General features: G+C 46.6%; 6 protein-coding genes across 6 annotated transcripts; all 6 read right to left on the bottom strand.

Annotated features, from left to right (window-relative positions):
* Positions 1–11,450: 11,450 nt before the first annotated feature.
* On the bottom strand, positions 11,451–27,000 carry LOC139341678 (TBC1 domain family member 12-like). Its single transcript, XM_070978306.1, has 13 exons — positions 25,278–27,000; positions 20,687–20,822; positions 18,245–18,381; positions 17,971–18,053; positions 17,703–17,820; positions 17,519–17,625; positions 17,342–17,425; positions 17,132–17,223; positions 16,974–17,045; positions 16,530–16,658; positions 16,278–16,387; positions 15,571–15,829; positions 11,451–15,486 (listed from the first exon to the last, which is right to left on the bottom strand). The coding sequence occupies exons 1-13, from the start codon at positions 26,678–26,680 to the stop codon at positions 15,415–15,417; spliced, it is 2,802 nt and encodes a 933-aa protein (XP_070834407.1). The 5' UTR covers positions 26,681–27,000; the 3' UTR covers positions 11,451–15,414.
* Positions 27,001–27,318: 318 nt separating this feature from the next.
* On the bottom strand, positions 27,319–38,061 carry slc22a15 (solute carrier family 22 member 15). The gene is made up of 13 exons (XM_070978442.1): positions 37,906–38,061; positions 36,459–36,608; positions 36,180–36,312; positions 35,714–35,878; positions 34,955–35,084; positions 34,654–34,714; positions 34,253–34,419; positions 33,489–33,629; positions 33,145–33,230; positions 32,549–32,657; positions 32,335–32,407; positions 30,796–30,954; positions 27,319–30,340 (listed from the first exon to the last, which is right to left on the bottom strand). Exons 1-13 carry the CDS (start codon positions 37,987–37,989, stop codon positions 30,296–30,298), a joined length of 1,503 nt encoding a protein of 500 aa, XP_070834543.1. The 5' UTR covers positions 37,990–38,061; the 3' UTR covers positions 27,319–30,295.
* A 55-nt stretch (positions 38,062–38,116) lies between these two features.
* LOC139341681 (uncharacterized) lies at positions 38,117–41,352 on the bottom strand. The gene has a single exon (XM_070978310.1). It carries the CDS (start codon positions 40,214–40,216, stop codon positions 39,086–39,088), a length of 1,131 nt encoding a protein of 376 aa, XP_070834411.1. The 5' UTR covers positions 40,217–41,352; the 3' UTR covers positions 38,117–39,085.
* Positions 41,353–45,260: 3,908 nt separating this feature from the next.
* Positions 45,261–46,524, bottom strand: LOC139341555 (uncharacterized). The gene has a single exon (XM_070978114.1). It carries the CDS (start codon positions 46,477–46,479, stop codon positions 45,379–45,381), a length of 1,101 nt encoding a protein of 366 aa, XP_070834215.1. The 5' UTR covers positions 46,480–46,524; the 3' UTR covers positions 45,261–45,378.
* Positions 46,525–49,235: 2,711 nt separating this feature from the next.
* On the bottom strand, positions 49,236–53,097 carry LOC139341554 (uncharacterized). The gene is made up of 6 exons (XM_070978113.1): positions 52,362–53,097; positions 52,115–52,172; positions 50,408–50,606; positions 49,910–49,979; positions 49,687–49,797; positions 49,236–49,349 (listed from the first exon to the last, which is right to left on the bottom strand). Exons 1-6 carry the CDS (start codon positions 53,046–53,048, stop codon positions 49,236–49,238), a joined length of 1,239 nt encoding a protein of 412 aa, XP_070834214.1. The 5' UTR covers positions 53,049–53,097.
* Positions 53,098–56,883: 3,786 nt separating this feature from the next.
* kif11 (kinesin family member 11) lies at positions 56,884–67,226 on the bottom strand. Its single transcript, XM_070977546.1, has 27 exons — positions 67,072–67,226; positions 66,770–66,860; positions 65,740–65,869; positions 65,530–65,627; positions 65,349–65,427; positions 65,087–65,272; positions 64,792–64,916; positions 64,553–64,643; positions 63,806–63,951; positions 62,857–62,953; positions 62,662–62,757; positions 62,456–62,544; positions 62,246–62,333; positions 61,751–61,824; positions 61,464–61,578; positions 61,027–61,098; positions 60,460–60,595; positions 59,700–59,872; positions 59,449–59,574; positions 59,201–59,356; positions 58,754–58,893; positions 58,413–58,573; positions 58,216–58,334; positions 57,837–58,059; positions 57,558–57,724; positions 57,335–57,445; positions 56,884–56,997 (listed from the first exon to the last, which is right to left on the bottom strand). The coding sequence occupies exons 2-27, from the start codon at positions 66,841–66,843 to the stop codon at positions 56,884–56,886; spliced, it is 3,186 nt and encodes a 1,061-aa protein (XP_070833647.1). The 5' UTR covers positions 66,844–66,860; positions 67,072–67,226.
* Between the last annotated feature and the right edge of the window lie 2,254 nt (positions 67,227–69,480).

Below are 69,480 nucleotides of genomic sequence, written 5' to 3'. Positions count from 1 at the left end.
GGTGAGCGGCAGGTCAGCCCTATTAGCCTTTTTCACTGTTAGCGGCCCGCTAAACAAGACAGGCTTTTATTTCATTCATAGTACCACACACACACACACACACACACACACACACACACACACACACACACACACACACTACCCAGGCAGGCATGGATGTTTTTACATCAACAAGCTGTTTTATCTTTCGTCTTTGTTGATTTATTTCTGTTCTGCTCTTCCAACCTTTCTGTTTAGTAATGGAGTTAAAATGCTCTAATCGTTGCAAAGGATCATGGGTACTACAATTTGCTTAAGAAGAAGTGTTTCAAGCTTCCCACTGAATCCGAGCGTCAGACGTCAGGGTCACACAGGATGTGCGAGCTCTCAGTTATAGAACAGATTCATTTAATAATGTTCAAAGGTGCACTGAGAGGAGGAGGAGGAGGCACAAGAGTATGAGTTTTAGACGCGATACAAAAACTTTCCCGGCTCAGTTTTTACGTTTTTTTGCATTTTGATAAACCCTGACTCACTTCTCGCGTCCACGTCCAGACGCCGTCTCGTCCTGTCCTCAGGGTGGACCGGCTGCACGTGTCCCGAGGAAGTGGATCAGATGATCGCAGGGTGCCGGCAGAAAACCTGCTCCTGGAGTTTTACGTGACATATGACGAACATTCAGACGCACCGTGTGACCAAATGGTCGCAGCCTGCAGCAGCAGCTCGGTTACATGTGCAAGGCTCCGTGGTCAAGTTATTAATAATAAACATACAACATCCAGTTAGCAACATCTGGTTAGACTTTCAAAATAAAACTTACGGAGAACAGAAGTAAACATGTAGTGACCGTTGTGAAATGGTTCAGGCACCAGTTTTGGTTAAAGTAAGTATGTTATGTACGTTATGTAACATCACGTAACTTATGTAAAAAGACATCGACCTTTACTTTGGGTTTCACAGGAACATGAACCCGGCCTGACCTCCACAGCAAATCAGAACATTACAGCAGAGGGTGACCTGCAGCGTCATAGCTTGAGGTGTAAGACTAAACCACCTGTTTCTGTAAGTGTGAGTGGAAACACCCGAAATCAAAAGTTTGCCAATAAAGTTTTTATGCTTGGCTGAGGCGCGAACGTGCATCTGCTGCGACGCCTCTTCATGCTAACTGGACCTTAGATCAATGCTCCTGAACACGCTGAGTCTAAATTCAGTCCAGAGTTTACATAACCCAACAACCTCGGCCCATGTGAGCCCACAACAAAACGAGGTGTATTATGGGATGTTTCACCGGAATGGGGACAAGGGGAGGTCAGCTGGATGGTCAGCGCAGATCCCATTCAGGCGCTCAGGCGGTGGCCTCGAGGTTACAGCCGCGGGTTTGTGGCTGGAGCGATGCCAGTTCAGATCTCCCAGCTGGAACAAAGAATGGACATGCAGGATGCTCAGAGACGAACTCAGCGCTCCGGTCCAGTTCACTGCTGTGTTATTGTTATTCTCACCAGTGACTGCATTGTTTTAGTTAACACTTTGCATAAGAACTTACTAAATGACCACAAGGAACACGAAATTTTCTGACATTTTCTTAAAAGCACCATGTTAACACGAGGACACGTTTAAAGTGTTTTAAATGGTTTCTGATGAGAAAAGACGGGTTTCTAAAGACGTTAAAGGTCGTAGATCTGTCGTTCTGTTGCTAACTGAGACGCGTAAAAGACGTTTTTAGACATTTTTGTTCTGTCCTCACATGACCTCAAACCCCACCGGGTGCGTTTCATTAGCAGAGCGCGTCCCTGCCTGATTTTCCCGCTGTTGTCATTTTCTTTCTATCATGAATAAATTGGCTTCGAAGTTAATTGTGTGCACTGTGTCTTATTTTGAAGTTTATCGAATTCTCTGCGCCGTTCCCGTGTTTGACTTCCTCTCTGTCTGCTGTGTGCGGATCGATGCGTCGTTCCACAGAGCGGAGGGACGCTTCTGAGACGGACGTTATGCTCGCATTGTCTCCAATGGCAGCCATCAACGCGGATGTTGTGCAACCGCAAGAAATGAGGCCTTGGATTTATCAGCTCGACGTGTTTTACCCGACAGTCTGAATGCAGCCTCACAGCGTTTTGTTTCTCAGCAGTTAAAGTGCGTCCATTGTTTATTCGACAGTCCGTTTCACAAACTTTTCCATGCTTCGCTGGCAGCGCAGCACCTATAGATCATTCAACCTTGACCGCGAGCCTCTGTTGTCAGGGCGAAGGGAGGGAGGGGAGCGGGACCACCGGGTTCACGGCTCCCAATGACATTCAAAGAGAACTTGATGTGCCTCGAACAGACAAACAATACGACTCTGGTGCTTTTACTGCATCAGGATTGGTTCTACCTTCCCCTCGTACGCTGCTGCACCGCTCAGACTTTGATCCAGACCTGTTTTCACTCTCTGACGCTCGCCTGGCTTCACTGCTGCTGTTTTTCTGAACATTTCCTTCATGCTGCCTGGCTGCAGATGGTTTTTGGCTGGTGCCCCCAGTCCTCCTCTCTCCCTGGGTGTGCCAGAGACGCTGGAGCTGATTAGGCCATGTCCTGCTGCTGTCATTAGGACACAGTGGAGACACTCAGCTTAATGGGGGAGACACATCGCAGCTAATTGCCTCAATTTGGATGAAGCCCTGTGACAGCTCGCTGGTGAGGAAGGGCACACACAAGGTCAATTGTCCTGCGCCTGAATGCTAAACTCATTTCTGATGTGTTATGATTGACCAAGTAGACGCTAATGAACAAGGAAGGGTCATTATTTCAGGGTTCAGGGAGTACAGAAAACGCGGCAGAGCACAAGGAGCCCGTTTTCTGCCTCGCTGCACCGAGCTCGGCGACTGAAATCATATCATTTCAACTTTCGTCATTCCAACGTCAGCCTTTGTCACTGGGAAAATGACCCGCTATAAAGTGATTCCCAGGCTTGCTGTCTTTCGCTCCTGTGAAACGTTCATAAAACAAACAACGTAATCAAAGTACAAGATGAACAGTTGACCTGGACCCTCTGAATACAACAGCAGGCTGCCAGCTCCAACAGATGGCAGGTTGTGACGACGCGAGGCAGATTCAAAGACGTAGACGCGCGCGTCACTTTCTGAAAAAGTACATTTTCATTATCAAAATCAAGCGAAAACCTCAATGGAAAGTACGAGGAACGTCGGACCAAAGCCGTCTGATTACGACAGCAGGCTGCCAGCTCCAACAGGTGGCGAGTCGTGACGACGTAGACTCAGAGATGTCGACACGCACGCAGTTTTTTTCCAAAGTACCTTTTCGTGATCAAAGTCAAGCAAAAAGCATAATGGAAACGTCAAGAGGAACAGAGGACTGAGACATCTGAATGCATCAGCTGCCATCTCCAACAGGCAACCTGTGACAAAGACGTAGATGCCATCATTGTCCACGAAGAAACCTCTATTTATAATCATCAGAAAGGTCGCACGTGGAGAGGAGGTGGACAAGGAGAGGAAACAGGAAGAGGAAGAGTTGGCATCGGCTCGACGGGACAAGTTTGTACGAAATGCTGTTTGGCATCGTGAATCAACACTGTTCACTTTCCGTCCGGCCACGCCGGACGACGGAGTGTCGCGGAGAAGAGGCAGTTTGTCCTGGACCGTGTTTGTGTTGTTGCACTCGGTGGTTCACCTGAAAAGCGTCTGGATCTTTTCCCTCAGCCGACCAATCAGTGCATGAAGGGAGCGCGAATGTGGTTGGTTTAGAGAAATGGTCGGACGCCTCTAATCTGACATGACGTGGAGGGACGCGCCTCTTTGACCGTTAGATCCGGTGGACGAGACGTGGTGCGGTCCCACGACAAAGTGGACAACCAGAGCAGTAAGTGAACGATGCAAGACGCAATCACGTCTTTCACAGCAGTTTAAACAGGTTGACTGCTTTCCCCCCAACTGACCAATCAGAGCTCGGAGGCGGTATCCTCTGCTGTACAGGTTATTGTCAATCAAATGAGATCAATATGTCTCTTTGATCCAATGAGTTCTGTGTCCCCTTAAAAATAACATCAATGTCAACTCTGATTCAGACGATGAAGGAGGTGTTAAATCTGGTTATCAAGGAGGTGGAGAAAGACGATCGAGGACAAAAGATGAGGACGGGGAAACTGGAGGCGGACGCCAGACAAACAAAACAGCAAGGAGACAGAAAAGAAGACAGAAGAAGACATAGAATCTGGAGGAAGACGAGTGGAGGTGAAGGAAGAGCAGAGCAGCCTGTCGAGGAGAAAGAAGGAGGAGGTGGTGTTCTGGAGGCGGGTGGAGGTGAAGAGACGTGGGAGCAGAACGGGTGCGTGCCTCCATCCCAGACACACTGGAGACACTTCAACAAAGACAGGACAGGAGACGACATGCAAACACAACACACTAATGACCTCCGTCAGGCAGAAAACAGGCCTGACAGTCACAGAAGGTTCGAGCCCAACGCAGGAATCCTTCAGATCGCATCAGATCACACGTTCCCGAGACGGGACGCCGCTCCCAGAGCGCCGCCCGCGTCCGCGTTCGGACCAGGAGCTGCAGACGATGAAGAGGAGGAAGAGCAGAGTCGAAAGAAGATGTGAAAAGTTTAACAAAGTCGATGAAATGTTGAAAAATTCAGAGTTAAGTTCATAAAAAGGGAAATGATGAACGCTGCTAAACGTATAAAGAGATAACGAAGAGAATGAAAACTAATTTCGTTCCATCACAGATTTTCAAATATCACCTCGATATCTGTGATCATCTCTGCGCAGAGAGTTCAGAGGTCAAAGCGAAGCCCTCGATGCTACGATCAATCAGCTGCTCAGACAGATCAGATATGTGATTCATTTAGATCCCATAATAATAAAAATCTAACATTAATTTAGGTATGAACGCTTCATCAGAACAAGGAAAGTTAATGATCGAATCATCCAAATGTTAATATGTTAATATTAATAATGTTAATATAAAAAAACAGTGGAGAGAAATGAAAAGTGTCATTAAATATGTTTTAGAAACCAGTTTGAAAGGTGAAAATGTTTTTGATTTATTTAATCTTTATTCAAGCAGGACGCTCATTTACACACTCGAATAAATATTTTAAAAAATACAGCTGTTAGTATCTATGAATTAAAAAAAGAAGAAGTAATTTTAATAAAAAACATTTAGATCTGGTGACAGTTTGACAAAGATGATGGAAATAAAAATCTTTCTTTCCAACATCTTTTTTTTTTTTTTGATGATTTACGATAATGAACAAAAAATCGACAGCGTGACTTCATGTAAGTAAAGATCTTTAAAAAGTGCTTTTCAAAACAAAAGTTAAATATCAAGTGGAACAAAAGAAGAGGACCAACAGGGTTTAGGATTCATTTCAGAGGATCAGTATACCGTTGTATTTTATATTATATTTAATATAATAAATATATATTTAATAATATATTTACTATAATAAATATATATTTAATAATTTATTTACTATAATAAATATATATTTAATAATGTATTTAATATAATAAATATATGTTTAATAATATATTTAATATAATAAATATATGTTTAATAATATATTTACTATAATAAATATATATTAATAATATATTTAATATAATAAATATATATTTAATAATATATTTAATATAATAAATTGTAATATTGCAGAAGTCCTTAAATGTATTCTTAAAAGCAGACTTGGTGTCACTCTGCAGTCCTTCAGATCTGCTCATCGTAACATTTTGGAGTGACGTTTTCTGTGTTTAATACAATTATTTTAAGAATCAGCGTTGAATGTGAATGTAGAAACTCTGCATTGTAGTCGTCAGTTTTAAATTCTGTTTGCAATCATCTGTACGAGCAGAGACAAAGGAAAGCAAGTGAGAAGTAAAACAGCAGAAATGAGAATAAATCAGAGGAGAACAAAGAAGAGAGAGAAGAAAGAAACGGGCGAAGAAGCGAGCGGCGTTCTGTTCGCGCTGCCCTTTTCCACTCCGGGACACCACTGGTGGCACGTTCAACCGCTGAAGCTGCTAGCCAATCACCTCTCCCCGTTTGCCCTGTCACCCTGCATCATTGGGGTCAAAGGGCGCTGCGCCTCCCAATTAATGAGCCAGCGAGCGCCTCAGTCCCCCTCTCCACTCCCCAAACTCCCACAATTCAGCGGGGGACAAAGATGAAGCAGAAGAGAAAGGAGGTCCGTCCAGCAGCGCCTTAACCGACGTCCTCCAGCTGTTCATCTTCATCTCTGCTCGTCCTCCAGCTGTGGAGAGGCTGAGAGCTGGTCTTCATCATGAGAAGCCATGATAAATAAGCTGCACATTGGGAGCTCCTCTTTCCCTGGTGCTAACTGTTCACCCTTGTAATCAGATCATGCCTGCTGAAGGGTCAGGAACAAAGCCATGCAAATTCTAATTAAATGTGCAGCGTTGGGACAGGCCCCGTTTGATCACTGAGCCCTTTCATGCCCCCTAATCGCTCCTGACAGCCCCTTCCAACAGATTCTGTGACAAACTTCTCGATTCGACTGAGGGGGATTTTTGAACTTTGCTTTCTCCTGCGGCCTTGGCTCCGGGTCTGTCAAACAATCCAAATCAATGACCCAATTGACCAGTGGTCCCCTTGTTGATAACCTCAATGAGCTCTATGCTGGCATGCATTGTGTCAGAGGGCGAAATGCTGATAGCGTTTTATGGTAATTAAACACTCCTTTGGTTCCGAGCTTTGAATACAAACACTGGCGGGGGGGTTCGGAAAGCACAGGGTGGCGCTGGGAGGGGGTGCAGGTGCAGGGAAAGGTCGGAGGGACGAAGCAGAGGGGGGGGTCACCGAGAGATTGGTGCAACGGCGGGACTTTCCCACCAACATGGCCCGGCGCCATCGGCACACTCATTAGGTCATTACAATAAGGAAGGGGGCATTTTTTTGTTTTATTAAAAATCTCATTAATCCCACAACAAAAGGCTCATACTGACCTCATTGGTGCCCCTGTTATCTGAATATGCCTTTATATAATGGAGCGTCTAATTGCAACTCGGCGCCTCGCGGCTTTCCCTCCGTCCCGCCCGGCACTATATGCTGCGTGACGGCTGAAAGGGGAGCTAAAGAGAAGTGGCCTCTCCGGGCGACCACTGACCTAATGGGAAACCAGCTCAGACGTGGTTTCTGCTGTGAGCCTTCCCACAGGTGACGCCCGGGTCACGCCTCCCGCACTTTCTAAACCTCATGACTTTAGGTAACAGTACCTTTTTAATACCGCTTTCTCTTTTTTTACTTTTTTAAATTTGGGGTCTCCAACAAGGTCTTCTTCTGATGTGTCTCGATGGAAAGACAATCGCTCTGAGAGCAGTTGACTGGAAACAATCAGACGGTGCCAGCAGAAGAGTCACGCCGCCACCAGCTTCAGCAGGATTCATCCTCTGGGCGCCACAAATGTTCGTCAAATCCATCCAAGGGTTCCTGTGCAGGTTTCCTCTGAAAGGAGTCTGATCCTCTGAAGTCGTGATGAAGAATCCTGCTAACAACAACGATGTGTGTCCTATTCGTCTGTGCCATGGAGCTCCATTCATGTCCAAAAGCTGCTCAAACTCATCAGGAATACTCACTAGCACACCAAATACTACACTGCGAACTACTGAGAGCCACAGACGGGTTCATGTGATGTTGTCGTAACATCACCAGCTTTATCTTCTGAACACCTGCTGCCATTAATAAAAGAGAGAAAAAGATGTCATTTGTCAGTTTGAAGGCTCATGATAAGCTAAATACCCTGAATGTAAATGTAAATTTAACCTTTATGTTGTTTCCTGGCTGCGGTGCGTCACCCTCAGGGGCTGCACGTCGGTCTCAAAGCGGCGGGATTTTCAGGTTAATCCTCTGCATGTTTGTGCTGGAGGACGGCGACATGCGCGACGCTGGGAAAACAGGGAAGGTGACGCACATGTGTTGAGCTGCGGGGCTGAACGCATTACCTATGCAAAACCCGACGAAGCCGCAGCGAAGTGCTGCCTGTGTGAAGGGTCGTCCTGCTTTGAGTGAGAGGTCACATGGAAAGACCTGCAGTGGACAGGAAGTTGATCAGATCGCTTATTTGTGTTATTCATAGATCAGGTGATAGCTGTCAAAACAGGAAGTTCATCATCAGGTCTGTGAAAATTCAAATGTGATGTTTAGATTTCTGTCATCTCCGTTGTGGACGGACGGCTGATTGGTTTTCTGCGTGACGGCTGTTTAGATGGAGCGATAAGCGCCTCCAACCGCAGCTGGAGGTGAAAGTCAGGCGACGTTTCCGTCAACTTTGTCGTATCAATCAAGCTTTTTTATCATGAGAAGAAGGTTTAATCGTCAGCTCCGCTTCTTATTGGACTCTCTAAAACCGACTCTTTCCTGTTTCTCTGATGTCGTTTCAGAATAAACGCGTTAAAAAAACTACACAAATATTATCAAGTTTTGGCTAAAAACATCTCCTCACCCAAGGCATGATGGGAGCCGTAGTGCCAAATGGAAACCAGACAAAGCTCAAAAACAGATATCTGCTTGTTCAGCCTGTAAATATCTAAATAAACTCTTCAGTAGGAACTTTGCTCTAATAATAAGCTTTGATTTGCTTCAGACGAGCTGGACTTTGAGGCTCCTCGGCCGCTCTGTGCAGAGGTTAACGTGGACGGAGACCAAACAGCCTGTGGTGACGGAGCGATGGGGGATCCAGTCTGCTGCCCTCCTGCTCCACCTCCTCCTGCTCCACCTCCTCCTGCTCCGCCTGTTCTTTCACTCCACCCTGTGATTCCTGTTTCCATCTTCACCGACGACGTGAAGCCTCAGATTATCCAGGCTGCCACAGAAGGTGGATCTGCTCTCCCTCGTGGGCGTTAATGAGTTCATGTCAGAAGATCCAAATCTAAAACTAAATCATCATCTTCTGTTTGTGTTGCTCACAATAATTAATCAAACTCATTTACACGTTTGTATACATCAGAGTCCGATTATCAGGCAATTCAATTCAATTTCAAAGATCTTTGGGCCTCTCGTGTTTTTTTTTTCTCTTCTTCTTATAATTATTGTCTAATTTCTGGCAGCTTTCAGCCTGAAGAGCAGATGTCATGGAGCTTCATTAAACTGGGATGTGATAAATGAGGACGTCAGCCAGCCAACACTCAAAATTTAAGCAGTTTTATCCTCTTTTTTTGGATGAACTGTTTCCTTTTAAAGTCCCCTTATCGACCAGGATCATCACCTGTGGCCACACCCAGCAGTGATGTCACGATGTACTGACACGCCCCTCCATCACCACAGCAAACCCAGAAGTGAAACCGCTGTAGGGAAGCGAAAATATATATATATATTTTTTTTTGCTTCTGTTAAGTTGCTTTCTAGATTAATGTTCAAATTATTTCCTATTTTGAATTTTCAAAATAAATCTTTTTTTCTTCTTGACGTTTTAGATTAACTGCAGGAGATGCATCACAGTCTGCAGCTTTGAAAAAGACGCTAAACATGAACAAAGATAAAATACACACTTTGAATTAATGATATTCACAATAAACCTTTGTTTAAAGTTGTAAATATATAAATAATAAATTAATATTAACAGATTCTGTGCTGCGACCGTTCGTTCGCCACCAGACGTCAAACCTTTGAACAAAACTGGAAATGTAAAGTCAAATCTGGAAACTTCACAAAGCCAAACATCTTCCTGCAGATTTAATAAATTCTTTAGGGTAAAGAAATAAATAACCATGTTCTCTAACTGGCAAAGAAAGCAGGAGCATGTTTGAAACGTGCTGCCTTCAAAGCTACAAAACTAAAACGTTTGGAGCTTCTTGGTCTGACGTGTCAAAAAACGCCTGAATTGAAAGCGAATGGTCAGGCCTCGCTTTCAGCCATGCAGCGGCGTGCGTACGTCGTTTATCTGGTAAACGTGTTATAAAATGCTTCAGCTCTGCGTCCGTCAGCGCTGCAGCTGATTGGTTTGACCTCGTCTTCACTCCAGAGTGCACTTCTCTTCACAGAGAAACACTCGTGCGTTCCCCTCCACGCCGCCTCCTTTGGCCTGACCTCGGCCTCCCCGCCTCCCGCTGTGGTATCCCAGAGGCCCCTGGGGCACCGGGCTCCTTCTTCCCCTCCAGCCCCACCTCCACAGGAAAGCCCCCAGACTGCCGCCTCAGATTCTTCCTCTGGCTCAGATGCGGCGAGAGGCCCCTCGCGGCTTCGCCTGGCTTCCACCGCAGGCCTCGGAAATACCTGAGACACTTTGAGTGTGGTCCCCGTTTATCTGCCCCACTTTGACCGAATCTGAGTCAGGAGGTTCAAACCACAGATGTTCACACTCAGATTTAAATCACTGCTCAAATCTGACGCTTTGGACGCTGATTTTATCTGTTCTGGGATGAAACCTTCAGAGAAAGCTCTGAACATGAAGGGACTGTGACTGCAGCCGAGGAGGCTTCGTCCAGATCTGTAGTTACTCAGATAGAAAGAGAAGAACAAAATAAAATAAATAGTTCCTACTGAGAGGAGACAGCATCTGCAGGCTCCTTTAATCACCTGCTCGTTTTAATAAAGATAAAACACTTTCATCATTTAGCTGAGTGTGATGACACTTTGAGTTTCTGATCTCATTCCTTACCAAATAATAATAAAAATATTGAGCTGAACATTTGGAAGAAATTAGTAAAGAGTTCATTATTAATCTAAAAGTTAACGTCAGATTTGAAGCCTTGACGTCGAGCAGAATCGTTCCCAGCTGCAGATCTGTAGCTCCACAGACGATCAATGAAAAGCCCGCAGTGAACGCTGATCATCAGACGCCATCTAGTGGTCAGACAGCGCAAGCTCCTCCAAAACAACATGGAAATGTTTGGAGTTGTGCCATAAATCAGATTAAAGTGGCTCCGTTTGCTCTAAATGTCAGTCACAGTTTGCTTTATCTAAACACAGTGATTCATACCTGATGTCATTTTATTCTACTTTTTAGCTTCAAATATTTGTGCTTTTTGCTGTAGCTGCAGTTGTTTTAAATAAAGATTTCACAGACAAAAAGAGGCAGATTAAACCCAACAGTTCTGACAGACGACATGTAAGTACGACCTGCGTATTAATGTTTCGATGACACTGATCCAGTAATGCGATATTACACTGAGAACTTTAACTTCTCATACTTGACTGCATGTTGTTGATAATACTTATATACCAAAGTTTGAAGTAAAAATGAGGGTTTTTCTTGTGACACCTGGACTCAGAACTCTTTGCATTCTGCATTATAATCTGATTTTATTTAAGTTTTACAGTCACGTGTATTTAAATTCCTCTGTCTGAATGTGAAGCACTTTGTAAAAACTGTGCTGCGACAGTCGTTTCAGGTGTGAATGAGACAGTGTTTTGTTGCTCTGCAGGTCTGACCACATTTTCAGTCCGTGAAGACGAACATTTCTCACGCTCATGTGACGTTTGCGGACCTCAGGCTGAAGCTTTCAGGACAAACAGAACTCAGTTTGCTGAGATATTTATTTACACATTTAACTAGTGGCCATTATATGAAAAGAAAGAACATTTTTACAGTTTATTTACATCACCTGTAAGGCATTATGAAAAAAACTGTACACTGAAGTTTGACCAGAAATAATAAAACACAGAAAACAAAGAAGAAGTTAAATGAATTTACATGAAAGTATAAAATCCGACTGAAGCGAAGCTGAACTTAAATACGAGGAGGAAATGTCACATTAACCTCTTCTTCTCTCTGAACAGCTCATCAAGAATCTGGAGTGACAGGAGGGAGCGCGACACCCACCGCTGAGGATTCTGGGTAATTACACTGACTCCACGGATCTCCTGCCCGAACAGACCGTGAACACACAGACGACGTCTGACGCCTCAATACTGAAAGTGTGTCGACAGCAGCTGATCAGAAGAGTGCGGATCAATACTGAGAAACATCACAACACCTCGCTCTCTTTTAACGTTCATTCACCGTGTGCAGGTAATCTGTCTGAACTTTGACCTTTCAGTGACACATCTGACCAAACACGCTTCAGACCTTTAATCCGACAGATTCTCAGACAAACACTCAAAGTGAACGTTGACATTAATAATTAATACTTTAAACAGATCAAAGAGTTTAAACACAACTTTTACATTTTAGTCAAACTGATTTTTGGGAGTCACTCGAGATTTCACTGCTTCACGTGTGACTCTGTAACTTTTGGCCATTTTCAAATTAAACTTTTGAGAAGATGTTTCGGATCAGTGAAACGTCTACGAGGTTTTCTGTGGCCAGGCGTAACACGTTAAACACGTATCGCCCCAAACTCACAGATGTGCAGAAATGAGGATTCAGAAAGTGTTTTCATAGAGCGTGAAGGACGATGTCATGATTTAAGGTGGATTCATGGAAACCTGGAGAACGATGACGAGACGGTAACTTCTCTCTGCAGCGTCATCAGTGAGCGACACTGACCTCAGGTCAGTTAGTGTACCTGCAGTAAAAAACAGCTCATGTTCACAAAGTGCTAATTATCTGACTCCCCATCATGGAAACAGAAGTGTGTGTGTGTGTGTGTGTGTGTGTGTGTGTGTGTGTGTGTGTGTGTGTGTGTGTGTGTGTGTGTGTGTGTGTGTGTGTGTGTGTGTGTGTGTGTGTGTGTGTGTGACGGGACAGTAACTGTGCTCCTTCCCAGTCTCTGTCTCTGACTGTCAAGTCTTAATTAACACTTTGGTCACGTTTTATTTTGAAAAGACCCAGCACTTCCTCAGTTAACGTATTAGTGTGAGGAAGAATCAAATCTGAGCGACTCAATGAACAAACACAAACATCAACACGTAAAAAAAAAAAAAAAAAGACAGAGCTGCTTCGTCAGCTCGCACACGCGGACTCTGGCTTCTGGTTGGTCGACGTACAACAATCTCTTATTCATGGATCGTGTGGTGTAACAGTGAAGACGCCGCCTGGAGGAAGAGGCCGGCTGAGGGGCGTGGCTTGACTCTTCCTCCTGTGGTTTCACGTCTCTGTGGCTCTGCTGATCAGCACAAAATAAAAATGGCATCAATAACTTAGCAACTACTAGCTTCACTAAAAACGAAGGTGGGTGGAACTTAAAAAGTAAAGCTGCTTCATCCCCTCTGACGCCTCCTCTTCCTCACTCTTCCTCCAGGTTTGCTCGTTTTCTGCTCCGACGGCACGACGGATTGGCTGCTTGGTCCACATGTTTAAGGCCCGCTCAGCTGCTGGTGGGCGAGTGCAAAGCGCGCATCACCAGCTGTGTGTGCGTGTGTGTGTGTGTGTGTGTGCGTGTGCGTGTGTGCGTGTGCATGTGTGTGTGCGTGGTTATCGAGAGGTAGGGATGAAATGGAAGTGTCACATTAACAGAGTGTAAATCAAAGGAGTGTCAAACACGAGGTGATGTAATGCACTTCAACAGGTCACATGACCTGACGGGTCGCCTATCAGATTATAATCTGGCAGATCATGTGACCTCTGCTGCTTTAGGTAACGTTTGTGAACACGACGTTCTTCGAGTGTTGAACATCATTTTTGTTTTGAATTTTCCATCAATCGACGAATTCTTTCATCTGACATCTAAAAGTTAATTAACTCTGTTTCCAGCCTCTCAAATGAGAACATTTTCTGAGTTTTCAGACCTCTGAGGTGTAAACTGAACTCTGCAGACATCACTTTGTGCTCTGGGAAGTTTTCTGGCAAACAGATTGGCTGATGATTAATTCCATTATCCACTAACTGTTTAATCTACAAATGTCAGAAAATGTTAAAAAGTGTTTGAGAAAAGCAGAAAAACACATTTAAGAATTTGATTCTGAGACAGTTTGATTCTCGATTAATCGATGATTAGCTAAATGTTTGAGTTTGAGTTATAGCTGCAGTTCAGCCACTGAACACTGGGGGGCGGCGCATCAGGATCAGCAGCAGACTCAACAAAACGTTACAATAACGGAGGAAATTTGAGTCACAGAGGGAGATATTCTGCGGTTCACGCAATAAAATTAAGTAAAAAATGCGAATATTTTGTACGAAAATGCTACGATATAAACTTCCAGTCCGTTGTTTTCTTGTTGCATTTCCACAGACAACGAAACGAGCGCGAAAAGTTCTGCAGCAAAGAATAAAAAGCTTCATTCTCGAGCCAAAACTTGTAAAATCTAAAAGCCAAGCTGCCGCTGCTGCTGCTGTATTCTACGAGTTTCTACCTACTCTACGTGAAGTCTTGGTCCTTTAATGCCCGTTCGCTCAGTCTGAAAGTGTTCTGCGCCTTTAAAGCCGGCGTCGGTGACGTAGCTTCAGTGCTGCAGAGATAAAGTGCTCTGAGGGTCGATCTGGATCCCTGAAACACTGACTGAAAGCTGCGACGGCCCCACATTTCTCTATTTACAGCCCACACGTCCTCATTGGCCGCCGCTGGATCGTTTCGACCCGATGAGACGAGACGAAAAGCCGACGCTTCTGCCGGCTGAGCGAACTGTGACGAACACGATGTCTTCTGTCTGCTTAAACAGCGACATCTCAAATGAACGAACACGTGAGGACTTCTGGAGCCAAACGGAGCACGGAGTCACTCGTTTCCTGTAAAAACATCAAAACCACAAAGTCTGCTTGATGTGCGTTATTAATTAGTAATTATTAGAAAGACGACGTTAAAGGAAACGAGTCCAGTCCCCGAACTTTTTTGTCTTTTTTTGCCTACGTGTGAAAATATGAAAAAGCTTGTTAATGCCGGAGGCTAATTTCTCAGCTACAACCAGGATATTAGCATGTTAGCATGAGCCATGCTACTGCAGATTCCCATTCATTTTCGATCCAGATGCCTGGTTCAAGCTAAAAACGCAGCAAATGAATAATAGTGTGAAGTCGAAACCACAAGGACCGACATTAATAATTAAACCACGAGGGTTTTTGAAGCCTTTAGAAAAATCATTAGCACCTAAAATTAGAGTTGGAGTCTTTGAGAATTACACAGGGCGTAACGCTCGGTGTTAGTGGTGTTTGAGTCCAACATGGAGGCAGGATTACCACCAGGCCAGTTTCTCTCCCAGCCAGCCGGGAAATAAGACGTGTTATCGTCTGAAAGTCTCTGCTCTGTAGAAGCTCTCTGAAATACTGACAGGCTGTTGAAATTTCAAATTGACCGACCGCTCTGGTTTCCCGCTCTGGCACCAACAGATTTCAGGAAACCGTCCCTCCTTCGCCAAGCGGAGACGCAGGCTAATGGCTCGGCTCGTCCAGCTTCCGCCTTCGTGGTCGGCTCGCCTTCGCTTCAAGCTCCGTAGCGAAACGTCTGGGGGGAGACTTCAGCTTCAGGCTACGCAGCTTCAAGCTTCTCGGCTAGCCTCCGCTGTTAGCTTCAGCGCTAGCGTGGCGAGCTAACACTGACTGTCGTGATGTTCGTGGCTGAGTTTAAAGTTTGAAGAAAGTTGGTTTTAGTGTCATGGTTAGCTAGTGTTAGCTTCTCAAAGCCGGGCTGGTGCTTTTGTCCGTCTCTTTAGCTCCGTCCTTCATCAAAGCAGAAAAGACCTGAGAGGAGACAGCGAAGACGAATCATTAACACGTTCTCACTTTCATTTCTAAACGATGTCTTTGTGACCGCCTCTCTCTGACCTGAGCCCAGCGGCGGTTTCTGCTGATCATGTGTGTGTTGGCCATGGCGGTGAAGAGCGTGTGGGACTGCAGGTCCTCCGGCAGGCGGGTCAGGAACTGAGCGATGTGGATGAAGTCCATCTGGAGCAGGACGTCCTCGAACAGACGCAGGATCCCCAGACCCGTCCGAAACAGGCTCTCCTCCCCGTCCCGGCAGAAGACGTCCCACACCCGACACGCCACGTCCAGCGGGAGGGACTTACTGTACAGAGTGAAGATCCTGGACAGAGACAGACCAGAGACAACTTTATTTACATGAAGCTGTGCATAACTAATTCGTATAGAACATTAAGCGTTCAATCGACTGTTCGTGATGTAACGTTCCTTCTCAGTCGCTCATGCGCCGTCATTTTTAAAACTTTACCGTCTGTGCTAATCACAGTGATGTTATCGTGCTCTCAGGTCTCTGCTGTCCGCTCAGCCAGAGCAACCTTAACGTTACTGATGCTGCAAAAACAGCTTTAACTCGACCTTTTGTTTGCAGAGCGTGAGGTCACTTTAGATCACCGACGACCTTTAGACTCCTTGGAGACACGTCACCGTGGTAACCTGTGCCAACTGACCTCACATCCTCCAGCAGTTATCCGACAGCAATCATCATAATGATCTGCGTTAAGAAGAAACGTGAGCCACAGATGAACTGATGTCCTCTGTGTGTAAAAACCCACCAGTCGATCAGATAGAGGTCAGGGGTCAAGCTGTTGGTCTGGAAGTGGCTGAAGAGACGAGGCAGATTCTCCTCGAAGAAAACCTCAAAGGCTGCAAAGTACTTCAACATCTGCCAGAGAGGGAGAGGAGACGATGAAGGAGAGACAACAGGCCGAGTGTGTGCGTGTGTTCGCGTGTGTGTGTGTGTGTGTGTGTGTGTGTGTGTGTGTGTGTGTGTGTGTGTGTGTGTGTGTGTGTGTGTGTGTGTGTACCAGCTCGTGGTCGACTCTGAAGAAGGCCATCTGACAGGGTTTATTGAGCAGGTTGGCGAAGGTGATGAAGGCTTCGGCCTCCTCCAGGTTGAGGATGAGCACAGCAGCGATGAAGGACATACCCTGGACCTGAAGCAGCACGAACACAGACCCCAGATCAGCGTGAGAGACGCGCTGTGTGTGTGTGTGTGTGTGTGTGTGTGTGTGTGTGTGTGAGAGAGTTAATCTACCTGCACCCAATTAAAACCCAACCCTGAGTCTATGAATGACGACGTTCAGCTGCCTCTCAGCTCTTTCTTCATACCTTTTTTTAGGATTTAACAAAACAAGTCACAGGTGGATTCTGACAGATTAAAGCTCTCAGCGTCATGCTGAGACCATTTCAGCATCCTCTTGACCACGAGGCATCGAATGACTCAAAGGTGGAAGAAGAAGCACACTCACGTAGCCGATGTCAGGTCTGTAACACGTGTACGCCCCCAGCACGCTGTGGAGGAGGTCGTGGTACGGACCCCCCTGCAGACAGTGAACAAGGACCGTGTCAGTTTACCACGGGTCCTCACAAGGACAGAAAAACACAGCGTCTGTCACAGATCTGTTACCTTCTGGAAGATGAAGAGAGAGGGGAAGGTTCTGGAAATGTCCAGCTTGATGAGGTCCAGGCTGGACTCTCTGTCGGCCAGAGACGCCCCCTCTGAAAGACAGACACAGGACAGAAGACCTTCAGTGTGTTTGTGCTTTTGTCTCACGGCGCTTTGCGGCTGGCCGAGCGTAAACGTGATGCGAGCAGCAGTGCGTTCAGACGCTCGTACCGCTCTCGCTGTCGTTCACTGAGCTGGTCTCACTGTAACTCCTCCACTTCTCTTTGGCTCTGGACAGGAAGATCTCATACAGCTCTGCACAGAGACAAAGACACAGCAGGTCTGAGACGGTGTCCCTCGTCCAACAGCTGTCACACTGCTTATCAACGCCGATCACATGACCTGTACCTGGTGTGATGTTGAGCTCGTTGCCGATGGCGAGGCTCCACACTCTTCCTCGGACGCTGGGAGGAAGTCCCTGCCACCAGAGCTCCCTGACCCGCCTCGTTCCCTTCCTGCACGCACACACACAAACAACGAGTTAAACAAACATGCTGCGCACACACACACGCACAGAGCAGCAGGGACGTACATGGTGTCCCAGTGCGGCAGGATCTCGGTGTTCCAGATGACCATGGCGTTGGAGATGCTGTCCTCCTGCCTGTGTCTCTCCTTCATCTGACGCTTCTTCCTCTGAGCTTCCTTCATCTCTGACGGAGACACACGGAGACAGACAGAGGTTTAGAGATGCTGTGTCCTCTTGCTGACCAGCTTTGTCCCTGCTGGCCACCGTCCATCCGTCTGAGCCGAGCCAATCACAGCAGAGTGCTGGCTCTGCCGCTGACCTCTCTCGCTCTTACCTCTCCTCTTGGCTCCTGCCACCATCTCCTCGTACTCCATTTTGTGTCTCTGGGTTTCTTCCAGTGACTTGGCGGGCAGGTTCCTGAGGGACAGAGGGACAGACAGTCAGCCATGTCTCAGTGTCAACCCACCGTGACGTCACTGCTGTTTTTAAGCCTCCAGTTCGGCGTTAAGCCGCCATCTTGGTTTACTGAAGCCAGAGGTGACCATATTTGGACGAGAGGGTGGAGCTGAGGAGGCGCCTTTATCTGATTGGCTGTGACTGGTACTCACGCCGGCCGGTCCTCCAGGATGAGAGCTGTGGTGGAAAGAGGCTCAAACTCCAGGTTCTTCCTCCTCACTGCAGCCAGGGGGACATGGGGACCCGAGGACACACCCGAGTCCTCCTCCTCCTCCTCCTCCTCCTCGCCCTGTCCACACCAAAGACAGAGACTGTTAGAGGCAAAGCTGCTCGTCTCCGAGCTCATTTTAACACAGATAAATAAAAACCGTCCGTCGTTAACAGAGTCTGCGTCCATCGTCAGCTCTGAAGTCTCAGTCAAAGTCACACGTCAAATGACGAGAACTTCATCCGTTTATCAACATGAACGTCGGCAAAAAGCAGCAATAAATGTTTGAGTCAGAATTCAAACTGTTCAGGTTTTAGCTGCATTGTTGACGCTCAAATTTTCTGATCAAAAGCAGAGCGACCGCAAGAACAATGAACTGACTGTCTGCTTTAAGCCTCTGAAGTGATCAGAAAAACTGAGGTTAAACACCTGAAAGTGACAACTGGGCAAACTTATATAGTTTTTCTGTTTTCTTACACTGAATTTACTGTGACCTCGTTTTTGTTTTTAAAGTTTTAAAGTTTGTTTACTCTGACTGACAAACCTCGACCACAAAATGTTTGTTAGCTGTGACGTAAATACAAATAAACACAACAGAGACGTTCTATCAAACCACGATCTGCAAACAGCTGTACAATAGGCACACACACACACACACACACACACACACACACACACAAACAGAGCTATTGTTCATGAGCAGAGAGGACGTCGGCTCTGCAGAAAGAATCACTGTCTGAATAAACGTCCTTGTGTGTGTGTGTGTGTGTGTGTGTGTGTGTGTGTGTGTGTGTGTGTGTGTGTGTGTGTGTGTGTGTGTGTGTGTGTGTGTGTGTGTGTGTGTGTGTGTGTGTGTGTGTGTGTGTGTGTGTGTGTGTGTGTGTGTGTGGCCTGCACAGTAAATAGCTCATTCACTGCAGCAGGGCAGCTGTGGGTCAACAACACGGCTTTTATAAACGGATGCATGAGCGTCACCAGCAGGGGGAGACAGAGCAGAAGAAGAGTTCAACTGTTGCTGCTGCCATCAGTTTCTCTCTGAGGTGAAAGTCACATGTAGACAATCATGTGACCAGTCCAGTGATTTCCCAGTAAACTGCACCACCGAAGCTGCTCCGCCTCCTTTACTGTAAAGATTCAGAGTTTAAGACGGCGGCAGATGGTGAAGGGGGGGGGGGGGGCAGGAAGCCGCAGGGCTCATGGGAAATAAATGTTTCCCTTAATTGATGGAATGACCTCATTAGTCCCAGAGGTCCCACACTGAGGCTGGGTGATGAGGCGGCTCACGGCCGGTGGTCCAGCTCATCCTGAAGGTGTTCATGTTATTTCACACTCAGTGGCTTTAGGTATGTTTCCCACAGGTGTGAGGACGCTGACCTCAGAGCAGGAGCACACAGAGCATGGGAAGAAGGACGTCCACACGCTGTGGCTGCACCGTGTGCTGCGTTCAGGAGAGGAACTGTCAGAGGTTTTACCACTAAGATGCAAAAAAAGAGCAAAGTGCAAGAAACACTCGTCAAATCGTGGAGGCTGATAATGAGGATTACTACACATGAACGGGATTATCGTTTTGGCGGTAATCCCTCGTTTCCCTCTGAGCCGACTGCTGCGCAGACTGAATTCAAAGGAAGCAGTCTGAATGAAGGCAGCCCTCCTCCTCCTCCTCCTCCTCCTCAGTCTTGTTTCTTCTGACGTGTCAGTCGACTGAAGCCAAACCACATCTGGCCAGCTCTTTTCCTCATGAGTCATCTGACTCAGGCTGCCACCATGTGAGCAGACGGCTGTCGGCTGTCAGAGGTTCACCCTGGAGCTGGAGGACGGACAGCGGGGAGCTCGTGTCTTGCTCAAGGGCACTTCAGGAGGACGGGACTGTGCCCTCCAGCTGACGCCTGAACCGACGAGTGTGACGCAGCCGCCTCCTGATGGCGTTCAGAGTTTGTCTGATGCGAAAATCAAACCTCATTTAATTAAATGCAACCAGAGAGAAAGAAGCTGCTGCTGCAGTGTGTGTGTGTGTGTGTGTGTGTGTGTGTGTGTGTGTGTGTGTGTGTGTGTGTGTGTGTGTGTGTGTGTGTGTTGGGGGGGTAATAATTAGTGTCTCAGCTGCAGGCAGTGTGTGAGGTTGCCTAGCGACCACACACACACACACAATAAATCCTTTTTACAGTTTCAGTCCTGCCACCTCATGCTAACGCTGCTAGCATCAGGCTAATGCTGCTAGCATCAGGCTAACGCTGCTAGCATCAGGCTAGCTGAGCTGCTTTACTGTAGCAAACATTTACATCAGTGCTTCAGCTAACGACACCACAGAAGATGATGATGATGATGATGATGATGATGATGATGATGATGATGTATGTGTGTGTGTGTGCGTGCTTAAAGAGCCAACCTGCTGTGTGGACAACGTGGAGGTGGGGTCTTTAGTTGGATCACCCTCTTTGGCTGCTGTCCTGCCAAACAGTCGCCACCCTGTTGCATTATGGGACAGCGCCTTGGGCTCTTTGGGTTTCCTAGAAAACAGGCTCCTGGAGGACAGACAGAAAGAAGAGGTTTGATCGTTATTGATGTTCATCTGCTCAGCTTTAACAACTCGACTGAAAGAGCTGGGAGCAATGCAGCGGGTGTCCCCTGACTGTGGACAACTGAGACACATCTGTCCCCGTTTGTCCAAACGTTATTCTGCTGTGGACGATACGATCGCTGCAGGAAACCGCGTCCACACAGGAAGCAAGCATGAAAGCAAAAATTCAAAAACACGGCAACAAACGGGAAACTTTCCTCCAAACTTTCGAAAGTCAGCTGTTTCTGAGGTGAAGTCTCCAAACGAAGCAGCTCTCAGCTTCAAGGAGCTTCCTCAAAGAAAGCACGCCATTGGCTTCATTTTAGATCAACTCAGCTTTAGACAACAGAGCAAACTTCTTCAAGTGGAAACTGTGGGATGGAAAGCACCAGAAAGACCGAGTCCACCTTCAGTTTAGCTTAGCTTAGCATCCAAAGCCTGTCTGCTCTGTTTCACAGGGACGAGACCTTCAGAATAAGACTGATTATAACGTGTTTGTAACTCTGTAAACGTTCTGAGATTCGTTTCCACATGACTGTCATCGTTCACGCCAGACGGCTCAGTTCCTCAAACAGACGAAGAAGAAACGCAGACGTAACACGGCGAGTTACTCCTTATCGTCACTGCGACCGCAGCCGTGCAGCTGCAGAGAAAAGCTGCCAGATCGACAGTTTCACGTCCATCTCAGAGGGACGGACAGCCGGCGGGACGAGAAAGAGGGAAGGAGGGAGAGGAACTGGACGGACGCACATCATCACGCACTCACAAGAGGTCGTCTGGTCGTCACAATAAGCCTTCAGAAAGGTCTCGTCGTTCTCGTCTTGTTGCTCAACAGCAACAAGTGAGAAGAGAGAAACAAGACTCCAGAAATAGAAAACAGGAAGTGACTCTCTGCACTTCATGCCCACTCGGTCTTCTTTTACCAACCGCTCAGATCAGGCAAATTAGGCTTTTTGCTGCATTTAGATCACAGATGAAAAGGTCCAGAGGATCAAACCCTGAAGGCAGCACAGCCCCCCCCCAGACGCCACCTCGTCCTGCAGCTGGTGACACCTGAACGCAGCATCGCTCAGCGCAAAGCGCGTGTGTGTGTGTGTGTGTGTGTGTGTGTGTGTGTGTGTGTGTGTGTGTGTGTGTGATAGGATCTAACCTAATTACCAAAGCAGAGTGGAGAGGACGTCTGTGTGTAAATAATTAACCACGGAGGTGATCAGAGCTGATTTAATTGTGGGGGGGTGGGGGGGGGATAACGATCGCAGTGCGGCTCTAGAAACAGGATGCGATGGCGGATCAGGACGTTTGAGCTCTGCTGTCCGTCGTCTCACAGATGGATGAACTGAACCTTGAAGCAGCTGCAGTTTCTGATTGGATGCGATCGTCTCTGCTCCCGGCCCCCTCGCGGCCCGCCCTCGCCGCCGTGGGCTGTTTGCTCCTCGCCGTTACTCTCCGTCTGTCTGGATTTCCTCTGAGACGCGGTGACATGCGAGCCAGCTGCCGAGGCCGGCGTCCAAACCCAAAGCAGGCCTAACGCACATTCAGCAAACGCACGTTTTCCAGCACCTGCCAGTCAGAGGGGATTTCTCTGCTTCAGTGAGTGAACCGAAAAATGCCCCCCAGCGCTGGGAAAGTTTCAGGACAGAAAGTGCTGGGCTTCTGCTTTCACTTCCTGTTGGCGTCTTTCACAGGAATGCTGTCGGGCTGCAGCTCCACTCGACGCTTCAGGAGATGAAATGTTGGCGCTCGAGTCGTTCGCCATCACTTGACTTCAGGCTACGGCCTCGACCACACGTGCGTGGACATTTGTCCTCTGTGTCTCATTAAAACAGAGACTTTTAAAAACACCGAAAGGTTAAAGGTCAGTTCACACATTCCCGTTCTTGCTTTGCTTCATGAACATGTGTCTGAAACTCCAATCATCACCAATGATCACAACCCCAGACCAATCAGAATCACTGAAGACAGCAGACACAGCAGCGGATCAGAGGTCTGACTCAAAGGACGAGAACTGCACACCGCACCTCAGCCAGGTACATCCGCCCTGCGCACACCTGCACATCTAACCACCGAGTGCCGCTCGGCTGTAAAAGCAGCTTTCTGAGGTTTGCTGAGCATCAGCCGACAAACCAGCTCGACTCTCCTCTGAGTCCTGAAAAATGCTTCCTGTCTGAGCGCCAGAGAGCACGAGCCAGACGCCTGACGCCATGACCGCGGTACCTCTGCATCCACACTGCAGCAGCAGCAGTAGTAGTAGTAGTAGTAGTAGTAGTAGTAGTAGTAGTAGTAGTAGTAGTAGTAGGAGAATAACTCTGCAGGCATCAACAGGGAGTTTCAGTTTTACTGATTCACAGTTTCTGCGTCTTCTGCATAATTAAACAGTGTATTTTGGCTTTTCTGTAGTTATTTGCTTTGTTCAGATTTTATTCATTATGTGTTTTAGGTTCATCTTTTGTTTGAGGGAAATAAAACCTCAGAATAATGAGTTTAAAAATCCACACTTCCTGTTCACCTGAGGTCAAACCACCTTTTTTATGTGTAATTCTGATATTTCTGTCCGGCCACCTGTGAGCGTGGATGTTCAAAGCCAACGTGGAAACGATGGTGTGAGCGTGACACGTCTGAAATATCTTCATTTCAGGAACTGAGAAGATCTAACCTCCTTCACGCCTGACAGGCGGAGGGTCGGCGCGTCTCTGCCGCATCGTGGCGGCGGTTGAACGGCGTCACGAATCAGCAGAGGGAGCGGCGAATGTGGGCTAAGCCCTGAGGAAAGAGGCTGCGCTGAGTCAATGCTCGCTGAACCCTGCTGGATCACTGACTGCCAGCGTACGCAACTGGGCCACCATTAACATTCAAGCCATTACACAGCTATAGGCCGCAGACTGAGCTCTGAGGCTGCAGGAGACACAGAGACACGTCAAACGTCCTCTTTAACCACTCCATTATAACAGAAAGCCATAAGAAACGTGGAATTAACCTGCAGTGTCTCTGAGATTCAGTGAGTTTCTGTTTCCTGGTCTGTCAGACGACGTACAGTCTGAACAGCTGGAAGCTGAGTGTAACAGGCTGCTGTGGATGGAAACAGGCTCTGATTGGAGGATGAAGAAATGTGATTAATACCTGAAGACCAAAGTATGAGCAGGACCGTCAGAAAGGCTCACAGGGTGGATTTATCAGAGCGATCAGGAGACAAAACCATCTTTTCCTCCTTTTATTCTTTTGAAATTACTGTGTAGTTTCACCAAGAACTGGGCAATAAAACGATCTTGACTGGGATTTATGTCCATTACAATCAGCTGAGCGCGACAGCAGCGAGTCAATCGGCGAGACACAGCAGAGACATCTTGACCGGTCCGTCAAACACCTGTCCAACAAGCAGAACACAAACTCTGATGAGCCTGAACTCAGAGCGATCACTGAATCAATCTGCGAGTCTTTGTTGTCGTGTTGTCTTTAGGAAAAGCGTCATTTTCTTGATTATTTTGCCAAAAGATTTCTGCACTTTCTTAATGAACCAAGTTGTTTAAATCACAGCTGCTTCTGCCTCCCTGTAGTGACGACACCCTTCATCATTTATCAAACAGCCGCTGCACACGTCTACGATCAAACCAAAACCAAAAACCAAAACCTCGTCCTCTGCATGTCTGCTCGGACAGACAGGTGTGTGAATGTCACAGAGGCCACATGTGCACCTGAAGGTCACAGGTTCAAACTGCACCTGCGCTGCAGCCAAAAGTCCACAAATCGTCCTTCAGTCCCTCTCCAATCACCGTCTCTGTCTCATTGGACTGAACAGTGACCGAACACAGAGCTCATCCACAAACAGCTAAAATCAGCTCGTGGAGCTGGGAGCTGGAAGCACAAAGGGACCTCAAGTCAACCAATCAGGTGACGAGCTGAAGGTGAGGATGAAGAAGATTTGATTGGACATTTTATCTGCTGGTGGATTGCTGCTGTTAGCTGTTAGCAGAGCTAGCTTCAGAAGCTCGGGTCAAGCTGTTTCCACTCCTCCATGAGTTTGGGTCCGACCACAGCTTTCAGCAGGCCGACCCACACAGCTGTTCACGTCCACTGCAAACACCGAGCCTGCCAAAATGTGCCAAAACACATCGAGTCTGGAGCGTCCCGCCTGCCTGGGATTTTTTTTTTTTTGCTTTTCTTTGTTTGGCATCATTATAAGAATGAATCAGCTGTGTGTTTTGGGCTATTTGGGATCTTGACAGGTGAAATGACATAAGTGGGCTATGAGCTCACCACCCAGGCGCTGCTCTGCAATTTGGTTTAAATGATCCTGAAATGAATGGAGGCACAACAACCAGTCTTTACAAATGTTAGAGTGTGTGTGTGTGTGTGTGTGTGTGTGTGTGTGTGTGTGTGTGTGTGTGTGTGTGTGTGTGTGTGTGTGTGTGTGTTTTCACTTTACCTGGTGAAGAAATCAGCGATGCCGAACCTCTTTGGCATCAGCTTGGGGTCCGAGCTGTCTGAGTGCTCGGTCAGGTCTGGCAGTGTGTCCGGAGCGCTCTGCCTCCGACCCGCCTCCAAGATGTTCCGTACGTCCTCCCTGCAACCCTCGTCTCCAAAATAAAAGCCCCCAAACTCGTCGGGGGACAGCGGGGTGGCATCGCAGCTGAGGGACACCGCGAGGTTGGGGTTAGTCCTCAAAGTCTGAGGTCTGACGGGTAAACTAAGGTCACTGAAATCCTCCTCATCCTCCCTGATGTTGGGCTCAGAGAGCGGGCTGCCGCCGTTAACGTTGGAGGGGGTTGACGGGCAGGGCGAGGGGAGTTTGGCACTTGATCCCAGGGTGGGGGAGTCCCTGTCGGAGGGGCCCAGGGGGTGAGGGAGCTCTGCCGCAGCCGGCGCATCTTCCCCCGGGCACTGAGAGGACAATGTCCCGCTGCAGGCGCTTTGGCTCCTCGCGCAAAATCCGGCCCCGTTTTCTCGCCTTGGCCCCAGGTCGAAATGAGTATCGGTGTTGTTTTCGGGGGAACAGTCCGCGTCGGACCAGTCACATGTTGCTCTGGCGGTGTTCACTATGTGCAAACCACCGTTGGCTAATTTCACTTCCTCACAGTCCACGTCGCACAAACCGAGCTTCTGGCCCAGCAGCGCCTGCTGGCAGTAGGCGATGTCCGCCTCGTACCCCGGGCTGTCAGCGTCTCCGTTCGGCATGTTTACATCTGGACCGGGGAGGGCCGTCGCGGTGCAGGCGCAGTTCCGCTGGTGCTTCCCCGTGCATGGCAGCCGATCAAGGGGGAGAGAAGTCCTGATACAGCCGTCGGTCGACTCCTCTCCCGGGGTAACGTCGTCAGACTCCGGGGTTTCCCCTTCGCTCTCCCCCGCAGGATGCTGCCGCAACTGTCGGCCCGAAACCCGACCCAGCAGCACAGCTGGACAGGAAGCGAGGCCGAGCCCTCCTCCTTCCCCTCCACCTCCTCCTCCTTCCAGCCCAACCATTGTCGGCTCCTCCTGACCGAATGACTCAGTAAATCCGTTGAGGCCGCCGTGGTCGTCGCAAACCCCCGAAATCACACATCTGTCAGTCAACCGGCCGGGGAGGTACCGCTCCGCCGCGACCAAGTCCAGCATAATCTCCGTGTTGTGTGTGGGCGGCGGTGCGGAGGCGTCTCTGTTTACATTCCTCCTGTTACCGGTCACATCGACGTGACCCTTCCCGGCTTCCTGACCCCCGCTGACACCGGCTCGCAGCGCTGTGCTGCGCTCTTTGACTGCGATGTAAGATTTGAGACCCCCTGCTCCCCCTTCTTCTTCGTTCTCGTTCAAGTCGACTGCAAACGACCCTCCGTTCTCCTTCGTCGTTTCCATGACCACTCAGTCCGCCAAGCGAGCCTCGGCCCCGGGCGTAAATTCCTGCAACGAGTCGTCCTGCACCGTCGGCCGAGCTCCGCAGCAGCAACAGCAGCAGCAGCAGGTTTTGTTGTTCTTGGAGGAAGGGGCTACCATTTTAGCCAGGGATACTTCAGCGTTACCTGACACCCACCGGATGTAACGTGCTCATTTCTGATGCCTATGCAACAATATTTTCTCCGTCTTTCGAAGTTATCGTCGCTGCCCGGCTGAAGATTAATTAAATCCCTCTGCGTTTGGCTGCAGCAGCGGCATTCCGGCTACAGTCCAGCGCCATCTTGAAAATACCCCAACTATGACGTCATGCCCCCCAGCTCGCTCGCTGTGTTTTTCATTTGCTGAAGGGTTTGCAGCGACGCCCGCTGGTCACTGCGTGTAACTGCATCAGGGATTCCTGACCCCGTTGACCCCGGAAACAACTATTGTTTCAACCGTTATTTTGATGGTCAAATTACTTCATTTAAGTTCTTTATTCTTTCTTCTTTATTTTACTTCTAATCAGAAATGTTCATACAAACTGTTTCCTTAATTTGAAAGTGAATTTGTATTATTAACTTACTTCACTCCAGTCAGAACACAGTACACACAGTAATTCCAGCTTTATGATTCAATTGTTTATTAGAAAACCAGCGTCAGTTTTTGTCAAAAGCCCATGAACATTTTTTTAAAACTATGCACAACGTAAACACACCCACATCCAATCATACCACCCAAATGACCTTTTACCACACCTGAAAGTGTGTTCAGGAGCTCCAAACGAAGACGCTGACTCAGATATTTGCGATATCACAATATATTCCAGTTACTAATGTGATTTATGGACGAACAATCCCCTGAGCTGAATCCAGCGCGTCGCTCTGTGAGCGTGTAAATTCTGTTTAAAGTACCTGAAGGCAGATTTCAGGTGATTCAGAGCTGTGGAGCTCACAGCTTGGGCCGCCTCCGTCTTATGTTGCCTCCTTTTAAAATGTGACGGTGAAAAGTAAGAACAAACTTAAGTAGAGAATAATGGCGCACACACAATATCAGTGTCTTTCTATGTGCTAATGTTAAGTAATGTGATTAAAATAACTTCCTGTTACTTAACTAAAGCTTCTCCTGTGATGTCGAAATACAGGTATAGCCATGAAGATAAAACCTTCTTCTTAATTATCAACCAACTAAAACATGAAACAAACTTGTTTTTTATGCAGAAAAAGGTTGTAAGCTGAATTCAGTCACCACACGAGTGATTTCTTCTAGTGAACTTTGTGTAGAGATTAAAAACACAAGAGGTCTTATTCTCAGCTGATTGTTCACGGATGAAAACCTACTTATGAAGACATTATTCACCCCTTAATCTTACACACTGGTCCTTTAACATCAGCACATTAGCATGTTAGCACGTAGCTCGAGGCACCGCTGTGCCCATTAGAGCCTCTCAGAGCTGCTCGCATGGCTGATCAGTGCTGGTCTGTGTTAACGTGGGTTTAGGTGCGCCGCATACTCACTATCTTATAAAAGCTCGTCTTCAGACAAGTCTTACCATGCTTCTTTAGCATTGTTTGCTCTTATTTTCTATTTATCTCCAAATAAAAGAGAAACAATGGACGTAAGAAGTGACTGTATTTCAGAACAGCGTTCCCTCAGCAGGCTTATCTTCAGTAACTCACATCAAACAAATCAGTCAGAAAAATGACCTCAAAAACAGGTTTGGCTTTTTTAAACTAACAGGAAGTTTAGGTTCAGGTGGTCTTCACTCTGTTCCAGATGTTTCCGGGCGGTCGGCTGAGGCTTCACCTCGAGATGAGATTAAAAAGCAACACAGACAGTCGGACATTAAACCCAGAGTTAAACTGGATTCAGCAGAGAACAACGTGTTCTGTGTCACCATGAACAAAGCAGACGTCTACAAACTGGATCTGCTGCCTTTAACATGAAGAGAGCTTCAGACACTTTAAACACAGAGCGCTGGCACGTGAAACATCTCAGCAACATGTTTTCTAACACCTCCACGTCTGTAATGTCTAATCAAATATTTCAACACTTCACATCTGAACTGCTGACTTCAGAGTTAAAGGCACAGAAAACCTTCAGACTGGACGTCGCTGTCAGACGGAGGCGCTTTGATCGATCACTGATTGATCACCGCTCTGAAGCCTGTTTCTCACACACGGTCTAATCGTTTAGCATCAGCGAGCTCACTGAAGAGCCTGATGGGATGCGTTCATGGCACGCGTTCAGCTGACGGTTACAGCAGCTCTGTGCTTCTCCGTCACTTCGATGTGTGTCTGACTTTCACTGATTACACACAAAAACGTTGACGACGGAGAAAATGAGTAATGAATCTTCACACGGCTGCAGGTCGAACCGTCCCGCTGTAACACTTCATGATTTTCACCCAGATGAAGAGGAAATGGTTCTGAAGGTTTGACTGGTTTTATTAAACAGCTGCTGGCTTTATGTGACTTTGACGTTTATTGAGTAATAAATTCATTTCGTACTTTAGACTTTGCAGTGCTTCAGTTTCAGCAGCACGGTGCAGCTTCAGAGGCGTGTGCAGAGCTTTAACCTTTCATTTAAATGAGAATATTTGATCTTTTCCAGCTCATTCAACCCCACTAACATCCAGAGTGCCACTTATGGTCACGGTGCGTCGCGACATGTGAAGGTCTGATTGCATGACACGATATTTGACTCTGATTGGTGGATTTTCAGGCACAGCAGCCAACCAACAAGTCCGTTACCAAAAACAGTCAGAGTGCTTTGAGCAATCCCACCTTCAGCACGCTGACAGTAACTGACAGCTCATTGGTTCACACGTAACGGCTCCTCCGTCAGCAGCTTAAGGCGTGCGGCGTCTGAACGTGTCCGTTGCAGCAGAAGGTTTTGATTCTGACCTCAGCGTGTTCTCGTCCGGCCTGTCTGTCTGTGTCTGATTACAGACTCCGTGATTAACAGCGGACAGCGGCGGCTCGCCTCTGGGCCCTGACAGCGCTGTGTGCTAACAGGATGCTGATGACGATAAAGGTTTCGCAGAACGAAACAGCAGCTGCACTTTCTCTGAAGGCGCAAATCTGATGGTTTCACATGACAGACGATGCAGAAAGAAAGATGAAACTCGGCATGGTGTCAAGATGGAAAAGAGGAACATCTGAGTCGCGTGGAGGCCTGGCTGAGCTGGAGCACACTTCCTCCTGACAGTCAGTGTGCGAGTGTGTCTGATCTGTGTGTGGGGTGCATCCTGTCATCTCATTGGATATGGACGCTGTCCTTTCTGGTCACTAGGAGAGCAGTCACACTTCCCAGCATCTCTGTCTCTTCGCCGTCTCTCTCTCTCAGATGTTACTTCCATATAAGGCACAAACACCACGTTCAGGAAACAAAATAAAAAGCAGCGCCTGTCTGACTCTTCTGTAAAATCACGCCCAGCAGGAACCTTCAGAGCAGTCCAGAGCGTCTTCTTCCTGAAGGCGGAGCGTTGCTCAGCGTCTACGGCGCTTTGAAGCAGCGGCTCCTGAAGAACAAGGCGTGGACGAGGTGTGGACAAACTGTCTCCGAGCTGCTCCGGCGATGAAGACGAGGCCGCTGGCTTCATTTGTGGTTTGATTTCCACTCCTCGTCTTCATACAGCAGAGCCTGGGAACAAAGAGGAAGAAGAGGCCTTGATCAGCGACAAGAACAACCAATGATGCAGAAAGCAAATGTTAGCAGGCGACAAGGGGCAGCGGAGCTCTTTCTCCAGACTTCAGGCTACATTGGCTTGATTTTGCAGGATTTTCCCACTCAAACGCCGACACGCAGAGCGACAGACGCTGCTCAAAGTCAGTAAATATCATCACTCTCACCTGGACGAGGCAGCTGAGCGAAACCCTGCAAAGCTGAGGCACCTGATTGGCTCTTTCCATATGCCACTCAACTATATAACAATGGCAGACACTTCCTGTCCAGATGTTTGTACTGTGTTCTGCGACACCTCTGACACACTGTGTGTTGACCTTTGCCCTCCACGTCATTAATCTTGCTTCCTCCTCACGCACAGCTGTTAACCTCAGAGATGTGTGTGTCCAGCCGACACGCGGCGTTCACCTCACCTTGCTCTCCAGCACGCGGCTTCGGGTCGGGCTGCTGAGCTCCTCCAGAGTCTCCGCTGTGGGTCCGTTCAGGGTCTCGGGCAGCAGGAGGCCCAGACAGCCTGCAGAGAGGCCGCTGAGGCAGAACACGGTGAAGGGCATGGAGGCGTGGAGAGCCCGCTGCGACCGACACACACACACGCACGCACGCGCACGCACACACACACACACACACGTTACAAATATCATCCAAGTACAGAGAAGTCACTGCAGTACACTTTACTGTTTGACTTCTACTTCTAAAAAGATGAAAGTTCTACTTAGACGTATCAACATGACTAAACTCATTCTGTACAGTGGTATTTCAAAGTACTTACAAAAAGTGTACTAAATCACAAATAATTTTAATACTAGTAAAGTATACTTATATTCAAGTCCTTTGTAATATAATGTACCCAAATACACTTCAAACGCAGTGAAATTAAAGTATATTTCCAACACATTGGTAATGTAATACACTTGTACTGCAGGTGTGTTTTGAAGGCTCATGAATCCTTTTTCACCCCAACCCTATTTACTCTTCAAGTATACTCAAGGACTGCTTGAGTACACTGAAGGCAACTAAAACAGTACAAAGTGTGCTTATCACATTCTCAGAAACTATCGTTTTAGTCCAATGCTTTTTCTTAAATCTTGGTAAAGAGTGAAGTCTTGGAGCGTGCAGACCACATTAACCATCACGACAGCACAGGCGTGTCGTTTCTTCTTCTCTCTTTAAAACTCCTGTCATGGTTCATGAAGGGCTGTCGCTCCCTCTCAGCTGCACTGGTTTAAACCACAGATCTGTTTGCTTCGCCATCAGACGCTCCGGTTCACACGCTGCCTCAGCAGCTACGTCACGCTGAAGTCTATCAAACCACCACCGGGTGTCGCTGTATCGCCAGCGTTCTGTATCTCCTGCGGTGCAAAGTTCAGATGAACTCTGTTACATGTAGAAGCGAAACAAACGCAGTATTATTTACTTCATTTAAAAAGTGTCATCTGTCAGCACGACCGGTTCAGAGCGAGCATGTGTGAACGAAGGCTTATTACTGGAACACTGAAAGTACTGATGTCAGATATAAAAGGAAACTGATGCAAACGATGTGCCAGAACAATCAGGCTTTCAGCGGCGAGGCGTGGCTGAAAGCTGACACCGATTCGTCACGTTGGCCCGTTTTCCACACGGATCATCACATCACTATTTCCTCTTTCAATCTGCTGAACTTTGCTTTTTACGTTTCAGCGCCCTGAAGTCACTCGTGTAAGCGCTGGTCGAACTCTGCCTTTCTGCTCCTATCTTTTAACTCTGAATCACTGTTGGCAGCTGGAACATGTTAGCTTCACGTTAGCCTGGCGTCTCCTCAGCTATTAGAAGCCTTCACTGCTCACATTCCAGCATTTTCTCCTTCTTGGAACAAAATATTTACAATCCAGTCCTTCTGCCTCCGACTCGAGGCGAAGATCACTGAGCGCTTGCTGGCGTTGACTCATGCTTTGTGCATGCGCACACACCCTTACCATAGAGGGAACAAATGGTGCGAGGATTCCTCCAACTCTGCAAGACATGGAGCAAACTCCCAAACCGGCGTTCCTAAACATAAAAACACCAAAAAAAAATCATCAGAAACAGAAAATGTTTGACACGAACACAGAAAATCCAACATGTTCTCAGTCCGTTGAACAGACAGCGTGACGTGTGTGAGGACGTGAAGCGGCAGACGGGTCGCTTCACCTGATCACTGTTGGGTAGAGTTCGGACGTGTAGACGTAGGCGATGTTGAACGCTGCGCTGACCATCAGCTTTCCGAGGAGCGCCAACGACGTGACGCTCAGCAAAGCTCCTGCAAACAGCCCACATTTAAGTTCACTTCCACAGAAAATACTGTCCAGAAAAACCAGAGCTGACGAGCATCGGACACACGACGCGGACCAAACGTCTGCGCTTCATTCAGGATCCAAACTCACCGCAGCGAGTTTTAGCATTTCAAGAGGTGGTAGGAGCTCTGAGCCGCTGAGCAGCTGAATGCATACATGTAATCTTAATTTAATGTTTCATTACAGGTTCAAGACCAAAGAGCAGAACGCTAAAATAAGACGGGTTAAAAAACAAAGAGTGGGATGTTCAAAGTGCGATCGCTGCAATCAGACGACAGGTCTGCAGACTGAGAGGAGGCGGCCTCACGGAGCAGGCTGTCGTTCACTCCCTCACATAACAGTGAATGTTAACAATTCAGGACCTGTTGGGTTTGTGCTGTTTGCACGGTCACTCGAGCCCCTGCAGCTGTGCTGTGATGCACATTCCTCTGTGCAGGTGCACGTCGCTCTCACCTGTGTTTTCAGGGATCAACATGGTGCAGAGACAGGCAGAACCAGCCAGGCAGAGAAAACTGGCCATGCTTTTCCTCCTCCCAGCCCTGCACGACAACACCAACACAATTCATCAGCAGAGGCTGAAACCAGGACGTCTCGAACGTTTTCTCAAGCCAAAGAGACAAAGGACATGAAGCGTGACGGCAGCAGGGAGCAGGCGCTAGTTTGTCATTAGCGGCTTCAAAACAAGACCGCAAATAACTGGACTTTAGCATCAGCTTCTGAAGGTCAACCACTGAGGTGTGAGCAGGGACGAGGTGTGACGGGCTCACTGAACTAAACGGTGTGTGTGTGTGTCTCACCAGTGTTTGTTGATGAAGTAAATGCAGAGCGGGTAGGCGGGCAGCTCCACCAGGCCGTACATGGCTACGTTCACATAACGGCTTCCAGACGTCTGACTGGCCCCCAGAGTCAGACCGTAGTACACCAGACTGCACGCATACCTGCAAAACACACGCACGCACGCACGCACGCACGCACGCACGCACGCACGCACGCACGTTAAGAGGCTATGGTTTTAGCTTTGGTAAAATGGGCTCTTGTGTTCGAGGGTCTGCAGCTCTCTGACTGCATCACGTCCTGCTGAGCTTGTTTACTGTAAACTTTCCTCTGGCAGCAGAAAACAGGTCAATTATTTGAAGTGTGGGAATCCCCAGAGAACAATCAGACTGAGCTGATCCACTCCTTCAAACGAGAAAGAAAGAAAGGTACTTTCTGCGTGTGAAGATGAGTTCATCAGGCTTTGAATAGCTCACCGAGTGATGCTGCTCGAACACAAAGCAAAGCTAGGAAACAGGCTAAACAGCAGCTGTGACAGTAAAAACATCGAGTCGCAAAGGTAGTTTCAGCATGAGCACTTCTGGCAGCGCGGGTAGTATTTATAGTAAAAATACTACAGTTAAAGTAGCAGCAGCAGTAGCAGTAGTGGTGGCTCTGATCTGAGTCTTGGCTGCAGGATCTGAACCACAAATCTGTGTTCATACGTCTGTTTTAGCAGCTTTGGGCTCCAGAAGCTGCACCAGGACAGCTTGAGAGTTCTGCTCTTCTTCTGTGGTGGCATACTGACCAGACATACATGAGCACCACGGTCCTCAGCCGGAGGACCGGATGGATGACCAGCTGCAGGACGCCCGCTCCCCTGCTGGATTGGGTACCGGCTTTAGCAGCACCGACGCGCTGCAGCATCAGGTTCTTGGCGGCGTTGCCGTTCCTCAGCGCCATGTAGCGCAGGACCTATAAAGACGAGATGTTCCTGATCAATATTCATTAATTCATAATTAAGAAATAGTACTCTCCCACAATTCCTTGCTACAATATTTCAACATGATGCATGCAGTCAGGACTTCAGGAAAAGAGACATTCAGTGACTTCCTCGTCCTTCAATGCTCGACAACAGAGGAGGAGTCACAACGGCCACATCTGTACCCAGACTGAACCTCTGACATGACGCTGTCGTGACAGATTTACCTCCTCGGCTCGCTCCGTCTGACCCTGAGAGTACAGCCAGCGAGGAGACTCTGGGAGAGTGCTGGAGGAAGAGGAGCAGAGGAGAGCATGCTGTAAAGAAATACGTCATGTGAACATGAAACATGGAGCTCATCGTACAGTCGGCAAACGCTCAACATTAGCACATCTGTTCTTGTTTCAAGCACGTTAGCGTGATTTACAAAGAGGCTCTTTGTGATAAAAGCATTAAACCTCTAAAAACACCAGTGCATTTCACTGGTTTTGGTTCTATCTGGACGCAGGCGGCGACTCGTGCACTCACACAGACAGCAGGAAGAACAGGACGCCGGACGAGTTGGCCGCCGTGGCGAGGTTCCTCCACGGCTGGATGAAGTAGCCCAGAGCTCCGAACAGGGCGATGCCAACCGCGAAAGACATGCTGGTCAACGTCCCTGCAGAAAGAAACAGACTGAGCCCGACAGTGAAGGAGCAGCAGGCTCGTGTAGCGGTTAGAGGAACCTCCCTGTGATGGAAAAATCACAGGTTTGATCCCTGAAACCGCCACACGACTCCATCAGGCCCAAAACAACAACGTTATCCACAGACTGCTGAAGTCAAAAGCCACACTTCTGATACGCAGGCGACCGCTCGCTGATGAGGCCAGCTACACCGACGGCGGGTCAATGGACGCCCTGGTCCAACAAGACTGACTCCAGCCAGGAGGTGGTGCAGAGGTGCTCTGGACTGGAATATTAGGAGGTGGGTCTCTTTAGGGTCTCTGAAGATGTCAGACTGACCTTTGCAAAACTTGTGGAGCTCCTTACAGACCGCTCCACCACCCCCACCCCCACCCCCACCATCCCATGCCACAAAAAAAAATACTGACTCCTACTGAGCGCCGACACGGGCACAAACTGGATTTCCACGTTTGATGGGTGAGTTACCTCAGAAATGAGCTGACTATGTCAAACTGGATCAGCAGACTATCACAGGTTTAATTTCTGTTCCCCACAGTGTCCCAGCTGTTCTGGAATCAGGGCTGTAAACTGACTACGACAGGACCGGGTTGGTGTTTTCGTACCAGTCATGGCCCAGTACGGCTTGCCCACATACTCCTGAGCGAGGACGAAGCAGACGAGGCCGATGCCTCCGTTCATCAGTCCGACCAGGAGACGAGACACGGCGAAGACCTCATAGCTGGGCGCGAAGGCGGTCATGTAACCAAAGAGCACCTCGAAAAACAGACCTGCAGGGACGAGAAGAGACGAGGGAGAAAACGATGAGGAGAGAGAGGAGGTGCGGGATCCTCCCTGAGAGGCTTTTCCAGCTCCTTTAATATTCATATCGATGTCTTTTCAACCTTAAATAAAATATTTCTACAGCAACAAAAACCTTCATCCACATACGTGCGTGCTGTTTCTTCACATGTAAACAAAAGGTGATACAGAAGAGCACAAAGTCAAAATATAGATGACTCTCATTCGCGTCCACGTAGGACAGCTTCATTGAGACACGTCTGTCCAGTGGCTTTCTGTGGTTTTCCTCACCTGTCAAGTACACAGGTCGTCTGCCGATCTTGTCCGAGAGCGGCCCAAAGACGATGTTCCCGACCAGGAGCCCGGCGAAGAACAGCGATCCAGCCAGACTGACCTTATAGGCCTGCTGCTTGATGAGAAACCACTGGAGAACACAGAGGCAGGAGAAAACCACTGAGTCTTCTTCTTCTGTGTTTGTGGGCTCGAGTTTCACTCAAACAAGCACACGTGCTGAGTCGGAGGCTTTGGCTGGGTAAGAGTGAAAAAGCAGCTGAACTCTGAGTCCCTCACCTCAGTCACGATGGTGTCGATGTCCTCTGTAAAGATGACGCGCTGGAGGAGCTCCTGCTGGCTGGACGGGACGCCGTCCTGCTGCTCAATCCGGTACTCTGGTGTAGATCCAACGAGAACGATCAGCATGGACTGACAGGCCATGTACACCTGAAACACACAGACCACAACAGTACCAGCCTGCGAAGAGACAGGTTAACTACAAGTAACACTACAGACATCAGGGTCAGCGGGGTCTTAAAATCTGTTCAGGCTGGATCCAGAAAGGGATTTGACCATATACTGTTTCTCAAACCTGGCCACAATATTTTTCAACTGAAAATCTGAAGTTGATGCTCATACCAGGCTTTCCGCGGACAAAGAACTGAATCCAATCTACTCAAGTTTAAAAAGTGGTGACGATGTAAAACAGTACTGCTCTGCTCACTAATCATCAGGAACACCTGTATCCAACCATGGATCGGTCCTTCACACCTGTACACCGCCATGACACCGGAGCCCCGGTGAGAGCGGCGTCAAATGGGAGCAGTTTTAACGGCTTTTTAAGATCATGTGACTTTATGTGTATCTTAAGAGTCTGTAAACATGTTCACCAAACCAGGAAACTAATAAAATATGACAAGTCAATCGGCGAGCTGAGTGGTGAAAAAGAAAAACAGCAAACAAATCTGACGTGACAATAAAGGAAAACATCGTGGAAACTTCTACTGAGCTTATCTTAGCTTATTTTAGCTTAGCTTGGCGAGGCTTAACTACTACTAGCTAGCAAGAAAGGGATTTAGCCTTGACAGACTACATTTAAGAAAGGCGGAAATTGGGATTAAACTTGGTATTGCCTAAAATTCAGACCAAGTGGGACATTAGTTTGAATAATTTCGGATTACGTTGGCTGTTGTGATGAATTCGGCATGCTGTTGATGTGCTTATGAGCAAAGGTTTTGAATAATTGTTAAAAAAAAACAAAAAAAAAACAAAGAAAACATCGGCACGTTTCGCTGTGCGCTGAATGGAGGTGTCCGCGGTGCGGGAATAAGAGGTTCACTGAGACTGAAGTATGATTAAACGAGATTTGTCTGGCCCGAATAAAAGAGTAGCTGACGTGGATGTATAAAATGTGTTTACTAACGGGCTGCCTTACTTGTAAGCTTGACGATAATCAAAGCCACACTATTCTCTCCGTTTTTAAAGGAAGTCTGGTGTAAAGGTCTCCACATGGGAAAGGCAGCTTGCTGCGCTTGTATCTCGCTAACTTGTAAGCTAGAGGCAACAATTCAACTTCACAATGTTTTAGCACTAAACCTTATTTTGTGTGTCCACAGTCAAACAATCCCCTCCGACAGAGGCTGAGAGCCACGTAGCGCTAACGTTACGTCTGCAACGTGCCTGCAGGGACGCTTCCCGGGGTCTGTTTCTCAGGCCTAAAACGCACATTTTTCCATTTACTAACCTGTGTCAGAACAAGAACAGCCACCGCCCGCTTCTGATAGGCCCCAAACTCGCCGACAACTTGGAAAGCTTCCTCCACATCCATCCCCGGTAGGGCGGTCAGGCTGCTGTCAGGCTAACCATAACCAGCACGAAGGAAAGAAGTGCGAGCGTGTCCGCGCTCACTTCCGGCTTCCGGAAAGCAATGACTGGTCTGGAGTCTGTTTGTGTTGGTAACCGATTTATTCTTTAAGACACTATAAAAAATACGCCAATCACACTTTCAAAAAGCCAAGCAAAATAACTTACGAAGAATGGCATCAATAAAGAGTTTCAGACCTTATCTCTAAAATATCCAAACAGCATGGCACATGATTAAATGACAGAAAAAAAATAATATCTTCAGGCTTAAAGGGAAAAAAACAAACTACATAATTACAGAAGCCAGTGCATCAAAAGATGATTGTCAAATAACTTTAAAAGTGGTCCAAGATATTCTGGTGTGGGTTCATGTGCATAGATGGTAAAAAATGCTGCAATGAAACATCTTGAATTTAGACATAAACATACACTTGATGCCACCAGTAAAAAATTGATAAACGCATGTACAACAGGAAGTGCTGAAGCAGGATAAAAACATTCACAGCATCACAAACATGAGCGACAATGATGCTCGACTTTGTTCATATCATTGGAAGCCCGTTTTACTCCATTTCACTTCACCTTCACTTCCAGGTCATCAACACTGAAGAGTCTGCGTCAAACTGTTCCTTACATATTTCTTCCAGACTGTCCAGTTCATCACGAGAAAAGCAGAAATGAGAAATTACACAACATTATTTGAGTATATTGTTTGGAGCACAAGAGACTGATGTGAAACTGTTAAATGAAAGCTGAAATGTAGCTAAAAGGACACTAATGGTGTTATTTTGCCATTCTGCATGATGAACAGCCTGTCTGTCCATCTATCACCCGTCTCATCTGTCTCACACTGACTTTCATATCCAGAGCGCCCAGCCCAACAACCTCTAAAAACAAATGTCTGTTTCATAGCACTTCATGCTTTCATGGCACGAACATTCTTCTGCCAGTAACAGTCAATGAGGGAAACAACTGAACAATGATAATAAAGCAACAGCTGAGAACAAAGGCACCAGAGAGCAGATCTGATCCTGCTTCCAAAGGACAAGAGCTCCTCAGCTTCATGCACGTTCTGCGCCGTCTGTCGCCTCAGGGGTGTTGAGTGGCGTCTCCTCAGACGGCACGCTTGCATTTCCTCCAAGAGGTGGCTGTCCATTTGAAGGAACCTGTCCAACAGGAGATGGCTGTCCATCAGGAGGCGGCTGTCCATTCGAAGGAGGCTGTCCAACAGGAGATGGCTGTCGACCAGGAAGCGGCTGTCCATCTGAAGGAGGCTGTCCATCCAGAGGAGGCTGTCCACCAGGAGGCGACTCTACATCTGAAGATGGCTGTCCAGCAGGAGATGTCTGTCCATCAGAATTCGACCGCACACCATCAAGCAAGTGTCCAGAAGATTCTTTTGCAGGTGAACCTGTGTTGGTACGACTGCTTTGATATCTTCGGTATGAATCCTTGATCGCGTCTCTCTTAACATATCCAACCACACCCCCGATTAGGAGCAGCAATCCGATGATGGAGCCACCCACTGCCTCCCCGACGTTTGAGCCGCCGGGCGTTTCCTCTTGGAAGAGTGGATTGTCTTTGGGTTCACTCTCCTCCTCACTGACTGGATTCTTCATCCGGCAGGAGAACGTTTCAACATGTCCTGTCTCACTTTTGATGATGTTAATCTCCTTCCCCAATTTCTCCCACGCTCCGTCTCCCTTCTTCCAGCTGTAGGTGACAGGCTCAGCCTTTGATGTGTCTCCATCACAGCGCAGCGTGCAATTGACTGAAGTAGGGTTACATCCCACTGGTTGGATCCAAACTAAAGGCTTCGGCACTTTCTCGATCGCTTTGGCCAAATAACGCTGACCCTGGACCTTGTTGTTGATTTCCACTGTGTACAAACCCAAATCAGCCTCACTCATCTTCGTGACTTCCAAACGTCCGGTACTGATGTCCAGGGTGGCACGGCCTTTAAATGGTTCGTAGTAAACCAGTGGCACCACATTCTCCACCCACTCAGCCAGCAGATCGCTCTTGTATTTCCACAATATGCTGGTGATACGTTCAGAGCCTGTAGGCCCCAGAACCAACGTCAGCTTACCGCCTAACAGGCAGTAAGACGGTTTATCACCATCTTCGGCTTTAGCAGAGCCCAGAACCGCCAACAGCAGCACTGTCACGGGCCAAAAAACTGCCATCTTCATGTCCACAGATCAAAACAGGGCGAAAAGAATATCGACCTTCATTTCATCAAAATCGACGGCTATCAGCTCGTCATACGCCGAGGATGTGTCCACACCCTTACTTCCTTCTCTGAACTGCCTCGACGGAGAGCACGTTCGCCCAGAAAGGCGAGGACCCATAAAATTTTTAGGCGTCCTTTTCAGTGCGGGACTGAAACTCGATTAATTTGAATCTATAACTCAGATAGAATAGAACATGTTACATACTTCTACAACCATCTGTTACATCGCTACCAGGTATTCTGCGTATTTCTTGTAGGAACTGTAATTCGAATCGATTAATTACGCTTTTCTTTCGAGGCGTTACGGCAGTCTTGTTAACCAGCTATACCAGCGTTAGCTAGCTGACCCGTTAGCATTCAGCTGCGTTTAAGTTGGTAACGAACGATTGTAAAGATCAAGTATTCTCGTTCAGGTTATACCTTTTGGTGTTTGTTTTGACAGGTGAATTATAGCTTTTAGTAAGCAAACTTTCCGGTAAGCACGGACGTCACCAGTTGAGTGGGGACACAGTATACTCCATTACACCAAGAGCAACCGAAAGTGAAAGATGGAGCCGACAAATAATGAGCAGATCATGTTTGCAGGAATCCAGCGGTGAATAATATTAAATTAAACAAAGCTCTTGCTCGTACAGGCTTGAATTCCGTCAAAAAATACTTGTTTTTGTCACTCGCATTCAAGTGAATTTGGACTATTTCGTCGTCCTTAACTTGAAAACTTGACATGCGCCATCTTTTTTTTCCGCTGAGTTTCTTTTCTGGAGCGTCTTCATGTTTTGTTGTTGAGGATAAGCAACAAACTTCTAGTGTTAAACTGACTGTTATTGAAAGAAATTGTTCAGTCTAGCTGTTTTCTTTAAGGACCAGCATCAAAACAACCATTCTTTAAATCAGGACTAATATTTTATGCATCTTTTTTTATGAACGTAAACGGATTTTGTGTAAAAAGAAAAATAAATAGAATAAAGCATTTGAAACTGACTTGTTTAAATGTGTTATTCACATAAACTCGAAGTCATCAGAGCACATTTGATAGATTCACTGATGAGACTCTTGAATGTTAAATAACAGAACTGCTGACAGTTTGAAACTGAAGTTTACAAATATGAAAAAAGAAATGCTGAGCTGCAGTTTGTCTCAAACATCCAAATTACACTTGAAGAAATGAAATCTGTGCTTGATTTGTTTTGGACTTCTCACAAATCCATTCTGGAGATGTCGGATCAGCTCTGGAAAACATTGAGAGACATTCCAGTGTCTGCTGAATTCAATACAAGCGCACCTCATTCCACTTCATGAGGTACTCATTAGGCGATCACCTGAACCAAATCTGATTTAATGAGGAAAAGTATAAAACCCACAGCTGTGGTTCACTATGCTCTTGCAGTAGGAGCGGCTCGATGGCTAAAACGGTGCTCGTAGTACCTCAAATGTAATTGGAATCAAAAATAATTGCTGACCATGCCAGACGAGTTGTAAAGAAAGTTCTGAGTGAGGAAAAGAAGGCAGAGGGATACAGCGAGCGTCAGGTCGCGTCCATCCTTAAGATTTCTAAGACAGCGGTTCATAAGAACAATGTCAAACAGCAGACATTATGGACAGCAGAGCGTCAGACCGGCAGAGGGCGAGAACAAGTGTCCACTGAGCGGGATGACCGTCAGCTCATTCGACTGTCACTCAGCAACTGTAGGATGACATCAAGTGACCTACAAAAAGAACGGCAAATGGCAGCTGGGGTGAAGTGCACGTCGAGAACGGTTCGAAACAGGCTGCTAGGGGCAGGCCTCGAGTCGCGAAAAGCTAGAAAAAAAAGCCCTTCATCAATGAGAAGCATGTAAGAGCCAGGCTGAGGTTTACCATAAGCATTGGACCACAGAGGACTGGAGGAAGGTCATCTTCTCTGAGGAGTCCAGTTTTCAGCTTTGTCCAACACCTGCTCGTCTCATGTTAGAGGGAGACCTGCAGAGGCTGACAAGCCACAGTGTCTCGCCCCCACTGTGAAATTAGGTGGAGGGTGGGTGATGATCTGGGACGCTTCAGCAAGGCTGGAATCAGGCAGATTTGTCTTTGGGAAGGACGCATGAATCAAACCACGTACGAGGTCATCCTGCAAGAAAACCTGCTTCCTTCTGCTCTGACAGGTTTTTCCAGCAGGACGATGCTCCATGACACACAGCTGGGTCAACCAAGGTGTGGATGAAGGACCACCAGATCAAGACCCTGTCATGGCCAGCCCAATCCCCAGACCTGAGCCCCCCGAGAACCTCTGGAATGAGATCAGAGGAAGACGGATGGTCCCAAGCCATCAGACGCAGCTGAGCTGCTTGAATTACTGCGCCAGGAGTGGCATAAAGTCAAACATTAGTATTGTGTATAAATGCTCTAAATGACAATATTTTTATTTGGAATTTGGGAGAAATGTTGTCAGCAGTTTACAGAATAAAACAAAAATGTTCATTTTACTCAAACACAAACGTCTGAATAGTAAAATCAGACAAACTGAGCATTTTGCAGCTCAGATCCTGCTGCTTCATTCTGGACAAACATGAGAAATCCTGTTCAGCTCTCATAAAGAACGTGCATATCACCGTGTTCTTACATTTTATTTAAGGGAATTAATAATTCAAAGTATAAAACATGTATAAGAGGACAAAGCTGTTAAAAGTCGGACAGACAGACAGACAGACAGACAGACAGACATTAGTAACAGAGCGTGACAGAAGGTGAAATGTTTAGTTCTGGCAGCGGAGGGGCAGTCTGGACCTCTGAGGCGACGCCGCAGCTTCGCTTTCTGCCACTTCGGACCTGGAAGGGATCTTCGTCTCCTTCTTTCCGCCTTTCTTATGCTGGAAAAGAGAAATCACAAGAACATAGAGTCGCTGTTATCCACACGCAAGTACCTGCCAATGAAAACGCTGCGTTCAGGGTGTCCAGGATGTTGAAAACTCAAGCGCTGAAGTAACTGTCCTCCATCCTGACGAGAGCAGCTGTGGTGGACGTGAGTGGGACACTTCAGGTCCCGGTTTGGGGGTTTCACCCTAAACAAGCCTGCTAACATGTGTTAGGCCAGTCGAGCCACCAAATGAACCCGTTAAACAAATTAGCATACCACGCTAACGCTAGCTCAATGAACTCTCTGCTTCCAGACAGTTTTCCACCTTTAATTACGTGAGCGCCGCCCACCTTGAAGAAGGGAAGTCTGTTGGTCTCGTTGAAGACGAGGTTCTCGTCGATGAAAGACGGCTCTGTGACCGTGCTTTCGTTACAAGTACTCAGCTCGTCCTCCTGAGAGTCCTGAGGTGAAAGGAGAGCAGAGATTAACGAGGCTTTACTTTAGTTCTCAAACTACAGAAACCAGTAACTGACTGAGTCTGTCGCCGCCTCCTGCAGAACAAAATGAACGTACGAGGTCAACCTGGCTGTGCTTGTCCTCCTCCTCCAGGCTTCGCTTCACTCCTCTTCACCGGAAAGCAATGACTGCTCTGGAGTCTGTTTGTGTTCGTAACCAATTTATTTTTCGAGACACTTTATAAAAAATACGGCAATCAAACTTTCAAAAAGCCAATCAATCAATCAATCAATCAATCAATCAATCAATCAATCAATCAATCGAACTTTATTGATATAGCACTTTTCATACACAATGAAATGCAACAAAAAGTGCTTTACAAGAGTTAAAAACAGTATGAATAAAAACAGAACATTAAAAACCCATCCCTCCCACCCTTTGTATGTATGTACTAACACACACACACACACACACACACACACACACACACGCACGCACACACACACACGCACACACACACTCTCTCTCTCACCACACTTAGTAGGAAGACTAATGAGACATGGCAAGGCACTGAGGATTGAGGATTATGCCACCTTTGCGGCCGTCCACACCGACAGGAGTCATCATGGACTGTGAGCACAGGGGGCACTGGCCACCCGGGCCCCCCCGACCCTGACAGACCGGCGGACCCCCACACCAAGGTAGGGAGCCCCCCCACCAGCCGGGCTGAAGGGACCCGAGGACAGCACCAGCAGACCAGACACAGCTCCCAGTGTGGACGACCCCCCTGAGGAAACACTGGAATTAGAAAATAAATTAAACAGTGAAAAGAAAAGAAGTTCATAAGATAATGAATAAAGAAGGTAAAATATGGTAAAATAATACAAAATATAAAACAACAAACCTATTCACTATCAATACTCCAGTCAGGAGGACTGTCATTCAGTGTGCAACGTCAGTACTGATTGTTCATATTTCATTATTCATTGTTTATACTGTTTGGTTTGATATTTAATGTCCTTTCCACTGATGCCCTCTATGTTTGCTATCCACTTCTACTGCTGCAATACCTGAAATGTCCCCACTGTGGGACTAATAAAGGTATATCTTGTCTTATCTTATAAAGCATCAACATAAGATAAATGATGAAATGTAAGAAGAATTTAACGGTCAATTAAAAAACCTGATAAAAAGGTGTGTCTTTAACCTTCTCTTAAAAATATCAACGGTATCAAAATAACTTACGAAGAATGGCATCAATAAAGAGTTTCAGACCTTATCTCTAAAATATCCAAACAGCATGGCACATGATTAAATGACAGAAAAAAAAATAATATCTTCAGGCTTAAAGGGAAAAAAACAAACTACATAATTACAGAAGCCAGTGCATCAAAAGATGATTGTCAAATAACTTTAAAAGTGGTCCAAGATATTCTGGTGTGGGTTCATGTGCATAGATGGTAAAAACTGCTGTAATAAAACACCTTGAATTTAGACATAAACATACACTTGATGCCACCAGTAAAAAATTGATAAAAGCATGTACAACAGGAAGTGCTGAAGCAGGATAAAAACATTCACAGCATCACAAACATGAGCGACAATGATGCTCGACTTTGTTCATATCATTGGAAGCCCGTTTTACTCCATTTCACTTCACCTTCACTTCCAGGTCATCAACACTGAAGAGTCTGCGTCAAACTGTTTCATTCTTCTGCAAGTAACAGTCAATGAGGGAAACAACTGAACAATGATAATAAAGCAACAGCTGAGAACAAAGGCACCAGAGAGCAGATCTGATCCTGCTTCCAAAGGACAAGAGCTCCTCAGCTTCATGCACGTTCTGCGCCGTCTGTCGCCTCAGGGGTGTTGAGTGGCGTCTCCTCAGACGGCACGCTTGCATTTCCTCCAAGAGGCGGCTGTCCATTTGAAGGAACCTGTCCAACAGGAGAAGGCTGTCCACCAGGAGGCGGCTGTCCATTCGAAGGAAGCTGTCCACCAGGACGCTGCTGTCCATCAGGAGGAGGCTGTCCAACAAGAGGCAACTCTACATCTGAAGATGGCTGTGCAGCAGGAGATGTCTGTCCATCAGAATTCAACTGCACAACAGAAAGCAAGTGTCCTCCAGAAGATTTGTTTCCACGTGAACCTGTGTTGGTAAGGCTGCTTAGATATCTTTGGCATAAATTCCTTATCGCGTATTCGTTAAAACAACACCCCATAGTCGCACCCCCGATAAGGATCAATCCGGTGATGGAGACAATCACTGCCACCTTGACGTTTAAGCCGCCTGGTGTTTCCTTTAGGAAGAGCGGATTGTCTTTGGGGTCACTCTCCTCCTCACTGACTGGATTCTTCATCTGGCAGGAGAACGTTTCAACATGTCCTGTCTCACTTTTGATGATGTTCATGTCCCTCTCCAGTTTCTCCCACTCTCCGTCGTCCTCCTTCCAGCTGTAGGTGACAGGCTCAGCCTTTGATGTGTCTCCATCACAGCGCAGCGTGCAATTGACTGAAGTAGGGTTACATCCCACTGGTTGGATCGAAACTGAAGGCTTCGGCACTTTCTCCATCGCTTTGGCCAAATAACGCTGACCCTGGACCTTGTTGTTGATTTCCACTGTGTACAAACCCAAATCAGCCTCACTCATCTTCGTGACTTCCAAACGTCCGGTACTGATGTCCAGGGTGGCACGGCCTTTAAATGGTTCGTAGTAAACCAGTGGCACCACATTCTCCACCCACTCAGCCAGCAGATCGCTCTTGTATTTCCACAATATGCTGGTGATAGGTTCAGAGCCTGTAGGCGCCGGGTCCAAAGACAGCTTACCGCCTAACAGGCAGTAAGACGGTTTATCGCCATCTTCGGCCTTAGCAGAGCCCAGAACCGCCAACAGCAGCACTGTCACGGGCCAAAAAACTGCAATCTTCATGTCCACAGATCAAAACAGGGCGAAAAGAGTATCGACCTTCATTTCATCAAAATCGACGGCTATCAGCTCGTCATACGCCGAGGATGTGTCCACACCCTTACTTCCTTCTCTGAACTGCCTCGACGGAGAGCACGTTCGCCCAGAAAGGCGAGGACCCATAAAATTTTTAGGCGTCCTTTTCAGTGCGGGACTGAAACTCGATTAATTTGAATCTATAACTCAGATAGAATAGAACATGTTACATACTTCTACAACCATCTGTTACATCGCTACCAGGTATTCTGCGTATTTCTTGTAGGAATTGTAATTCGAATCGATTAATTACGCTTTTCTTTCGAGGCGTTACGGCAGTCTTGTTAACCAGCTATACCAGCGTTAGCTAGCTGACCCGTTAGCATTCAGCTGCGTTTAAGTTGGCAACGAACGATTGTAAAGATCAAGTATTCTCGTTCAGGTTATACCTTTTGGTGTTTGTTTTGACAGGTGAATTATAGCTTTTAGTAAGCAAACTTTCCGGTAAGCACGGACGTCACCAGTTGAGTGGGGACACAGTATACTCCATTACACCAAGAGCAACCGAAAGTGAAAGATGGAGCCGACAAATAATGAGCAGATCATGTTTGCAGGAATCCAGCGGTGAATAATATTAAATTAAACAAAGCTCTTGCTCGCAAAAAATACTTGTTTTTGTCACTCGCATTCAAGTGAATTTTGACTATTTCGTCGTCCTTAATTTGAAAACTTGACATGCGCCATCTTTTTTTTTCCGCTGAGTTTCTTTTCTGGAGCGTCTTCATGTTTTGTTGTTGAGGATAAGCAACAAACTTCTAGTGTTAAACTGACTGTTATTGAAAGAAATTGTTCAGTCTAGCTGTTTTCTTTAAGGACCAGCATCAAAACAACCATTCTTTAAATCAGGACTAATATTTTATGCATCTTTTTTTATGAACGTAAACGGATTTTGTGTAAAAAGAAAAATAAATAGAATAAAGCATTTGAAACTGACTTGTTTAAATGTGTTATTCACATAAACTCGAAGTCATCAGAGCACATTTGATAGATTCACTGATGAGACTCTTGAATGTTAAATAACAGAACTGCTGACAGTTTGAAACTGAAGTTTACAAATATGAAAAAAGAAATGCTGAGCTGCAGTTTGTCTCAAACATCCAAATTACAGTTTAAGAAATGAAATCTGCTTGATTTGTTTTGGACTTCTCACAAATCCATTCTGGAGATGTCGGATCAGCTCTGGAAAACATTGAGAGACATTCCAGTGTCTGCTGAATTCAATACAAGCGCACCTCATTCCACTTCATGAGGTACTCATTAGGCGATCACCTGAACCAAATCTGATTTAATGAGGAAAAGTATAAAACCCACAGCTGTGGTTCACTATGCTCTTGCAGTAGGAGCGGCTCGATGGCTAAAACAGTGCTCGTAGTACCTCAAATGTAATTGGAATCAAAAATAATTGCTGACCATGCCAGACGAGTTGTAAAGAAAGTTCTGAGTGAGGAAAAGAAGGCAGAGGGATACAGCGAGCGTCAGGTCGCGTCCATCCTTAAGATTTCTAAGACAGCGGTTCATAAGAACAATGTCAAACAGCAGACATTATGGACAGCAGAGCGTCAGACCGGCAGAGGGCGAGAACAAGTGTCCACTGAGCGGGATGACCGTCAGCTCATTCGACTGTCACTCAGCAACTGTAGGATGACATCAAGTGACCTACAAAAAGAACGGCAAATGGCAGCTGGGGTGAAGTGCACGTCGAGAACGGTTCGAAACAGGCTGCTAGGGACAGGCCTCGAGTCGCGAAAAGCTAGAAAAAAAAGCCCTTCATCAATGAGAAGCATGTAAGAGCCAGGCTGAGGTTTACCATAAGCATTGGACCACAGAGGACTGGAGGAAGGTCATCTTCTCTGAGGAGTCCAGTTTTCAGCTTTGTCCAACACCTGCTCGTCTCATGGTAGAGGGAGACCTGCAGAGGCTGACAAGCAGACAGTGTCTCGCCCCCACTGTGAAATTAGGTGGAGGGTGGGTGATGATCTGGGACGCTTCAGCAAGGCTGGAATCAGGCAGATTTGTCTTTGGGAAGGACGCATGAATCAAACCATGTACGAGGTCATCCTGCAAGAAAACCTGCTTCCTTCTGCTCTGACAGGTTTTTCCAGCAGGACGATGCTCCATGACACACAGCTGGGTCAACCAAGGTGTGGATGAAGGACCACCAGATCAAGACCCTGTCATGGCCAGCCCAATCCCCAGACCTGAGCCCCCCTGAGAACCTCTGGAATGAGATCAGAGGAAGACGGATGGTCCCAAGCCATCAGACGCAGCTGAGCTGCTTGAATTACTGCGCCAGGAGTGGCATAAAGTCAAACATTAGTATTGTGTATAAATGCTCTAAATGACAATATTTTTATTTGGAATTTGGGAGAAATGTTGTCAGCAGTTTACAGAATAAAACAAAAATGTTCATTTTACTCAAACACAAACGTCTGAATAGTAAAATCAGACAAACTGAGCATTTTGCAGCTCAGATCCTGCTGCTTCATTCTGGACAAACATGAGAAATCCTGTTCAGCTCTCATAAAGAACGTGCATATCACCGTGTTCTTACATTTTATTTAAGGGAATTAATAATTCAAAGTATAAAACATGTATAAGAGGACAAAGCTGTTAAAAGTCGGACAGACAGACAGACAGACAGACAGACAGACATTAGTAACAGAGCGTGACAGAAGGTGAAATGTTTAGTTCTGGCAGCGGAGGGGCAGTCTGGACCTCTGAGGCGACGCCGCAGCTTCGCTTTCTGCCACTTTGGACCTGGAAGGGATCTTCGTCTCCTTCTTTCCGCCTTTCTTATGCTGGAAAAGAGAAATCACAAGAACATAGAGTCGCTGTTATCCACACGCAAGTACCTGCCAATGAAAACGCTGCGTTCATGGTGTCCAGGATGTTGAAAACTCAAGCGCTGAAGTAACTGTCCTCCATCCTGACGAGAGCAGCTGTGGTGGACGTGAGTGGGACACTTCAGGTCCCGGTTTGGGGGTTTCACCCTAAACAAGCCTGCTAACATGTGTTAGGCCAGTCGAGCCACCAAATGAACCCGTTAAACAAATTAGCATACCACGCTAACGCTAGCTCAATGAACTCTCTGCTTCCAGACAGTTTTCCACCTTTAATTACGTGAGCGCCGCCCACCTTGAAGAAGGGAAGTCTGTTGGTCTCGTTGAAGACGAGGTTCTCGTCGATGAAAGACGGCTCTGTGACCGTGCTTTCGTTACAAGTACTCAGCTCGTCCTCCTGAGAGTCCTGAGGTGAAAGGAGAGCAGAGATTAACGAGGCTTTACTTTAGTTCTCAAACTACAGACACCAGTAACTGACTGAGTCTGTCGCCGCCTCCTGCAGAACAAAATGAACGTACGAGGTCAACCTGGCTGTGCTTGTCCTCCTCCTCCAGCTCCTCCTCCTCCTCCAGGCTTCGCTTCACTCCTCTTCACCGGAAAGCAATGACTGCTCTGGAGTCTGTTTGTGTTCGTAACCAATTTATTTTTCGAGACACTTTATAAAAAATACGGCAATCAAACTTTCAAAAAGCCAATCAATCAATCAATCAATCAATCAATCAATCAATCAATCAATCAATCAATCAATCAATCAATCAATCGAACTTTATTGATATAGCACTTTTCATACACAATGAAATGCAACAAAAAGTGCTTTACAAGAGTTAAAAACAGTATGAATAAAAACAGAACATTAAAAACCCATCCCTCCCACCCTTTGTATGTATGTACTAACACACACACACACACACACACACACACACACACACACACACACACACACACACACACACACACACACACGCACACTCTCTCACCACACTTAGTAGGAAGACTAATGAGACATGGCAAGGCACTGAGGATTGAGGATTATGCCACCTTTGCGGCCGTCCACACCGACAGGAGTCATCATGGACTGTGAGCACAGGGGGCACTGGCCACCCGGGCCCCCCCGACCCTGACAGACCGGCGGACCCCCACCAGCTGGGCCGAAGGGACCCGTGGACAGCACCCCCGGCAGCAGACCAGAGACAGCTCCCAGTGTGGACGACCCCCCTGAGGAAACACTGGAATTAGAAAATAAATTAAACAGTGAAAAAAAAAAGAAGTTCATAAGATAATGAATAAAGTAGGTAAAATATGGTAAAATAATACAAAATATAAAACAACAAACCTATTCACTATCAATACTCCAGTCAGGAGGACTGTCATTCAGTGTGCAACGTCAGTACTGATTGTTCATATTTCATTATTCATTGTTTATACTGTTTGGTTTGATATTTAATGTCCTTTCCACTGATGCCCTCTATGTTTGCTATCCACTTCTACTGCTGCAATACCTGAAATGTCCCCACTGTGGGACTAATTAAGGTATATCTTGTCTTATCTTATCTTATCTTATCTTATCTTATCTTATCTTATCTTATCTTATCTTATCTTATCTTATAAAGCATCAACATAAGATAAATGATGAAACGTAAGAAGAATTTAATGGTCAATTAAAAAACCTGATAAAAAGGTGTGTCTTTAACCTTCTCTTAAAAATATCAACGGTACCAAAATAACTTACGAAGAATGGCATCAATAAAGAGTTTCAGACCTTATCTCTAAAATATCCAAACAGCATGGCACATGATTAAATGACAGAAAAAAAATAATATCTTCAGGCTTAAAGGGAAAAAAACAAACTACATAATTACAGAAGCCAGTGCATCAAAAGATGATTGTCAAATAACTTTAAAAGTGGTCCAAGATATTCTGGTGTGGGTTCATGTGCATAGATGGTAAAAAATGCTGTAATGAAACACCTTGAATTTAGACATAAACATACACTTGATGCCACCAGTAAAAAATTGATAAACGCACGTACAACAGGAAGTGCTGAAGCAGGATAAAAACATTCACAGCATCACAAACATGAGCGACAATGATGCTCGACTTTGTTCATATCATTGGAAGCCCGTTTTACTCCATTTCACTTCACCTTCACTTCCAGGTCATCAACACTGAAGAGTCTGCGTCAAACTGTTCCTTACATATTTCTTCCAGACTGTCCAGTTCATCACGAGAAAAGCAGAAATGAGAAATTACACAACATTATTTGAGCTTCATGCACGTTCTGCGCCGTCTGTCGCCTCAGGGGTGTTGAGTGGTGTCTCCTCAGGCGGCACACTTGCATTTCCTCCAAGAGGTGGCTGTCCATTTGAAGGAAGCTGTCCAACAGGAGATGTCTGTCCACCAGAATTCAACTGCACACCAGAAAGAAAGTGTCCTCCAGGTGAACTTGTGTTGGTACGGCTGCTTTGATATCCTTGGTAAAAACTCATGATCTCGTCTCTCTAGGTGGCACGGTGGAACAGCTGGTCACCTCACAGCTAGAAGGTCCCGGTTTGAATCCTGCTGTGGGCGCTGGTGGCGTGTCCTCCACCATCACTTCAGTGCCTGCTGCTTGAGGAAAAAAGGGGCCTTTCTGTGTGGAGTTTGCATGTTCTCCCCGTGCTCACCTGGGCTATCCTCCATAAAAATATCCCCACTAAAAACATGCAAGAAGATCACCACCTGACCAAAGGAGACAACAAGGAACTGGTCCCTGGGCGCCGGTCGGATGGCAGCCCACCGCTGCTGCGGAGAAAGGATGGACCAAGGATGGGTTAAACAATTTCACAAATTCATGGTGTATGCAGTCTCTCCCCCCCCCCAAACTTCGTCATAAAAACATGATTCTATTCTTCTCATTTCCATTATTCTTCTGATTCTTCTCTGTAGATACCAAACTACCCAGAGCAGCAATATGACTAATAAGACACTCACGGCCGTGAGCACTATATTTAAGATGCCTTGCGTTTCCATGGCCTCCCCGACGTCCTTTAGGAAGAGCGGATTGTCTTTGGGGTCACTCTCCTCCTCACTGACTGGATTCTTCATCCGGCAGGAGAACGTTTCAACATGTCCTGTCTCACTTTTGATGATGTTCATGTCCCTCTCCAGTTTCTCCCACTCTCCGTCTCCCCTCTTCCAGCTGTAGGTGACAGGCTCAGCCTTTGATGTGTCTCCATCACAGCTCAGCGTGCACTTGACCGAAAGAGGGTTACATTCCACTGGTTGGATCGAAACTGAAGGCTTCGGCACTTTCTCGATCGCTTTGGCCAAATAACGCTGACCCTGGACCTTGTTGTTGATTTCCACTGTGTACAAACCCAAATCAGCCTCACTCATCTTCGTGACTTCCAAACGTCCGGTACTGATGTCCAGGGTTGCACGGCCTTTAAATGGTTTGTAGTAAACCAGTGGCACCACATTCTCCACCCACTCAGCCAGCAGATCGCTCTTGTATTTCCACAATATGCTGGTGATAGGTTCAGAGCCTGTAGGCGCCGGGTCCAACGTCAGCTTACCGCCTAACAGGCAGTAAGACGGTTTATCACCATCTTCGGCTTTAGCAGAGCCCAGAACCACCAACAGCAGCACTGTCACGGGCCAAAAAACTGCCATCTTCATGTCCACAGATCAAAACAAGGCGAGAAGAATATCAACCTTCATTTCATCAAAATCGACGGCTATCAGCTCATCATACACTGAGGATGTGTACTTTGAACTTCCTTGACGGAGAGCTCGTTCGCAGAGAAAGGCGAGGACCCATAAAATTTAGGCGTCCTTTTCAGTGCGGGACTGAAACTGTATTCATTTTAATCTATAACTCAGAGTGTGACGCCTGCCCCTCTGCCTGCTGATTGGCTGTTTCTCTTCCTGGTTGGCAGTGGTGGGCAGGTCGTCAGCCCGACTGGCCTCACCTGTGAGCAGAGTACAAAGCAGTGGCGTAGATGACGTAGAGTTGGTGGGTTTTGTAAACCCATGGGCCCTCTTATGGTCAAACTTTTTTTTTTCAATGTAATATCGCCGCGGTTGACCCTCGCAGCTGCAGGTAGCTCGGAGTATAACGTCAGACTGGGTCACTGCATTGTGTTGCATATAAGGGGGGATACGAGCGCCCCCTCCCAGTTTGAACTGATCCATGCGTCTATTGATTGTGATTGGCTCAGATGGCGACCGTTATTTTTCTGGAAAAAAAAAGCAAGGTAGAGTCAAAGATGCTTAAAAGAAAGAAGCCACCAGAAAAAGAAAAAAGAGATGTGTAATGCAGATAAGCGGAGGGCAAAAAAGAAGAAGAAGTTAATTGAGGATGCGGCCAAATGCACAAAGCTGACAGATCTGTTCTGTCATGGCGGGAGCAGCCAGGCCAGTGACGACACGGGTCCGAGCAGCAGCACGGCCACAGCAGATAAACAAGCACTGTCTGCGGTAACACTGCGCTATCATGACCTCAGACTTGAGACTAGGGTTGTCACAAGATCCGACACTACCGGTAATCTGAACGCGACCGAACCTGGATCCGCTCCAGCTGCTTGGCGTGGCCACAGCCACAGGTGAAGCCCATAAGCATGACGCGCCATGTGTCTTTGTCCGGTCAGTTGTCATGGGAACAGGACGCTCTGACGGTGGTGCGCATTCAGACCATAATACATCCATGGTTTGGAGCAGAGGCAAACAAACGTGTGTGAATATATAAAGCGGAGCTGAAGAATGAAACAATAAGTTGCAGTTCAAGTTAAGTTCATTGCAAATGACCTGCACCGGGCCTATCCGAACCTGTAAAAATGATATAGGATCTATCTGACTGTTCCAATAAGCAGCGCACAGGCAGAGCTTTCAGGCACTTTCAGTCGCCTTAAACTAATTAAATCATACCTGCGCTCAACGATGAGTGAGTCTCGTCTCTCAAACCTGGCATTACTTTTCATTGAGAGAGACCTTACTGAGAGGGCTGACTTAAACGATGTTGTTGAGACATTTGCTACGATGAAGAAAAGAAAAACAAAGTTCTAGGCGAAGTCAAATCGTGGCAGAAATGCAAAGTTCTCAACTCATTTATTTTGTATTTTTTTAATAGCCCTTTTTGCTGTCATGCAGCTGCACTTTTATGTTAACCAACGTTTACTGAAGTTATTCTTAGATTTCTATGCCTGGTGGTGCGATGGCACCTTGAGTTGTTTATTGGAGCCAAGTTTTATTTTGTGTATTGTATTGGGAAAGTGTTGATATGCCCGTCACGGGAGTGTAATGGCACCTTCAGTTATTTTATTGTAATTTTATTTTGTGCATTTATTTGTATCAGGATTGTGTTGGGAAAATGTTATTTATGTGTCTGAATGACAATATTTTTATATATATATATATATATATTTTTTTTTTTAAGTCGCCAGAAGTCGCTAAATGACGTAATCGCATGATTTGCATGATTTAACTCGCCTCCTTTACCTGGGCAGACGTAAATTAAAAGACACTGGTGGAGTTACTTTTGTTGTTGTTATTGTTTTTGTGTTTTTTATTATTTTGATTTTTTAACCAATGTCCCACTTAGAACTTTTCTGAACATTTGCATTTCTACTACAGACACCAAAAACCAAAAAGCCCCCCCCCCCCCAAAAAAAGTGCGTCTCGATGCTCGTGTAGTTTAGGGCTAGTGACGTCACTGATGACGTTCGAAGCCTCGCTGGTTCAGGAGTTGATTCGAGTATCGGCGCGATTTATATTCCGCAACTGATCCGCTCACACTTCGTGAGTTCGTGTTGGCGGTTTGTTGGTTTGTGTGTGACACAGTGGAGCATTTTGATTGGCCTGTGAGAAAGAAAGTTTTCCCCGCGTGGAAACATTTTGATCTGTTCTCTGCCAATAAAACTTTCAGTGACATTATTACACGTGTTTTGCTTTATCATGCAATGTTCTATATTTTCCAGTCTTTTCTTTTATTATTATTACCTTTATTTAATCAGGAAGTCCTATTGAGATTCAAAATCTCTTTTACAAGATAGACCTGGCCAAGGAGGCAGCCAGTCACAACATATTAAGTTACAACAAAAGTAACATATTAAACAAACAAACAAACAAACAAACAAACCCAGAATATTCCACAATAAAACAAGAACAACTATTAAAACATAGTGGACCAAGCTAATAGCAATCCAAGCTGAAGTGTTTGTGTGCTGAATTGGGGTACAACACCTCGTCCATGCTGAGGCCTTTTGGTGCTTTGCCTGAATTTAACGAGGGGAATGTGGCACATTTTGTTTCTGAATGAAAATGAATGAAGTCCTAAAGTCGCACAGTCAGATCCACTGCCCTTACTTTGTTAACACAGTTCAGCAGTTTGAAAACAATTGTTCCCGTCATTAGGAGTTATTCAGATGTTAACAAAATTATTTATTGATAAACATTCGACAAGTAATATTAGATTCCATTGTATTGTCATGTGGTAGTCACATACTCTACTCTCATCTCCTTATAAGGTACAAAACATGGTCACACAACCAACATGCCCTCCAGTGACTCTAAGCTACACACACACATAGCCACACAGGCAATATGACCTTTCGTGACCTCAGAAAACACAGAAATGAAACTTCACATACCTCCTGTCAAGTAACACATAACTTACATATAGAGGGGGGGGTCTAGCCATCTTCTCTTTCAGGGCGCTGCCTCCTATGGATTGGATGGGTCGTGTGCCAACAGGCTGGTAGCAGCCTGTGGACCAAGGAGGAGGCACTAACGTCTAAACCATGGTGATCTCCACCTATACGACATGTGGCTGTTTAACAGGCTTTGAGCAGCAGAGGGGTTTGTGTGCACATGAAGCCTCGAGAAATGAACCTTTTTCTGAACCATTTGGCTTAAAGGCTTCAAGAAGCTTCATCTCATCATCACTAATGAAAAGAATGTCGACCTTCATTTTATCCAAATCGACGGCTATCAGCTCGTCATACGCTTGGGATGTGTCCACACCCTTACTTCTGTTTTCTCCTCTGAACTGCATCAATGAGAAGCTGAAAATCAGGGTTATTCCACCAAATACTGATTTCTGAACTCTTGTTAAGGTAAAACATTAGTATTGTGTATAAATGCTCTAAATGACAATATTTTTATTTGGAATTTGGGAGAAATGTTGTCAGCAGTTTACAGAATAAAAGAAAATGTTCATTTTACTCAAACACAAAGTCTGAATAGTAAAATCAGACAAACTGAGCATTTTGCAGCTCAGATCCTGCTGCTTCATTCTGGACAAACATGAGAAATCCTGTTCAGCTCTCATAAAGAACGTGCATATCACCGTGTTCTTACATTTTATTTAAGGGAATTAATAATTCAAAGTATAAAACATGTATAAGAGGACAAAGCTGTTAAAAGTCGGACAGACAGACAGACAGACAGACAGACAGACAGACAGACAGACAGACAGACAGACATTAGTAACAGAGCGTGACAGAAGGTGAAATGTTTAGTTCTGGCAGCGGAGGGGCAGTCTGGACCTCTGAGGCGACGCCGCAGCTTCGCTTTCTGCCACTTTGGACCTGGAAGGGATCTTCGTCTCCTTCTTTCCGCCTTTCTTATGCTGGAAAAGAGAAATCACAAGAACATAGAGTCGCTGTTATCCACACGCAAGTACCTGCCAATGAAAACGCTGCGTTCATGGTGTCCAGGATGTTGAAAACTCAAGCGCTGAAGTAACTGTCCTCCATCCTGACGAGAGCAGCTGTGGTGGACGTGAGCGGGACACTTCAGGTCCCGGTTTGGGGGTTTCACCCTAAACAAGCCTGCTAACATGTGTTAAGCCAGTCGAGCCACCAAATGAACCCGTTAAACAAATTAGCATACCACGCTAACGCTAGCTCAACGAACTCTCTGCTTCCAGACAGTTTTCCACCTTAAATTACGTGAGCGCCGCCCACCTTGAAGAAGGGAAGTCTGTTGGTCTCGTTGAAGACGAGGTTCTCGTCGATGAAAGACGGCTCTGTGACCGTGCTTTCGTTACAAGTACTCAGCTCGTCCTCCTGAGAGTCCTGAGGTGAAAGGAGAGCAGAGATTAACGAGGCTTTACTTTAGTTCTCAAACTACAGAAACCAGTAACTGACTGAGTCTGTCGCCGCCTCCTGCAGAACAAAATGAACGTACGAGGTCAACCTGGCTGTGCTTGTCCTCCTCCTCCAGCTCCTCCTCCTCCTCCAGGGCAGCGTGCAGCTCCTCCTGCTGCCTCCTCAGGCTCTCCAGCAGCTCGCAGCGGCTCCGCGACTTCACCAGCTCCCTCGGATACACAAACTCCCGACGCTGAGGGGTTGCACCTGAAGGCGGCAGAAGGCTTGATGAGTTTTCAGATCTAAACACGCACGCACACACACACACACACAGTATAAAATCAGACACACAATAAGACCCCCAGGTTAAATCAGGTACCGGTGGGAACGTCCTGCTGCAGCTCTTCCTGCAGGAAGCTTTGAACCAGCTGTTGGCTCTTCTCCATGTGGTCCCGGAGCTCAGCCAGCTGCTGGTCCAGGACGGTCCTGTCCAGGGAGGTCTGGTTCTGCACGCCCATCAGAGCCCCCTTCACCTCCTCCTGCCGACCGGACAGCTCCTCCTCGGCTGTGCGGAGCTGTTCAGTGCAGCGCATCTCGACGTTCTGGTAAAGAGATGAAGGATTAGAAGAGAGGCAGGCTTTGAGTTTCACCTCCCCGGCGAAGCTGCAGTTTGTGATGAAACCTGAACCTTCACTGGAGCTGAGCGCGAAAAGCAGCAGGTACAAATAAGAGTAAGACAAAGCTGAGGCCATTTTTACCTGATGGAGGGTCTTAGCTTCAGTGGAAATCAGCCCCATCAGGGACAGATGTTCCTGGGCTTGCGTCTCTGCACGCTCCTGGACTCTGGAGCTCCACTGGAAGTCACGTTCGACCAGACCTGCAGCCACAGACCAGAGGCATCAGCAACAATGTAAACTGCACGTTTTAATGACAGCTGGAGAGACGATGAGTTTACCGGACACGGCGCCGTGGATGTGCGAGCAGCAGCCCGTCATCTCCTCCAGCGTCTGCTGGCTCTCGTCAGCGGTCAGACGCAGGGAGGAGGCCAGAGAGGAGGAGGAGGAGGAGAGGAGGTCTGCCCGGGCCGAGGCCTGCTGCTCGACTGTGATGCAGCCGCTGCACAAAGGGGAACGCCAGATCAGACAATGTGACTGAAATCTTATGGCTGATAATTCCTTTACAGATGATCTGACTTTGCTAGATTTTTGGAACAGGGAATGATGACGTTCGACCCCAAATTTGGCTTTGACAAGGATTCGTGTGTGTAGCTCTTGAAGTGAAATGAAACCCTCTCACCTGCTGATGTTCTCCTGCAGGGTCTGCAGAGGTTTCTGCAGGGATTTGGAGGCAGAGCGCAGATCAGTGAAGTCCTTCTGGGCCTCCATGGAGAGCAGGTTGAGCTGGTCCTGCAGGCACTGGATGGTCTGCTTCATACCCTGACAGAAGGAAGCAGAGATGAATTCAGCTTGCTAACATTCACAGAGATGTTCAGGACTGATATAACTGGCCTCTCATAGGAGGGACGTGACAACATTTACAGACGTACAACATGTGACAATAAGCACCATCATATTAAACATGAGGTGAAAATATCCAAGTGTTAAAGAAACGTGAACTCGGCTTGTGGGTGAGTTTAAACTAAAGACTGATGGCTCAGACGAAACGACTTTGCTCTCTTTGTGCATTCAAACCGGGACAGACGCTGCAGGAAGACTCCGTCTCATCACGTCCATCAGCTCTTACCGTCTGGTGTCTCTCCTGCGCCTGTCTGACCTCGTCCTCCAGCTTGTCGTGTTCAGCCTGCAGGGAGCTCAGGCCCTCCACGGTGGCCAATCGCAGCCGGGCCAGCTCCTGAACCAAGCCGCCGAAGAACGTGCCCACCTCCTTCATGGCCTCCACCTGAGAGGAGGAGACGGTGGAAACGATCAGGACGATGAGCGGGTTTAGCACGGGTGCACATGCTGGAAGACAGAACACAGTTGTGGACCGACCTTATCGGCCAGAGCTCGCTGCGTCTCCACCGTGGCTCTCAGGCTGTCTTTGAGCTGCTGGACAGCTGACAGACCCATCAGAGTCCGAGACACCAGGACCTCCTCCATGTCCTGCCGATGCTCGTCCTGCAGACACAAACACAAAGCCGTCAAATATGTTTTCGACCCACGATAAAGAAAGTTTGAGGAATACTGACGCTTCACATCAGACAGCAGCTTCAAACACGCCATCGGGGTCGTCCCGTCCTCACCAGCAGCTGCAGCAGGCTCTCCCTGTCCTGCGCACACAGCGCCTCCTGCTGCTGCACTCTGTCCTGACAGCGGCCCACGCCCTCGGCCACCATCTGCCTGACTCCACCCGTGAAGGACTCCATGGAGGTCAGAGCGCCCTTCAGCGCCACCTGGTTCATCACGAGCAAACCGTCTGCTCGGGAAAAAGGACACAGAGACAGAATTAGACAGTCAGACTCTTATTTATCCAGAAACTGTGAGACATGAGTCGACCTTCTCACACCATCATCGATGCTGTTTTAGCAGAGGACGGACAGGTGAGGTGAAGTTCATGCAGTCAGCGCTTGCTACACGCTAACGTGCTAACAGATTCTGCATTTTTGTGTTTCTAGCCGAGCTTGGACAGAATATTCAGTCAAAACAGGTCGGAGATGTCGTTTCGCCCTTTGTGTTCTCCGTGAAGTGACGTGATGTAGCTCTGGTGCGTTTGGTGTGAACTGAGCGCTGCACCAGACTCCATTTAATTAACAGCCTATTAAATGATTCATGGCCTCAGAGTAAACGATCTCATGGTAACTTAGGAGGCAGTCAGGCCTCGTGTGTTGTGATTACTGTGGCATGCAGTTAACACACCAGGCACAACTGTATTTGAATAAAGAAAAAATAAAAGAGCGTTGGATGAAACTGGTGCTGATGTGAAGAGTGGCTCATGTGGATTTCAAAGTGTTCGGTTTGAGAACAGACTCTGGTGTGGGGGCTGATCGGGCTCTCTGGTCGTACCGATGGCCTGTGAGTAGCTGCTCAGCATGTCGTGCTGTTTGCTTTCCTGCTGCTGAACGCGATGCTGCATGTTGCTGAACGCTCCGTCCATCCTCTGAGCAAAACTCAGCTGGATCTGCCTGTTGTGCTGCTCCACCTGCGGGTTCAATCGAGCGCATTGGTTAGTGCTGAGGACGAGCTGCTCTGCTGTCAGATAGATTGACTGTTTGGGTTTTGGAGACTTTCTAACTCTGAAGCACTGATTTGAGCAGGCGTGTGCTTCACTGCTCATGAACTTTCATTGTTCAGAGGAAGTTGCCAAACATTATTTCCCATTTCTCAATCGTGATGATTCACTGATTTTCAGTTTTCTATCATTTAAGTTGAACATCTTCGACTTTTGGACGAAACGAGCTTTCAGAGCTCAGAGATTTCCCCCGTGGCCTTTTTCAGGTAATCCAAAGGGAATTTAATTAATTTAATTTGAACTCCTGAAGCAGGAGAATTTTCTCAACTGTTATTTTTTCACTTCATCTGAAAAATACAAAAATCAGTAAACTTGGAGATGCATGGCGACCGTGTTCTGACCTTTTTCTTCCTGTCCAGCTTGTCATGGAGACCCGACACGTCACTGGTGCTGACGTCCACAGTGCTCAGCAGCTGGATGAGGACGAAAACATGGAGTCCCAAATATTATTCAACAGAAACAGAAAGAACAAAAGAGAAGTCGTGCGATGGTGCTGATCACAGCGACTTTTTACAAAAGATTTTCAGAAATAGAAGTTTGGTCAAAGAAAGCAAAAAAACAGGAAGTTACTAACAGGACAGTAAGTTACAAGGGACACTATTAATAGGATGGAAAGTACATGTAGAAAAAAGGAACGAATTACAGAAAAAGAGAAGGAAAAAGAGCAAATGATAACCAAAGCAGTCAATATCTAAATTTAGCCAACACATCAGTACGTTAACACCCCTCCAGACTCAGCAGGCGAGTACATGAAAGCGTCAGTGGAGCCGGTCTGTACCTGTCCTGCAGTGCTGTACAGCGTCTCCTGGACCGAGCTGAGCTCCGAGCAGATGAACTCCTCCTGGTTCAGCTTCTCTTTGGTCTGCTGCAGGTCCTGACAGGCCTCCTCCAGCCTGAAATCAACAGGACCAAGAGTCCCTTTATGTCTCCTTCAGCGAAATAAACTCTTCAAAAAGCCTCTTGGATCAGTCGGAAACGCATCGTCACAAAGCTGAAAACAGGCTGACTCTTTGGAGATACGTGCTTCTCACAGGACAGACACGCTGTAAACATATGAAGCCTCACCTGTGCTGCTTCTCATCCAGGTCCACAGCACACTGCTCCAGTCTGGTCTGACTGTCCGTGAACAGCTCGGTCACCTGCAGAGAGGAGCGCAGCGTGAGGACGGCAGACACGCCGTACGAGGACGCCACAGAGGACACCACAGAGGACGCCACAGAGGACGCCACAGAGGACGCCACAGAGGCCATACAGAAGGTTTCTGTGCTCTGTTTGCTCCTCGAAAACAAACCCGGCGGCTGAATGTCAGTCTGATCAGAACTCGTTGTAGCTCATTCATTTCGTGATAAACGCTGCACTTCCACTTTGTGAATGCCGTGTGGTCGTGATTAAATTTGGGTGAGAAAGATGCTTCAGATGAGCGACAGTCAGAGAAACACAACAGGCTTCACACATGAACATGGTGATAAATGACAGAAATCTCCAAAACAGTCAACAGAGTCATCGAGCAGAAGATCCCACTCGTCTATTCAGACTGCCCGGGTAACGAAACCAACGCACCTTCTTCAGCTCCTCCTCCATGGCAGCGATCCTGTCGGTGAACTCGGCTGCATGGTCATCGTGGGCGGCGATCTGACCCATCATGCTCCTGAAACACACACACACACACACACACACACACACCTGCTTTTATAGCTGGATGAATGATGAACAGAAATCTTTAGTTGAAGCCTGTTAATGATGCCAGTGAGCTTCAGTCATGTGACCTACTCGTAGTTTTCTGCTGACAGATAAACTCCGTTCTTGTCTCGAGTGGCGGCCAGGTCGCGCTTCAGACGCTCGATCTCCTCCGTGTATTCCTGAGGAAGGAGGTGAAAGTTCTCAAACGCAGGTAACGCCAGCGCAGGTGATGCGAACGAGCTGTCTGAACCCTTTCAGAGGGAGAATAAAGCTGGCGGCCGATCGAACTCGTCTACCTTAATGAGCGTCCTCTTGGTGAGTTTCTGGTTGACCTCCGGTTTGTTCATGATGTTCTTGGCTCTGCTGGCGTACTCCAGCGTGCTCAGAGTCTCCTGCGTGGGCGGAGAAGACGTCACAAACAGGCACTGAACCAGAGGAGCCCGAAAGCTTCCGTCTCTCAAAGCAAATCGAGCTCAGACAACAGGACGTACCTCCAGGTTGCTGGAGGAAGGCGACACGGTGGCGATGATGGAGGTCTTCGTTCGTCCTCCCAGTGAGTCCTGCAGGATTCTGGTCAGCTTAGACTCTCTGTGGGCAGAGTGCACATAATTTATCTCAGCAGTGATCGGAGTCACACGCCATCCACGACGACACTGTTAACAGACGTTTCGTTCATTCAACCTCAAACATAATTAAAGAGAAAATATGGAGGTGATGTATGAAAAGAACAGAAACCAATGCCTGTCAGGTCTGACTGGTCACAGTGACGGGTTTTTCCATGAGTGTGTAGAGCTGCAACAATTCGCTGAAAATTAACTGTCAATCATTCTGATAGTCCATGAAACGTTTCAGTCATTGCTCTGCTGCTTCCAGCATCTTAAATATAAAGATTTGCTGCTTTTCTTTGTCATTTATGACTGTAAACAAAGCGTCTCTGGGTTTTGGACTGTTTGTTGGACAAATGACTGAGGGTGAATGACAGCAAACACTAATACAGCTGCAGACTGACTGACTATGACCTTCATGAAGCTAACTAGCTAAGTTACCTGTATTAGCTTCAGCTGGGTGTACCTAATAAACTGGCAACAAAAGGCTTTGTATCTTAATCACAATGCTTAAAGCAAAATCTAAGGGATCTGCATTAATATTAGTGTTTTTAAATGTCAAATGTCCAAATCAGCGCTGGACTCAGAAAGCAGCGTCGGTCGGAGAGAAGAAGAGGAAGCCAGAGAAACAAAGAAGTGTTGTCGTTGTCAAAGAGTCTGTATGTGGGACTGTTTCTTCACAGGAAGGAAGAAACCACAACTTTTTTTAAATCTTTTTTTTTCACACTGGTCTTTAGAGGCGCAGCTTCGTGAATGTTAGCATTGGGACAGCAGAATGCTAGCTGTTTCCCCCTGTTTTCAGTCTTTATGCTAAGCTAACTGTAGGTGTCTGTACCTGTACGGGACGTGAGGCCTTTTCTCCACCAGCGCGGTGATCACTCTGCCCAGCGTCAGCAGCGACTGGTTGATGTTTCCGGCCTCGCGAGCTCGTTTGTCCACCGCGCCCGAACGGCCGATGTTCTCGCTGCCGGCGAGATCCACCTGCAGACGAGGGGCGTTCAGACGTTTCACTGCACACTTTGCTCTGATACCAAGCTTTCATTTTAATCATTCTGCAAGTAGAAAATGAGGAAACTTTCCTCTGGAAGTGACACAGAAACTGAACGTTCACTGTGTTTTCTTCAAATGTTAAAATACACACTTTACTCACAGATGATATTTTCATTATTTCAGTCTAATAATCAGTGAGATATGATAGGATGGATTCTGAGATGAGACTGGTGTGACGGCCACACCAGCAGCCAAACTGAACTGAAGTGTTTGTAGTTTTTCGATTTCTTCTCAGTTAATATTAAATAGTCACAGTGACGTGTTGCATAGTTACTGTAGTTTAAATGGTTCTTAGTCAGTCCCTCTGTGTGTCTGAATGTCCTCATCAGCCACCACGTTTCCCCCATCAGTCAGTTTCATCAGGTCAGTGTGTCTTTAATGGGCCTAAAATTATTGTCAGACTTTTATTTTGGTAAATATTTTTTGAATCGCCGCCTGTGTGTGTCTCTGCGGTCGACCAGCTCGGTCCTAATGCACGTGTGATCCTTTTCAGCTGGTTTAAATTCCTCCCGTCGGAAACATGAAAGATTACCAGGTTGAGTTTGCCGATCTTCACCAGCTCCTCTCCATCCAGGGTGATCTCCTTCATGTGAATGGTGACCGAGAACACAGAGTGGGAGCGACTGCGGAAGAAGGAAACGGAAAACAAACGTCAGTGTGGAATAAAAAGCTGTGAACGAACCAGCCGAGGTCGCCGCCGGCTGTCCTGCTCCTGTGACTCCATGAGGCACGTTAGCAGGACGCCAGTCAACACGGGTCAGAGCGGCTTACCTGGAGTAGGCGTTCATGAGCGTGGAGGCCGTCCTCCTCTTAGCTGCTCCTCTCTCCAGGATCTGATAAACTTCGTCTTTGTTGTGAACCGTCACCTCCTCCAGACCCTTCACCACCACTCCTCGCTGCGACACGACGGACGGAGCAGCGCAGATTTTGATTCAGTGTACAAGAAAAGCAAACATTCCCAAACTGTTTTCCTCTAAAACAGATCAATGAATCAAACGCAGCACCGTGAACCGCAGGATCCCTTCGAGAGTCAAATCCCAGGATCCTGACAGCAGGCATTGGTCACCTTGTTCCGCGGGTCGTCGAACAGCTGCAGCCGCTCGTTGACGTCCTCGCTGGGGCTGAGCAGGTCGAACAGCTCCTCGTTGTAAATCTCCAGCAGGGAGACTTTGACTGAGAACTCTGTGCCGTTCTCAGAGAGCTTCTCAAAGATCTGGTGCAGCGTTCTGGGGATGATGCCGGCCAGAGGGTCCTAAAAAACAAAACAAGCGCGGTGAGTGTCACAGCTCATTCACTGCTGAAAACATCTTTAAACAGGTCGAACTCACCTCCTCCCAGGTGAACTGCTCGTTTGGACTCCTCTCGCCCTCCATGGTGAACGTCTTTCCTGTTCCCGTCTGACCGTAACTGAACAAGACAGCAAGTTATTTCACGTTAAACAGATTGTTCTTCTCTGCCGCTGATGTGCGTTTATCTGCTCGCTGAAGAATCGCTCCGACAGCTGCTTACGCGAAAACGGTGCAGTTGTATCCCATGATGACTTCATCCAGGATGGGGCAAACGACGCTCCGGTACACTTCAATCTGCTTGGCAGCTGGACCGAAAACCTGTGGAAAAAAGAAAAGATAACAGAAGTAATTCACCTCAGTCTGAAGTTACATTACAGCAAAACACCAGAACGCCGAAGTGCGGAGAGACCAGTGATCTGCGTCCACTCACCATGTCGAATGTGTACGTCTTTCGAGACGCCTTGTCGTTTATCCCTCCCGTCTTCACCGTCACCTCCTTCCTGTTTGGCTCGCAGTCGATGACCCCGTGGGACGACTTGCGTTCCATCGTGTTAAAAGGCCTGAAAACACAACGCAGCGGAGACCGACCTGACTGCTCTGAACAACATCTGCAAGTTAACAATTTCTTCCTCTTGGGGACGCCGTCAGGTGACCGCTAGATGGAATAATTCACCAACCACAGCCAAAAGCAACAACGTGTATGTTATTTATGAAGGCTGGGACAAATAAGCAACACAGAAAACATCACATGACCTCCTGCAGACATTTAAAACACAGTGGAAAAAAACACTGAGACACTTTGAGGCATCATTCTGTTTTATAGCTGCTTAACACGTGAAGGACGAGGTTACTGTGTGTGATTTAAAAACAGACTTTACAGAGCACGGCCCTTAAAACCCACCTACAGACCTCAGACTAACAGCCGGGATTAAAGCCTTAATCCCAAAATCCTTCCTTAAAGAAGGAAACAAGGAAGCCATAATTCATATCTCATGTATCATCACTGAACCCAGAGCTGCTTTGTTAAAGATAAATCCCACATGGTCTTTGAGAAACCCTTAAAACTGTTCTATTAAAACAATCTATCAAAGACTATTAGCCTGGAATATGATAAAGATTTTTAACCTGACTAATTTAAAAAAAAAGTGGTGACCAGAATGAGACATTTTTAATGGGATTTCAGGCAAATTACACATGTTGGTTAAGCAGAAACCACGAAGCTGACAAACATGTATATAAAACGTGGGTCTTTGTACATTCTCTACTTATTTAAGGTGATAAATAATACATAATGTCTACTTCTTTACCACGTTAATTACAACATAATTTAACAGATGTAAACCGTCTGTCAGGCTGTGAGACCAGTTAACGACTGACGAAATATTTACCACCGACAACAGCAAAAATCTAAATAATAACAATAATATTTGACATAAACAAGGCGGATTTTCTCTTCATACCTGCATCTGACAACCACCTGGATGTTTCTCCCCTTTTCATCCCGTCTCACTCCGCTCAGGTTGTGTGAAGCCATGGCTGCACTGATGTCCTCTGTGAAATTAGCGTGTAAATAACGTTTCAGTCAGCTAAACACTTCACGTTAACCGCTAGCACATAAACAAAACAACAATCCTGAGATGACGGAACGAAGAAGACGCGAAATCTGCCGGTTCACAGTTGTAAAGATGTGATGTCCAACTAGCATGTCAGCTAACGTTAGCGCTAGCCAAAACAGAGCGGGCGTTAGACCAAAGAAACGTACCGAATGTCGATGTACACTCGTCTTCCTCTCCCTCCACGAATTATCCGCGTATTATTTCCACCACTGACACGATTTATAAGTTATATTTTTAGCTTCTGCCTCCTCCGACAACACAAACTCTTTCCACAGGTTTCTTTTCTGGCGCTCTAAAAACCTCCGACGACAAAACACTTTTCAAAAAGTCCTTTTAAAATTTGCGGAACCAATAAGAGGAGAGTGGCGGCAAACAAACGACATCATTGGTTGGAAGGACATGTGACGTTACGGCGCAGAGAATCACGGGAAAATGAGATGTTAGTATGAGCGCCATGTTTCCACAAGATGGCGACATTGTTCAGGAAGCTGTTTTACATTAAAACGATTTACTTACATGTAAACGTAGTAAAACGGCATTTTCCCCTATTAAGAATTATTTTGTTTGCTAAGTTAAGTCTTTTTATGAAATTAAGAATTTTTTTCTAAGATGAGACTTTACTTGTACGGAAAAAATCGTGTAGATCGTGTATTGTGTAAAATCAGCATTAGCCTTGCAATTGTTTATATGACTTTTTAATCATTATATTTACATTTTTAAGGGCAAATATCCTCACAAAATACCTGTATTTGAAGGCCATTTAAACCAAAATATAATTGAAATAAAACAAAACTTTGGCTGTCAGAAAACTACATACACAGATGATGTGGAAGAAAGTTTAGTTCTTAATATGAAATATGAAATGTGGGCTAATCTGGCCGGATGTTACGGTGGCACGCAGTCATGTTTTGTTCTGATGTGCTGAAGCAGAATTTGGACTTTTGTTAACTGTAATGCACAGAAACACACAGAAAGAACAATTAGAAAAAGATAAATTAGTTGTAACCACACTGAACTATGAAGACTAATTGACACTGATAATCTGGCAATTACACACACACATACACACATCCTCATGAACAGACACACACACAAATACACAATCTATAATAATGGCATGAATGCATTCATTACTACATTATCACAAGCAATAAAGGCATTAATTTACATTTAAATGAGGACCAATTTTCAGTTTGGTGTTTGCACAAACATGGAGACACATGAAGGAGCAACATCGTGCAGATGAACACACATAAAACAGACATTTCAACAAACCACCTCTCTCCAAACACACTTTTTAAACGCTGCATTTTGATCAAAAATAACACATTTTAAAGGAACAAACCAAATCTGAAACCATTTCTCCCGTTCATGCACTTTGTCTGCTTCAGGTTTATGAAGTGACCAGTGGCGAGCAGCAATCCATCTGCTGAGGACCGTCCGCCCACTCAGCCCCCTGAGGAGGGCGAGGGGGGTTGCCCTTTTTGCTCTGGCAACCCCTTTAACACACACACACACACACAAACACACACACACACACACACACACACACACACACACACACACACACACACACACACACAAATGCATTAAAACACATGTGAAAATAAAAACTCTGCAGCTTTTGTTGTTTTCTCACGTCTTACAGTCATGATGTCATCACGCCTCACCCGGCAGCCATGTGTTGGAGAAGCTGCTTTCATAAACGACCGACGTTTGAAACTTATGCCAAAGATTTATTTCGGATCATGAAGCCTGGTAGCTTGTCTCCTTGCCTCAGTGTTTAGACGAAGGCTTTCACGATAATGTCATATTACTGCATATGGTTACGCTTCCGTGGCATCATCATCCTTTAGCGTGACTTGACAGCATCACTGTCAGTGTTAGCTAGCTCCTTCGAAAAGGACAGCAAAGACGATACAAAAAGAAAAAGAAAACCAAAGTAGAGAGAGCATTGTTTCCCTCGAAGAACACTGAAGGAAAGTTTATTATCCAAAATAAATTTAACCCAGTTGTAACGTAAATACACAAGAGACGAAGTTATGCTAACATTCAGCTAGCGCGCTACACCAATTCCCGAACAAGCTGCTCAGAGCCTCCAGTTGGTTCTTCCTGTCCAGAAAGATGTGTCTTTGTGTCTCCTCCTCCTCGCCAGGAGGACACTGGTTTGCGTCTCTTGAGTTATTTTATTCAACCAGACACAGTCATCAGTGAATCTTTGACCAAAGACACCTGAAGAAAAGTCCTGAAGTAAAGATTTTAAATTACTCAAACTATCAGGAAAAATCAATGAAAAAAAAAAAAAAAGTGAATAAATGCTAAATGCTAATTTGGTGAAAATTTGCTCTCCGTTTGGATGATTTGAACACGACGACCAACAATCATCCTGAAATAAATCTGCATCATCAGGCTGTTTCAGCTCCAGCCTTGAACCAGAGGCCGACAGTGCACCGTTATCCAAATTAAGATATATTTGTCTTGTTGTCCCGAAACCCACCACAGCTAATGACTGTGTGCTCAGTGAGCTGGAGGAGCTCATAAATCACAGTGAAAGC

This window comes from Chaetodon trifascialis, chromosome 13, assembly GCF_039877785.1.
Source record: "Chaetodon trifascialis isolate fChaTrf1 chromosome 13, fChaTrf1.hap1, whole genome shotgun sequence".
Lineage (NCBI taxonomy): Eukaryota > Metazoa > Chordata > Actinopteri > Chaetodontiformes > Chaetodontidae > Chaetodon > Chaetodon trifascialis.
The sequence above is the reverse complement of the archived record's forward strand: the minus strand, read 5'-3'. Positions and strand labels throughout refer to the sequence as shown.

What these genes read in the sequence shown, in the direction of transcription:
- LOC139341554 (XM_070978113.1), bottom strand. Translation starts at nt 53,048, where the DNA reads ATGAAGATGGCAGTTTTTTGGCCCGTGACAGTGCTGCTGTTGGTGGTT. An exon ending in GGCATAATCCTCAATCCTCA is followed by an intron (nt 49,980 to 50,407) that starts GTGCCTTGCCAT and finishes TTTCCGGTGAAG; the next exon opens with AGGAGTGAAGCGAAGCCTGG. An exon ending in ACAGACTTCCCTTCTTCAAG is followed by an intron (nt 49,350 to 49,686) that starts GTGGGCGGCGCT and finishes TCTCTTTTCCAG; the next exon opens with CATAAGAAAGGCGGAAAGAA.
- LOC139341681 (XM_070978310.1), bottom strand. Translation starts at nt 40,216, where the DNA reads ATGAAGATGGCAGTTTTTTGGCCCGTGACAGTGCTGCTGTTGGCGGTT.
- slc22a15 (XM_070978442.1), bottom strand. Translation starts at nt 37,989, where the DNA reads ATGGATGTGGAGGAAGCTTTCCAAGTTGTCGGCGAGTTTGGGGCCTAT. An exon ending in AGACGGAGCGAGCCGAGGAG is followed by an intron (nt 34,420 to 34,653) that starts GTAAATCTGTCA and finishes TCGTCTTTATAG; the next exon opens with GTCCTGCGCTACATGGCGCT. An exon ending in CTCTACCCAACAGTGATCAG is followed by an intron (nt 32,408 to 32,548) that starts GTGAAGCGACCC and finishes TTTTATGTTTAG; the next exon opens with GAACGCCGGTTTGGGAGTTT.
- LOC139341555 (XM_070978114.1), bottom strand. Translation starts at nt 46,479, where the DNA reads ATGAAGATTGCAGTTTTTTGGCCCGTGACAGTGCTGCTGTTGGCGGTT.
- kif11 (XM_070977546.1), bottom strand. Translation starts at nt 66,843, where the DNA reads ATGGCTTCACACAACCTGAGCGGAGTGAGACGGGATGAAAAGGGGAGA. An exon ending in TGTACAGCACTGCAGGACAG is followed by an intron (nt 61,099 to 61,463) that starts GTACAGACCGGC and finishes GTCCTCATCCAG; the next exon opens with CTGCTGAGCACTGTGGACGT. An exon ending in CGCAGGAGAGACACCAGACG is followed by an intron (nt 58,894 to 59,200) that starts GTAAGAGCTGAT and finishes TCCTTCTGTCAG; the next exon opens with GGTATGAAGCAGACCATCCA.
- LOC139341678 (XM_070978306.1), bottom strand. Translation starts at nt 26,680, where the DNA reads ATGGAAACGACGAAGGAGAACGGAGGGTCGTTTGCAGTCGACTTGAAC. An exon ending in GGCAGGAGCCAAGAGGAGAG is followed by an intron (nt 17,821 to 17,970) that starts GTAAGAGCGAGA and finishes TGTCTCCGTCAG; the next exon opens with AGATGAAGGAAGCTCAGAGG. An exon ending in GAAACCGCCGCTGGGCTCAG is followed by an intron (nt 15,487 to 15,570) that starts GTCAGAGAGAGG and finishes GTCTCCTCTCAG; the next exon opens with GTCTTTTCTGCTTTGATGAA.